At 39.6% G+C, this 72,089-nt stretch overlaps 1 long non-coding RNA gene and 1 pseudogene across 1 annotated transcript, besides 4 other annotated features; one reads left to right on the top strand and one right to left on the bottom strand.

Annotated features, from left to right (window-relative positions):
- On the bottom strand, positions 5,878 to 6,197 carry RN7SKP43 (RN7SK pseudogene 43; annotated as a pseudogene).
- Positions 33,191 to 34,390: an enhancer, noted in NCBI's record as "P300/CBP strongly-dependent group 1 enhancer chr2:218088086-218089285 (GRCh37/hg19 assembly coordinates)". NCBI's record gives its function as "activates an origin of replication core promoter dependent on BRD2, BRD4, P300/CBP, MED14 and CDK7 cofactors, with strong dependence on P300/CBP, by STARR-seq in HCT116 cells {active_cell/tissue: HCT116}" and the evidence as "EXISTENCE:reporter gene assay evidence [ECO:0000049][PMID:35650434]".
- On the top strand, positions 36,896 to 49,981 carry LOC105373872 (uncharacterized). Its single transcript, XR_923875.3, has 3 exons — positions 36,896 to 36,966; positions 37,427 to 37,528; positions 49,914 to 49,981. It is a non-coding gene; the product is annotated as an uncharacterized LOC105373872 (long non-coding RNA).
- Positions 38,381 to 38,620: an enhancer, noted in NCBI's record as "active region_17104". NCBI's record gives its function as "activates an Ori minimal core promoter by ATAC-STARR-seq in GM12878 lymphoblastoid cells {active_cell/tissue: GM12878}" and the evidence as "EXISTENCE:reporter gene assay evidence [ECO:0000049][PMID:35858748]".
- Positions 39,360 to 39,528: a silencer, noted in NCBI's record as "fragment chr2:218082948-218083116 (GRCh37/hg19 assembly coordinates)". NCBI's record gives its function as "represses an EF-1alpha promoter that drives an FKBP-Casp9 reporter gene in an ReSE screen in HepG2 liver carcinoma cells {active_cell/tissue: HepG2}" and the evidence as "EXISTENCE:reporter gene assay evidence [ECO:0000049][PMID:32094911]".
- Positions 48,062 to 48,901: an enhancer, noted in NCBI's record as "NANOG-H3K27ac hESC enhancer chr2:218073575-218074414 (GRCh37/hg19 assembly coordinates)". NCBI's record gives its function as "activates a minimal SCP1, AML or CMV promoter by ChIP-STARR-seq in naive H9 embryonic stem cells {active_cell/tissue: H9 hESC(naive)}" and the evidence as "EXISTENCE:reporter gene assay evidence [ECO:0000049][PMID:30033119]".
- Positions 49,982 to 72,089: the final 22,108 nt, after the last annotated feature.

Below are 72,089 nucleotides of genomic sequence, written 5' to 3'. Positions count from 1 at the left end.
GTTTTTATTGTCTGTTGCTTAGCTTTTTACTTGGAATATAACCACACTCCTTATACTGCCCTCCTCCAAATAAATAGCACCTCATCCTCCTCTGGGTCTGACATGGTTTGGATTTGTGTCCCCACCCAAATCGTATGTTGAATAATCCCCAGTGTTAGAGGAGGGACATGGTGGGAGGTGATTGGATCATGGGGGCGAATTTCTCCCTTGCTGTTCTTGTGTAGTGAGTTCATTCTCCCAAGATCTGGTTGTTTAAAAGTGTGTAGCACCTCCTTCTTCTCTCTGTCCTGCTCTGACCATGTGAAGATGTCCCAGCTTATTCTTTGCCTTCTGCCATGATTGTAAGTTTCCTGAGGCCTCCCTAGTTACGCTTCCTGTATAGCCTATGGAATTGTGAACCAATAAAATCTTTTTTTAAAATAAATTATCCAGTCTTAGATAGTTGTTTATAGCAATATGAGAATGGACTAACACAGCATCTCACAGTATTTTGCTACATATCATTTCTATTTGTAGCTCTCTTATGATAGTAATAGCTAAAAGCAATACTAGGTGCCAGGCATTGTCATACACGCTTTACATATATTATCTCTTTTAATCTTCACAGAAACCTTTTGGGATAATACAATTGTGAGCCACATTTTACACATGAGAAAACTGAGGCACAGAAAGGTTAAGTGGACTTTCCCAGGGCAGGAGCGGAATTTGAATCCAGGCCTCTGCATCTCCTAATAACAAAGTGCCACATTGAACCTCTTGTCTTCTTTTCCAGACTGTAAACTCCTTAAGATGAGGATTTCTCTTTATAACCAAGTGACTCTTGCACAGTGCCTTACTAATTGTAGCGTGAATGAATGACAGTTTTGCTTGATGGTAGAATTCAGGGAAACATCAAGCTGGAAGTCATTTGATCCTGCTATTCCTGTAGAAGTGAGACTGTAGCTAATTCATTCTGGATGATAAACTTTAACCAGATCAGATCATTCAAGTAGGCCCAGCTAGAGTAGAAATGACCCAAGAGAAATCAGGCTGCAACCTGCATGAAATCAGACATTGGGCTCAAATGCGTGTGTTAAGCTCTGCCTCTCCCTTAAGTTCTATTATTTATGGACTCTTTTTCTTTTGCTGCATACCTGAAAACCCACACTCTTCTTAACTAACAAAAGAAGAATCTGAATTACAGACTTAGAAACACAGAGTATGTAGTAAAAGAGTATTTGCAAATGTGGGTGGAGCAGAGGCTCTCTGGGAGGCTCAATATAATTACTTTTTGGCTGAATGAGCTTGCAAACCTCTTCTAGAGGCTGAGCAGTGCTATTTCGTGCCGCTACCACAGGCATTTTCTCTCTGAAAAATCAACGACCCAAGAAAGCAGTTGGTGGTGGGAGGAGGGAGAGTCCCTGAGCTAATCCTTGAGGTTGAGGCAGAAACACAGCTGTTTTGGATTCAGCCTGGGGAGATCAAGGGGAGACAGGACTGCTGTATTTGGAGAGGCTTGTCTTCAGTTGGCATCATTCTGAGCACTCAAGTTCTCTGTCAATAAGCACTTTATGGGAGAGATAAATGGATTTGGAGCTGAGGATAGGGGAGGGTGTCTGGGAAATAATAAACATATTATCTGAGACCTTCCATCAAGCCCCTTCACTGAAGTGCTCAAGGACTCAGACATTGAGTTTAGCAGAGGCAGAGTGGGAAGGAGGGAGACTCTGCAGCCCTTTGGGTGAAGCCGGCTGCAGAAGTCTGGTCTAACAATAATAGACAGCATTAGAGGATCCGGCCTCTGTAGCTTGCTTCACCCACAGTGGTACCAGGTTCCGTGCTGAGGGATTATCAAATGACAGTTTGGTCACCATCTTGACAATGAGACTAGAAACAATTGGCCTCCTATGAAGAGAAAACATGAACATTCATTCTAAAGGGGTATTGGTGAAAACGTAAATTAGTACAACCATTATGGAAAATAGTATGAAGGTTTCTCAAAAACTTAAAATAGAACTGCTATAAGATCCAGCAATCCTGGGTACATATCCAAAGGAAATGAGGTCTGTATGTTGAAGAAATACCTGCACTCCCATGTTCATTGCAGCACTGTTCATAATAGCCAAGATACAGAATCAACCAAAGTGTTTACCAACAGATGGACGAATAGATAAAGAAAATGTGGTTATATAAACAATGGAATACTATTCAGCCTTAACAAAGAAGGAAATCCTGTCATTTGCAACAACACAGATAAACCTGAAGGACATTATGCTAAGAGAAATAAACCAAGCACAGAAAGACAAACACTGCATGATCTCATTTATATGTGGAATCTAAAAAGGACAAACTGGCCAGGTATGGTGGCTCACATCTATAATTCCAGCACTTTGGGAGGCCAAGCTGAGAGAATTCCTTGAGGCCAGGAATTAGAGACCAGCCTGAGCAACATAGCAAGACTCTGTCTCTACAAAAAAATTTAAAAATTAGCTGGATGTGGTGGTGCATACCTGTAGTCCCAGCTACTTGGGAGGCTGAGGCAGGGAGATCACTGGAGCCTAGGAATCTGAGGCTGCAGTGAGCTATGATTGTGCTGCTGCACTCCAGCCTGATCAACACAGTGAGATCCCTTTTCTTAAAAAAAATAAAATAAATAAATAAATAAAAATTAAATAAATAAAAAAGACAAACACACAGAAGCAGAGAGTAGAATGGTGGTTACCAGAGGCTTGGGCAGGGGTGGGGTAAGGTGGTGGGATCAAGGAGATGTTAGCCAAAGGATAAAAAATTTCAGTTAGGAGAAATAAGTTCAAGAGGTTTACTATACAACATGATGACTATAGTTAATAACAATGTTTTATATTCTTGAAAATTACTAAGAGAATAGGTTTTAAGTGTTCTCATAACAAAAAAGTATAACTATATGAGGTAATGCATATATTGATTAGCTTGATTTAGCCATTGCACAATGTATACATATATCAACATATATTGTACACCATGAACACATACAGTTATTGTTATTTAAAAATAAAAATTTACAAAAATTGAACAATAAATTTAAAAACAAAGAGCGGGTGGCAATATTCTGCAAACATGGGAGGTGAAAGTAAATACCTGAGTGAAAGAAAATGCTGCTATCTATTTTGCATAATTACATCCCTTCCCTACATATTTTTAGATCCAAAAAGAACCCTTCCCAAGAAAGTATAGGCTTTGGGAAAGGTAGATGCAGGCACACTCTGGTCTTGAGGTACCAAAGCATTTGTTAATGACTTTATGTTATTAAACATGGCCTTCCCATAGACAGCAGGCCAAGGAATCGGGCATTAGTGTTGAGTTTTGAAGATCATGATTCTGGAAAAATGACATCCTTAGCTCAATTCCCCTTTAGTGCAGCTCAGGTGTTCCTAAATCCTCTAGAAGAGTCTTGTGCTGTTAGTAACTGGCTGATTACACAATCTTCAAACAAGTAAATGCATAGCTCCTATTCTTATTTTACCAGATAGATGCCATGTCCTAATCCTAGTACATTCCCTCTCCCAACGCATTTGCTGATACAGTGAATGCATGCTCCATTTTGTTGCTCCCATTATACCCTTCTTTTATACACTTTCTGATCTGGCAGCTACCCAAAGCTCTACTCTTAACATCTGTTACATTCTTTGCCACACAACCCTCCTCTAGCACCTCAGGATAAAGAAGTTTTTCCCATCTCATGACATAGAGTTCTTTTGCTCTAGAATCAGTTAACTGTTCTCATTGCATTTTCATCGAAGATGTGGATGTCCTCTGTCACACCTCTTTTCCTTTCTTATATTTTCTACGTTTTCATATTTCTATATTTTGGAGTATGCAGCTCTTTCTGCCTAGACTTTATCTCATGCAGCTCCACTGTAATATGCCCCAAACTGAACTCTCTTCTCTTCATTCCCTTGCCTCTTCCTCCACTCTGCCCCTAACACTCCTAGCCTCAGATTTCTCATCTGAGTGATTAACACCATCATGAAATCTCTTCCTGAAATAAAAGTTTAAATATCTTAGATATACCTATTTTTCTTACCCTCCTGTATTTCTCTATCATTTTCACTTTCAAATCTACTTCCTAACTTTCTTTCCTCTCCTTCTTAGCCTTGTTCCCATCATGTCTCAGTGGACTATGGTTATAGCCTCCTAACAGGGTTCCATCAATTTTCTACACTGCCTCTAAAGTGGCTATTCTGAGACAGGATGCTCAGTGGAACTTTTACTGTGGTCTCACAACTAGCGTTCTCACCATCAATACTCTAGGAGGGGTCCATCTCTCCTGCCTGAGCCCAGTTCTATAAAACAGAAGATAAAGGAAGAGTGGTGGGGACAATCATCAGACTAATGACTTGCAGGTCAAGTGGGGAATGAAGTATATTTCTCTTGCCTACATCAAGAAAGGGTCAACCAAGATAATCTCTTTTAGAGACTGCAGATGCTCCAAGAAGTGAACGCTGGAATCCCGTTCCCTTATATAGAGGTTTGCTTGAGTTGCACACTTGATGAACCTGATGAGCTTTCCTGCATGCATTTTCCCCTCAACAGCCTCCACCCCTTCTCACTTCCAGCAGGAAAAAAGACAACTTGATAGAAAAGGGTAACATTCCCTCCTTTTATCTTTGCATGGAGACATGGGATTTCTTTGGGTCAAATGGACACTACAGAATGAAGCTGAGTTTATGCTGTTTTGGAAGATTTTGTCTTCCCTGCTCTCCACCCAAGAGATATGGCCAATGTATCCTAGCACCCAGTAACAATAGGTTGTGACACCATGAAGCAAGGAAAACTCTGTTGGAAAAAAATAAGCTGGGACTTGGTCTCTCCAAATCCGGCAACTGATATGAATCCCTTCTCCCCAAGGGGTCAAGAGGTAGCATTTGTAGAAGGCACTCACCACCAGCCACATTGGTAAGAAAGGCAGAAACAACCACCGGAAAGAAGACTAGGAAGGAAGCTGCTGGAGTGAGATACACGCATCCCTTCTGTCTTGGTGAAGAATTCCCAATGACTCCTTATTCCCTACACTGTAGCATAAAAATATATACTCTTTGCATAACTGATAAGGCATTTGTAATCAAGCACCTTTTCCCCTCATGCTGCTTTTTACTTCTTATTTTCATTTTCGACACTTGCAATTGTCCCAACGTATCAGACACCCCCACCGCTCTGTCTTCGCAAACAGTTTCTTCTACCAGGACAGCACTTCCCTACCTAATCTACAAAAAATTCCTTCAAGTCTTTGTTTAGGCAAGATATCTCTGTAAAGCCTTTCCTAATGTGTGCAGGCAGAATGACTTATTTCTTCTACCATATTCCTCTGGTACATACAATTCAATTATCTTACTGAGTCACTTCTCAAGACACTAGTGCGTCTGTCTTCACTCTAAGCCGTAAGTTCTTTGAAGCCATCTATGGTGCTTTCCTTTGTAATCCCACACTCGGAGGTGGAGGGAAAGGGCTGTTGAAGTACAAATCTAGAGCCTGGACCAATAACATAACCAGATACCATGTGAAACTTTGTTTTCAAGAGATGCCTTAAGTCTGTGTTGTAGTAGACTTTGGGCTGAAGAGACAAAATCCGATTTTATCCACCAAGGTTCTCTCTATTTGAAATATCTTCTTCTCAACATCTGATACTGACTCCTCAATTTCAGCCAGTTCTAAAAGGCCTGTACCTACCCTGATTCAATGTACACCCTCCCTATTCTACCACAGTGGACTCTCAGTTATCTACAGGAAGCCACTTTCTCCACATCTCTGACCAGGGCTGGTATGTGGTATTAGGACACAATGTAAAAAATGCATTTATTATATGCTATTTTAGTTGCTTCTCTCTTAGTATAAATCCAATCTTATTTAGGTTACAAGATTCTAGAAGGCAGGCCTTATATGCTCTGTATTCCACGTAGTGGAAATACTTCTAATTCTGTAAATGATTTCTTAAAAGTCATACTGAGCCAAACACTGTGGAAAGTGGTAGATATTATGGCCTCTGCGCTAAAGGACTTTACAGAGACTGGCCCTTCTCCGTCTTGGAAGATTGTCCTTTTTGACCTTGAGGGAAGCTCCAGAGACGGCCTATGGCATGGTGAGGACAAAGAGGGCAGTCATAGCAGCTGGCCAGGCCATCAGGGAATCCACCTTGCAATCAACAAGGTGACACAAGTCCCATTCAAATTATCCTCACAACCTTTTAGTTTTCTAGCCCTGGAGCTCTCTTCATCTGTCATACTTGGTTTTGACTACATAGTAACTGCCACAAGAATGGGAAATAGTAAAAAGAGATGGACCTCAGAATCAAAAGTGATTGAATTCAAATTTAATTCGGCCTAAATATAGCTAATGAAATGTAGTCACTAATTTTGCAAGGTTGACCAGTCTCATATAGTCCTAATATAAATACAGGAGAGTTGTTTGGATCAGGGGATTGTGTTGCCCTGATCATTTCCTTGGCTTTCTCCCTTCCCTCACTGGCTGCTTCCTCACTGCAGATTTGCCCAACATACATGCATAGACACCACACAGAGGATACCCTTTCTTTCTCCCACTTGTCAGCTAAACCTTCTCCCTTTCCCTGAAGTGATTCTCTACCATCACCATCTCTCAAAAATCATGCTAAGTTGCAACAATTGTTTTTATTTTGTTCCCATAAATGAGATATTAACAGTTCAGGTCTCTAAGGTCTTTCATTTCAATCAATAATACATATTCCTGAAATTCTAAATATAAGTGGCCTCTGACTTTACATTTCTCAAGTCTTAGACAAGTATGCATGCAGTCTATAAACAGACTATGTGTGTGTATGTGTCAGAGAGACTACACGTGTGTATGCATATTATATACATGTATGTATTGAGAGACAATGACACATATGATCAGTCAAGAGTAGAAATATATTTTCTTCTACTCCTTCACTCTCCCACCACTTTTGTCTCTGGGACAAAAGCTTTGCCTCCATCCCCGCTTGCTCACATCCACCCCTCCCTTCTTTCACTCTGACTTCTAACCGTTTTTCTCCCCATTAACGCCCCCCACCTTCATTTTAAACCCAGTTTTATCTGGATCCTCTCAAGGAATTGCACTGTGATAGTCAGTGCAGAGACCCAGCCTCCAGGCTAAACTCTGGTGTGTCATTTAGTTACTAAGGACATTAATCTTCCTCCTTAGTTCTCTCTTAAGGATTATTTAAATTGGGCAGATTGAGAATCCATCTATTTCTTTAAAGTCCAGTCCATGAATAGCTGTTAACACAATGCTAGAGTTTAAGGCATTAAGCATGTACCTGCAAGTACTTTGCAGTTCTTCATTTCCTTCCCTCTGGGAGTGCTTTCCAGTAGACAGGGGGAGGGGAGGGAGCAGAGCCTAAGTAAGCTGATTTATCTGGAAAAGCACTCCTCTCCATCTTTGCCATTTTAATAAAGCTTAGCTTGGGGAAAGATTTGGAGGCCTTCAGGAGCAGGTCCGTTAAAACAATTGAGGAGTGTGTGAAACACAGCTCAGGCTCTGCATCCCAGTCTTCAAACTGACGTCACCTCATAAATCCACAGGCACAGCCTGGACCCATCAGCGAGCTGCTTTTTCAGGAGATTAATTATTTGTTCAGACAGGGGTCAGGTGGAGGGTCTTTGAAAGATTCCTTCAGTGTTTTGCCCCACCCCCCTCTCATGGGGGTGAAAAATGGAACTCTCTGTACAGCCAAGATGTAGAAAGAACACTGCGTGCAGAATCAGAAGGGACGTGTGCAGCGTTTGACCCACACTGCCCAATTAAGACAAGAGGGGACTGAGGGGCCAGAGAAGTGAAGGGGCTGTGCATTGGCTCTCCTTACCTTGCTGTCCTAAGGTTATAGGTTTCCAATTTGTCCCCAGGGCAGACTTCAGTAAGGCTGAAAATGCAATAAATTGAGAAAGGCATGGCGTTAGGGGAAGCCATCTGACAGAAGGACATTTGGACAGTGTCTGCAATCCAAGGGGGTCATGGAGGCTCTGGGAGGCCTCACTGTCAGCCCTGGAGCAGAGGTTTCTTTCCAGGAAGTGCCGGGCTTTGCACATCAACCACCTGGATATGTCTCTGGGGAATCACTTAGACACACTCAAGAACAGCAATCACTTAACAAAAAGCAGAAGAGAGGGAAAAAGGCTGAGGTGCAGCAGTTGTCAAATGCATGAGAGTTTCCAGAAGGAAGATTGCAAAGGCTCTGTACTCTCAGGGCAAGATAATGGGAAGGGAGATTTTCTGAGAAAGGGGGTAGGGATTGATTAAACTGGAGTTAGTCAGAAAGGTACTCAAATTTTGTTCACCCATTTTAGGAAAGTTTTAAACAGTGGTTTGTTAGTAAATGGTTAAAAACTGTTCGTGGCGGAGGTGGGAGGTCGGTGGGGTGGCTGTTCTACTTATCATCTGCTGATTTCTGTGGTGTAAATACTCCCTTTGACCCTGATTTCAAGCACCAATGTGAGGTCACTGAATGTGGAGTTGGGAAGAGATGGGAAAAATAGGCTCTTCTGAGCTGGTGCAAGCTGGCTCCAGCTCACCCCTGGTTGTAATAAATATGCTAACAGGGTTCCTAAAGAATGTTCTCAATTCTCGTGCCCTAAGAGGCTACATGGTCCAGCTAAAGGTGCTGGAAGCCAGTCCTAGTGTCAATTTCTTCCTGCCATCCAATCCCAGCTATCAGTTGACAATTTGTGCACTTTTCTCTATTTCCATAAAAAGTTGAAATATTAAACAGTGCAAAATAAAGAAGTCTTGTTATCCCCTGCAATTACAAATGTATAAAATTTGACATCCTCAATTCTCATCATCATTTCTCTAATAGTTCTTGTCTTTGATAAGGCACAGGATTGGGTTGTGTTGTCAGTGAGCAAAAAGAGGAACTGCAGACTGCAACTGTTGGAACTGCAACTAGTGTGCGGTCCCCTATTTGAAGACATGGAAAGAGAAAGCCTAGCTCTTCTTTCAGCTACAGGGCCTGATCTGCGCAGCCTGATGGGAATCAGAGAGTTCTGGAACGCAGCTCCTTTCATAGCCCTTGGCTCCTCTGCACGCCCCAAATAAACACAGATTGTCAGTAGTGGTTTCAGATGAATACCCCTGCAAATGCTGGCATAGCAGGCTGGGGCAGCCACGGGTCTTACCCTCCAGGGAGGGAGCCCGGAGCAGGACTGCCACGCAGAGATGCAGTTGAAGAGGGGAAGGGGAGGGGGTCTATGAAAGCCAATGGCAGAGCCCTGTGGTTTGGCAGTTGGCCTGGGAGCCCTGGAGCCTTCTGGGAAAAAGCCAGGAGGGGAGGACAGAGTGAGGGAGAAGGGGTGGGGGAACTGCTTCTCAGGGTTGGGCTGGCTGCTGCGCCTGTCAGGGCCAGAATTGTCGGCTCTCTTCTGGAGTGACTTACTACATACAGAGAGGAGGAAAATGAACTAAGGTGCACTGGGCAAGTCACAGCCAGGATTTCCCTCCAATCTCACAATAGGGCTATGAGGCAGATTTTCATCACCATTTCTCAAATGGGGAAACTGAGGCCCCACAGGTAAGAGGATTGGCCTGTGCCACACTAATATTAATGGCTAAAGGTGAGATTTGATTTCACCCTTTCTGCACCCAAGGCCCTGATCTCCCCTTGGTTTTATGCTCCTTTTTGGCACCTCTACATCAAACCCTTTGGCTCCACCAGCCAATCTAGTGTGACACTTATTTGTCTGATTTTAGTTTGTTTCACCGTTTTGTAAACAGGTCCCTTGGTTGTTGAAGGGGCTGTCCAGGCTGACTGTGGTGGCCCCCTGTGAGGACAAGGGAAGGGACTCTTGGCCTCCAGCTTGTCTGTGTGGCCAGGATCGATGTGCTCCTGGAATCCACACCAGAGAATCTTAGCTGTGTCGGCACAGCCAGGACGTAAGTGCCATCCTCCTGCCAGAAGATTGTTAATAACACCAACAATTTCTTCGACTTCTGGCTGTGGATACCAGCAGCCTGTGTTAAGTCAACTGTGTGTCCTCACTAGCATGTTGGCGCGGGTCAGCTGCTCAGTCATAAATCCAGACATGTCTATCTATCTGTCCATCAGTCCTTGTGGCCACACTGCCCTTCAGATCTTTCCTGCACAAACATGAAACTTAACACGAACTCCTCACAAGGGCACTCAGCCCTTGGCTTTCACTTGGAATAAACAGGCAGGTCTCTAGATGCAAACACCCTGCCCAAAGTGAAACGCAGCCAGCACGGCCACCTGCTCCCTCCCCTCTTGCACTCCTCACACTTTCTGGGTCCCTCCCCACTGCCATTTTGTTATTCTCTATTCAAATGTCAAACACTAAAGTTCCTAGTTGTTTTAATAACTTCTGCTGAATTTCTACAGTTTTAATAAAGTATTCTGTTTCCATTATTGATAAGATGATGGCTTTCCTGGCTGGGAGAGTCAGTAAGAGATTTTTCTCTCACTTGAGCAGGTCTATTTTATCATCTTGCAAATAGGAATACTGTACATGGACTTCCATAGATGACAGTGATGCTACCACCCACTAATAATGATAATAAATGTTAGCTGCTACTGCAGCCACTGCTACAGCAGCCACTGCTACAGCTAACGTTTATTGAGCACTTACTATGTGCTGGGCAGTATGTATTAAATGCTTTATAAAGATTAAGTATTTGATCCTCACAATAACCCCATGAAGTAGAGCCCGTTATTTTCTCCATTTTCGTAAGAAGAAAATGAGATTCAGATGAGTTAAGTTGCAACTTACTTAAGTTTCCAAAACTAATAAATAATAAATCTGGTGCCAGAATTTGTTTTTGACCACTTTTCTATAGTGATATGAACCCCAAATATGCATGTGTATGCATGTACAAAATTAAGCTTCACTATATAAAGTGGTCATTTCAAAGGTCAGAAACTGTTCAATATCAGCAATTTCATGATTCAACCTAAAACACTTCGGCCAGAATTTTCTGAATGTGGCCACCAGACTTGATTATCCTTAGACTTTGGTGCCTTTCCTAGAACAGGCCCTCAGTCAGTAAATGTTTTCTGAGCATAAGAGTGAGGAATTGAGTGGGTGCAGGAATGACAGAGAGGGGTGTGAATGATCACAAGCAAAGGCAAGTTTCAGTTGCAGGGGGAATGAGTTTCAGGGGGCACAGCAAAGGGTGTGGGCATGTGCGTGTGTACATGTGTGTCCAAGGACCTGTGCCAGTGGTGGGTGGGTGCAAGCCCCTTTAAAAGCTACACTCTGTTATTATCTTCCCTGTGGAGTGATGTGACTACTCACGTTTCCATCCATCCTATATTTCTCATGGCTGCCACAACATAGTACCTTCAAAAGAAATAATCGAATAGACATTCTTTTGAAGAAAGTGTTATAGGCTTAGCCAACTCCCATAACTCCTTTCTAATACCAGTAACCTAGGTTGAGAGGGTGTTGGTTTCAATTCAATGGGAATTGATTTGAGAGCGAATCATCCCGTGGTCAGAGCCCCCGGAATCAATCTGTCCTCTCATCTCACTTTTGCTTTCTCTTTCTTCTCATTATCTGTTAGGATGAAAGTAGTGTAAACCTGATTCTCCTTTGTAATCTCCACAGCTCAGGGGACCTGGTAGGGAGGGGAGGCCGGAGGTGCTGGAGAAGAGTGTGAGGGAGAACGAGGAGCCTTGGGGTGGGCACCAGGCTCTCTGGGAGGAAGGCGCATCGGGAAGGCAGGTGCAGCCCAACCTTGCCAGATGGGATGTTCAAGGCACCCAAGGAGCAAGGACACCAAACCCTAAGATCCAGAAAGCAGGAAGGCAAAGCTTAGAGCTTCATTTATCTTCCCTGGGACGCCTTTGGACATGATTCAGGAAAGAGAAGGAATAAAGTCAGCACAAAGGTGTGAAAGGTGGGTCAGATACCAAGGGGGAGCAATATGTAACAGAGGACGGAAAACATACCCTCTGCTCACCCCTGCAAAGCAAGGTCACCATATGCTTTAATTTTGTGTCGCACACTTCTGTCTATAAAAATGTTTTTAATACATCTGCAAATAAATGGATGTTAATATTTGAATAATATACACATTTAGTACCATGACGATATACTATGTACATTATGAAACAGACGCAAAAATATAAATTAAAAATTGATAAGATAAAAATAAGTAAGAAAAGAAGTTATATTTTCTTTCCACACTCCCAAGGAATCATCTCATGTACCTCTGAGGTGAACTCACATCGTTCTGCAGGCCTTTGGGTTAGAACAGTGCTGCCAATAGAAATATAATGCAAATTGCATATGTAATTTACATTTTTCTAGTAGTCTCATTTTAAAATGTAAGAAGAAATAAATGAAATTCATTCTAATAATACATTTTAATCTAACCCAATATATCCCAAGTACCATTATCTCAATGGGTAATCAATATAAAATTATTAACGAGAGATTTAAAGTTCTTTATTTTGCAGCAAAGGCCTCTAAATTTGGTGTGTATTGTAAACTTATGTCACATCTTCATTTGGATAGCCCACATTTCAAGGGTTTGTCAACTACATGTGGCTAGTGTCTACTATATTAGATGGTATGGGGTTGAAGGACTATGATACCAGGAGGAATGGGAATCCTAGGGGACACTGAATTTCTGTTTGCGGTCAAGGCTGAGAACGTTAGAATAAGGATGCCTAATGCACCATTGCCAGCACTGGAACTGTAATCTTCCAGTTCCTTTAACCAGATGGCCTTAAAATAAGCACATTACTCAGGTTGCAGAGTAACATGATTCCATGAAAAAGGAACTATACATAAGTACATAAACGTATGAGCATAGCAAAAATATGCATGAACATACATTAACAATGAATACTGATCACCTTGAGGATATGGAATAGGAGGACAGTGAGCAGCAGAGTATTAAAATTGTCTACGTATGTATCTATATAGTTTGAGTTGTCAAAATCTGTATTTATTTTTAAAATATTCTAAAGGACAATAATTTTCAAGCGCGTGTATTTTTTTTTCAGAAAGTATGCAGGCTGAATCCTTATTGATAAAATAATATTTCCTTCAGCTATGGAAACCTAAACCTACTGTAGAGTCAACGTTTTTCTCTTATTGAATGAAAGAGTCTTCTGTCTTTTTTATTCTTTCTTTTTTACATGGAGGAAGAGTTGGGAAAGGGATTTTGGGCTTAGGGTTGCCAGATAAAATACAGGACGCACAGTTAAATTTGAATTTTATAGAAGCAATTATTAATTTCTTCACATAAGCATGCCCCATGCCATATTTCCTTTGAATGATCCAGGGATAACCTAAATATTTGCTCAGAACATACATATTTATTTATTTTATTTATTTTTTATCCTTGCTAGCAGGATGTCAAAGTGCATACATATTTATGCTAAAAAATTATTCACTGTGTATCTGAAATCCAAATTTTACTGGACACTTTTTTTTTTAAATCAAACCCTGCAAGCCTGTTTGGGCTGTCATTATTACAAGTGAACTGCTGTGGTCTTGCATGACTGCTTTTCTCTGCACCTCAGGAAAGTGCTACCTCCAACGGAATTATTCCCATCAGTGGTTCCCAACTGGGATGTGGTAGAGAGGGGCTTCTAATTCCTCCTGCCAGTACAGTAATTATGAAAGTAGATCCACCTTCCTGTCTCTCATCTTCTCAACCTAGTTCCCTTCCAAATAAGTTCTTAGTTTCTTGAATCTGAATTCCTTCTCTAAGGTGTTTTCAAAAACCTGACTGGAGAAAAGACAACATTCTTAAATGTCCCAAATAAGCACATTACTAACTATGGCAGGCAAAGCTACCTATTTTAGTCTCAGCTCTGAAAGAATTTATGCTATTTAACAAGGAATATGCTCCACTGTTTTTTTATATACCTATATGCACCACAGTGCTGGAATCATGGCAAGTGGTATAGCTGTGTGTTGTGTGTGTGTGTGTGTGTGTGTGTGTGTGTGTGTGCGCGTTGTGTGTGTGTTGTGTGGGTGCGTGTTGTGTTGTGTGTGTGTATATGTGTTGTATGTGTGTTCACCCTGTTATTATCTTCAACACACAGTGGTATAGCTGTGTGTTGTGTGTGTGTGTTGTGTGTGCGTGTTGTATGTTATGTGTGTGGTGTGTGTTGTGTGGTGTGTGTGAGTTTTGTGTGTTGTGTGTTTTTTGTGTGTTGTGTGTGTGTTTGTGTGTTGTGTGTATTTTTTTGTGTTTGTTGTGTGTGTTTTTTTGTGTGTGGTGTGGTGTGTGGTGTGTGTGTGTGTTGGGGAAAGGGGGTTAGGAATACCTTACACCCAGGGCATTTCCACTGCCCGTCACTGGTTGCTGGTGATCAGATGGACATTGACTTACATCGGGTTTTCAGAATCCCAAAGAGCATAACATCTCATGCATCTCTATTCACCAAATTCAAGTTTTCAGGTTTATCAGACAAGGTCTTGTTCTTTTCTTTTAATGGTTCAGGGATAACCTTAACCTCAAATAGCTAACTTGTCAATCCACCCCAAAATGCAAATCCTTAAGAAGTTAGCCTGGGCGCTTGTCTCAAGAAACCACAGTACTTTTTCCCCGGCATTTTAATGATACAAGAATTCTTTGATCTGGAGCTTTCTAATGTCTAATCCATTAGCAGAATTGCTTTTTCCATCACAGCCCTCTTTACCAGATTCAATTAGCACTGTCTACAGAGTCATGCGAGAGATTGAAAGACAGATGCTTACTCCAGTCTCCAAAGATCTCTATGTGTATCTTGAGTGCTGTCACTCAAAAAATAAGACATGAATATATAATTTAGAGAAAAAGAAATAAAAAGTATAAATATATAAAAAATCCCAAAGTTATCAGTACTCAAAGAAACTAGTGAAGTTGAAATAATACATTTTAAAGATGCAAAATGTTGGCTCTAGCCTTGGTGTTCTCAACCTAATCAGCTATTCAGTTTCAGCTTTTTTCTTCTTCAACATCAGTCCAGTAATTCCCAAACTTTGGTATATTTAAAATCATGTGATCTCACAGGTTCTTATCATATGAAGTCAGCACAACAATATTAGTAATATGAACAATGCATATTCACATGCAAAATTGGGTAAGAACTCTAAGTATAACCTTTAATGATCTTCTTGTGTGCTTTGTATGTTGAAATTCTACTGTGTTTGAAACAGATATATATGTGACTGATTGAAAGAGTAAAATGTTTTAATAATTGTAATGATTATGAAAGCTATTAATTTCATGAACACACACAATTGCTAAGAATTTCCAATTAGCTAAATAAATAAGAAAATATATTTCCAGTTTTTAATACTAATATTAAAATAATATATTAGTTAGATAAACTTAGAGCATAATATGCTGTTGTTTTTATTTTTTTTTTCAAGATAGAGTTTTGCTCTGTCGCCCAGGCTGGAGTGCAGTGGCAGGATCTTGGCTCACTGCAACCTCCACCTCCTGGGTTTAAGCAATTCTCCAGCCTCAGCCTCCTGAGTAGCTGGGATTATAGGTGTCTGCCACCATGCCCGGCTAATTTTTTTTATTTTAGTAGAGATGGGGTCTCACCATGATGGCCAGTCTGGTCTCAAACTCCTGACCTCAAGCAATCCACCTACCTTGGCCTCCCAAAGTGCTGTGATTACTGGTGGGAGCCACTGTGCCGAGCCCATTATATGCTTTTTAAGGAAACACAATTTATAAAAGTTTCAATGATAAGTTAGCATAATATACATCTTCCTAGATAAGCATATAATAGATCAAAATTTTAATCTTTTGAGAATTTTTTAGGTATAAGCATTTATAAAATAAAATTAACATGAAGCAAAATAACCTTTAAACACTATATTTAATATTTAGTTATTTAATCCCATGTAGATCATGGTTCACTAAAGAAAAATGTACACTTTATTAATTTTCTCTATGTTACGAGAGCAGATTAAAAGCACAATGTTAACTTTGTCATCTCAAGCTGTATTATGGAGAAAAGAACAACATCCTTTATACATTCTATATTGACAAAATAAAGAATATCAAATGCAAATAAAGGAAGAATGTTGGAAAAAAATTAAGTACTTCAAAAATATCTTATTTCCCCACTGATCACAAATGAAAAGTTCTACTTAATATCACAAATGCTCAGATAATGACTGCAAGAGCAATAAAATAGCACACTATTCTGAGAAAATGCTGTTCTTGCACTGTAACTCAAACTTTAAACATTTAACTTAGATATTTTAACAGCAACATTCATAATTCAGCTTTTTTTTTTTTTTTTGAGACGGAGTCTCACTCTGTCACCCAGGCTGGAGTGCAGTGGCGCGATCTGGGCTCACTGCAAGCTCTGCCTCCCGGGTTCACGCCATTCTCCTGCTTCAGCCTCCCGAGTAGCTGGGACTACAGGCGCCCGCCACCACGCCCGGCTAATTGTTTGTATTTTTAGTAGAGACGGGGTTTCACCATGTTAACCAGGATGGTCTCAATCTCCTGACCTCATGATCCGCCCGCCTCGGCCTCCCAAAGTGCTGGGATTATATAATTAAACTTTTAAACAAAATTTCAGGATAGTTTTTGTATGTCCTAATTTTATTTTATGATGATGATATTTGGCTTCATATTTTATTTTAGACAAATAAAATTTTGAGAAAATATTATTTTCCCATTTGTTATCTGGCCAAATGTTCATTCAGTGCATGTCTCATTTACTATTTTGGAAGACTGAATGAGATAAGAGAGCTAGTATCCAGACTAAAATTGACACCCAAAACCACTATCAGAAAGAAAAATGTCTTCTCTAAATGTAGTTGTCCGTTTCTTGTTTTCTAGCGCTGGTGAATAAAGCAAACAAAACAAAACAAAACAAAAAACCCAAAAAACAAAATACCTGTCAAGTATCAAAGCTATAGAAAAAACAGTTTTAAACATGGAGGAGCTCAGAAAATTTTGTACCCATGAGCCCCTTTAGAGAAACCTGCTTGAAGATAAAATTCATCCAACAAGAAATTAATGAGGAAACTTTATCAGTGGTGAATTTTAAATCTATTTTAATTATAGATATAAGACAAAAGAGGAAACAAGAGTGAAAGAATAAGATATTATATAATATATTCAATATATCATGTGTTGTAAGTTTTGACAATGTAAAAATAATGCAAAGTTTACACCAAACATATTAGTCTTATTAAAAATGTGAATAGACTTAATTCACCTATTAAAAAATACTTCCATCATGGCTGAAAATATGAGGCTCAACTGTAAACTGATTATTTTTTAAAAACCTAAAACAAAATAATTTGAAAACAAAATAATTTGGAAAAAAAATGCGGAGAGGGCTGGGTGCGGTGGCTCATGCCTGTAATCCCAGCACTCTGGGAGGCCAAGGCTGGCGGATCATGAGGTCAGGAGATCAAGACTATCCTGGCTAACACGGTGAAACCCCATCTCTACTAAAAATACAAAAATTAGCCGGGCGTAGTGGTGCATGCCTGTAATCCCAGCTACTCTGGAGGCTGAGGCAGGAGAATCGCTTGAGGTTGCAGTGAGCCGAGATTGCACTGCCATTGCACTCTAGCCTGGGCGACAGAGCGAGACTCCGTTTCAAAAACAAAAAAAAAAAGCAGCAAATGGAAACAATTAGAAAGCAGGTATAGTGATATTGATGTCAAACAAAGTAGGCAAATTAAATGAGGCAAATAAGGTGACTTTTTACGGGTTTTGTTTATAGATCTGTATTTTGCAATCAACAAGAGAAAGTTTTAGAGAATAAAATATTTGGTTACAGTTCTACATATCTATAGTAAATACAAAGCCACATGATATTAAATCTGGCTGTAAGTAAGGTAAAGCTGAAAAATTCAACCCATATAAAATTACTTTTTGGAGAGTAAGTATGCTAATGAGTAATTATTTCAATGACCTTTCTTTTTATTACTGTTTGCAAACTGATCCCTTTTCTCTAGTCATTGTGACTCACCAATGTTTCCAACTGCACTCTTTACTTCAGTGTTACCACCCAGGGATTTCTGAGGCAGCATAAGATTGGATTCATAAAAACAGTAGATACTTTAACTTTTCAGTGACTATTTTTAAATCTGTAAACTCAATAATCATATTAGTTAGCCCAGTAACTATAAAAGCATTGAGATTTCAGCATTGCAAGTCATGATCTCTTTGTGCTTTTTAAATTAAGCTGCTTTGGAATCTTTTTGGCATTTATCAGCCATTTGTATTTCCTTTATGCAAATAAAAGAATATATTTAAAATAATTTTTAAGGTTAAATGTCATGGAGGGCTTATCAGTACTTTTTATTTTTAAGACAGCATAAATCAGTTATTATTTTTTCATTCAGTATTTGGAATAGTTCAAATTATTTCTGTTCCCTCCTTACATCAACCAACACCACTTTTTTTCAGGACACTAAAAGTTACAGGCATCCCTGCAAAGTTTTTAAGTATATGAGAGAATCACAGTGGAGTCTCAATCAGTTAACAATGTAGATCCATTAAAAAAAAAAAAAAACCAAAACAAAAACGGAATATTAAAGGAAAATCTTCAAGCTAAAAAAAAAAAAAAAAAAAAAAAAAAGCAAAAACAAAATCCTCCTAAGAACTAAAACTGAGTATGTGTTGTCATTGATTCTATACTTGTATCCCCTGTCCGATTAGACTCCTCTTTCTCATGTTGTAAGATACGTTTGCTGAAATCTTCATGCCAGGTTTTCAGGACATTTAACATGAAAAAGCTATGCTACTACCACATCTAAGGGAATATAAGGGTACTGATTCTTCACTAATAGACTTCATATGCAAAGATGAGCACTGAGTCTCACTCCTCTGCATTCACCTACATCTTCTCAGGAGATAATACTTGCTGTGCAAATAAATGAAAGATCACATTTTAATGATAAGTGCCACAATTCACAATAAAGGTATAATAGTCACAGTTATCTATGCACCAAATAACACAGCAACATATTTTGAAGCAAAAATTGCAGAAATGTAAGGACACATAAATGGAAACACATAAATAATAATAAAGAACATTCAGTGAGTTGCTCTCAGTATAAGATAAATGGAGACCAGGCATGGAGACTCACATCTGTAATCCCAGCACTTTGAAAGGCAGAGGCAGGGGGGATCACAAGAGGTTAGGAGTTCAAGACCAGCCTGGCCAACATGGCAAAACCCCATCTCTACTAAAAATACAAAAATCAGCTGGGGGTGGTTGTGCATGCCTGTAATCCCAACAAAATGGCTCAGAGGTTGCAGTGAGCCAAGATTGAGCCATTGCACTCCAGCCTGGGCAACAGAGTGAGAATCTGCTAAAAACATAAAAATTAAAATTAAAAAAAGATAAATTAAACAGGCAAGATAAGTTAGGATACAAGACAACTTAAATAACATAATTACTAACATAGATCTCATGGATATACATCAAACCTGATACTAGAGAACATATATTCTCAAGTGTGCATGGGGGATTTAGAAAATTAATCATAATTTAGGATATGTTAAGTAACAAAGAAAATATCAATGTTATAGAAATATTATAAAGAACACTCTCTGATTACAGTGTAAAAACACTAGAAATATTAATAAAGTAAGAAAAAGATTATTTCATCTAGAATTTAAAAATATTAAACAACTCTTCAATAAAAGGGATATACAAACAAAATTATAGAATTTTTAAAAGAATGATGATAAGTTATGTAGATACCCTGCACTGATGCAACAAAAGAATAACGCAGAATTTTGAGGATGCATTTAAGCATTGGTCAGAAAAAATTCTTAGCCTAAAAATAAGTGAATTAAATTTCAGCTAAGGATAAAAAAGTTAGACCCAATTGTGTACTGTCTTCAAGAGACCCATCTCACATGTAATGACACCCATAGACTCAAAATAAAGAAATGGAGGAAAATTTACCAAGCAAATGCAAAACAGAAATAAGTAAGAATTGTAATCTTAATTTCAGACAAAACAGGCTTTAAGCCAACAAAGATCAAAAAAGACAAAGAAGGGCCGGGCGCGGTGGCTCACGCCTGTAATCCCAGCACTTTGGGAGGCCGAGGCGGGTGGATCATGAGGTCAGGAGATCGAGACCATCCTGGCTAACAAGGTGAAACCCCGTCTCTACTAAAAATACAAAAAATTAGCCGGGCACGGTGGCGGGCGCCTGTAGTCCCAGCTGCTCGGGAGGCTGAGGCAGGAGAATGGCGTGAACCCGGGAAGCGGAGCTTGCAGTGAGCCGAGATTGCGCCACTGCAGTCCGCAGTCCGGCCTGGGCGACAGAGCAAGACTCCGTCTCAAAAAAAAAAAAAAAAAAAAAAAAGACAAAGAAGGGCATTACCTAATGATAAAGGGTTCAATTCAACAAGAAGACTTAACTATCCTAAATACATATGCACCTAACACAGGAGCACCCAGATTCATAAAGCAAATTCTCAGAGACCTGCAAAGAGACATCGGCTCCTACACAATAATAGTAGGATACCTCAACACTCCACTAACAGTATTAGACAGATCATTGAGGCAGAAAATTAACAAATACATTCAGGATCTGAACTCAACATTGGACCAAATTGTTCTGATAGATCTCTACAGAACTCTCTACCCCAAAACAACAAAATATACATTCTTCTTTTCACAACATGGCACATACTCTAAAATCGACTATGTAATTGGACATAAAACAATCCTCAGAAAATTAAAAAGAATCAAAATCCCAACACACTCTTGGACCTTGGTGCAATATAAATAGAAGTCAAAACTAAGAAAATTGCTCAAAACCATCCAATTACATGGAAATTAAACAACATGCTCCTGAATGACTTTTGGGTAAATAATGAAAGTAAGGCAGAAATCAAGAGGTTCTTTGAAAATAATGAGAACAAAGACACAACATACCAGAATCTCTGGGACACAGCTAAAGCAGTGTTAAAAGGGAAATTCATAGCACTAAATGCCCACATCAAAAAGCTAGAAAGATCTCAAATTAGCAATCTAACATCATGCCTGAGAGAATGAGAGAAGCAAGAACAAATTAACCCCAAAGGTAGCAGAAGACAAGAAATAACCAAAATCAGAGCTGAACCCAAAGAAATTGAGACATGAGAAGCCATTCAAAAGATTAATAAATCCAGGAGTCAGTTATTTGAAAAACTTAATAAGATAGGCCACCAGCTAGATTAATAAGAAAAGAGAGAAGATCCAAATAAACACAGAAATAACAAGGAGGATGTTACCACTGACCCCACAGAAAGAAAAGTAACCATCAAAAACTACTACAAACACCTCTATACACACAAACTAGAAAACCTGGAAGAGATAAATAAGTTCCTGGACACATATACCCTCCTAAGACTGAACCAGGAAGAAACTGATTCCCTCAACAGACCAATAATGAGCTCTGAAATAGAATCGGTAATAAATAGCCTACCAACCAAAAAAAGCCCAGGATCTGAGAGACTCATAGCCAAAATTCTACCAGTTTACAGAGAAGAGCTGGTGGAATTTCTACTCAAACTATTTCAAAAACTGAGGAGGAGAGACTCCTCCCCCAACTCATTCTGTGAGGCCAGCATCATCCTGATACCAAAACCTGACAGAGACACTTACACCTGGCAGAGTAAACATCAGGCCAGTATCCTTAATGAACATCAGTGCAAAAATCCTCAGCAAAATACTTGCATTGAATCCAGCAGCACATCAAAAAATTAATCCACCATGATCAAGTAGGCTTCATCCCCAGGATGCAAGGTTGGTTCAACATATGCAAATCAATAAATGTCGTTCATTAAATAAACATAACTAAAGACAAAAACCACATAATTATTTCAATAGATGCAGAAAAGGTTTTTGATAAAATTCAACACCTCTTCATGTTAAAAACTCTCAATAAAATAGGCATTGAAGGAACATACCTCAAAATAATTGAGACATCTATGACAAGCCCATAGCCAACATCATACTAAATGGGCAAAAGCTGGAAGCATTCTTCTTAAAAACCGGCACAAGACAAGGATGCCCCTCTCACCACTCCCATTCAACACAGTATTGGAAGTCCTAGCCAGAGCAATCAGGCAAGAGAAAGAAATAAATAGGATCCAAACAGGAAAAGGGAAAACCAAACTAATCCTGTTTGCAGAAAACATGATCCATAGTCTTGGCCCAAAAACTTCTTAAGCTGTTAAACAACTTCAACAAAGTTTCAGGATACAAAATCAATTTTCAAAAACCACTAGTACTCCTATACACCAACAGCAGCTAAGCTGAGAGCCAAAGCAGGAAGGTAATCTTATTCACAATTGCCACAAAAAGAATAAAATACAGAGGAATACAGCTAACCAGGGAGGCAAAATATTTCTACAATGCAAAGTATGAAACACTGCTCAAAGAAATCAGAGAAGTCACAAACAAACGGAAAATCATCTCATGCTCATGGATAGGAAGAATCAATACCATTAAAATGGCCATACAGCCCAAAGCAATTTACAAATTCAGTGCTATTCCTATTAAGCTACCAATGACATTCTTCACAGAACTAGAAAACAATATTTTAAAATTCATATGAACAAAAAAGAGCTCAGATAGCCAAGGCAATCCTAAACAAAAAGAACAAAACTGGAAGCATCATGCTACCCAACTTCAAACAATACTACAATGCTACAGTAACCAAAACCACATGGTACTGGTACAAAAACAAGCACATAGACCAAAGGCACAAAATAGAGAGCCAGGAATTAAGGCTACACACCTACAACCACACCAGTGAGAATCTCACACCAGTAAGAATGGCAGATGACAGAGGCTGGTGAGGCGGTGGAGTAAAGGGAACACTTACACAGCGTTGGTGGGAGTATAAATTAGTTCAATCATTGTGGAAAGCAGCACGGTGATCCCTCAAAGAACTAAAAGAAGAACTTCCATTTGATGCAGCAACCCAATTACTGAGTATATGCCCAGAGGAATGTAAGTCATTCTATCATAAAGACATATGCACGTGTATGTTTACTGCGGCACTATTCATAATAGTGAAGACATGGAATCAACCTAAATGCCCATCAGTGACAGATTGGATAAAGAAAATGTGGTATATATGCACCATGCAATGCTATGAAACCATAAAAAAGAATGAGATCATGTCTTTTGCAGGAACATGGATGGAGTTGGTGGCTATTATCCTTAGCAAACTAACACAGGAACAGAAAAGCAAATACAGCATCTTCTCACTTATAAGTGGGAGTTGATGATGAGAACTCATGAACACAAAGAAGGGCAGACAATGGGGTCTATTTGAGTGTGGAGGGTGGAAAGAGGGAGAGGGACAGAAAAAATAACTATTGGGTACTAGTCTTAATACCTAAGTAATGAAATAATCTGTATAACAAACCCCCAAGACATGAGGTAACCTATATAACAAACCTTCACAGGTACCGCCAAACCTAAAATAAAAGTTAAAAATTAATTAAGTAAGTAAATTTTACCTAAAAGATTAGAAAGAACAACAAAGTAAAGCAAAAGAAAGCAGAAGGAAAGAAATAGTAAAACAGTTGTAAAAGAGGCACAGAATAGAAAAACCACAAATCTAATGAAATCCAAAATTCTTTTCTGTTTTTTTGGAGAAATTAATAGCATAGACAAACCACTAGTCAACTAATTCAAGAAAAATGGAGAAAGCAGAAATCAATAAAATAAGAAGTGGGGGAAAAACTACTACTGAAATGAAAGAAATTTTTAAAAATTAAGGGATGACTTTGTAGATCTTTATGAAAATAAATTTGAAAATCTAGATAAAATATGTAATTTTGTAGGCCTACACAATTACACAGTTTACAACAACAACTGAGCCTGTTGGAGATAGAAGGCTTAAACACACTAATTTTTACCGATAAAATGGAATAAATCATACAATAGAGCACCAGGCTCAGATAGTTGATTGGGGAATGGTAGCGGAGGAGGGTGGATTTTACCATGCCTTCAAAGACCAGATACTTAAAATGCTCCATAAATTGTTCCAGAGTTTTCAAAATACAGGAAAACATCTTAATTATTTTTATAAATCAAATATAACATTTACAACTAAACCTGATGAATATGGTACAAATAAAGAAATTTACAGGTCAGTATCACTTAAAACTATCAATATAAAAGTTTGAAATAAAATTTTCACTAACAGAATCTAATACCACATAAGGAAACGTATACTTTAATCAAGTGTATGTTTCAAACATAAAAGAAATTAGGGAATTAGAAGTTAGAAAACCCAAAAATATGTATATTAAAACTTTTAAGAAAAACAATCATATTATAATCTCTATGGGTAGTGAAAAAGCCTTCAATAAAATTTATTACCCTTGCCTAATTTAAAAAAAATCCAAGAAAACAAGAATTGATAGATAGTTTCTTAATGTATTAAAGGTAGATGTAACTTGGTCCTAAAGTCAGCATCTTAATGAAGAAACATTAGAGGTATCTCCATTTATGTCCAGAATAAGGCAAGAATGTACACTGTCTCTACTACTGTTCATCATTGTACTGGATGTATTAGCTAGGGCAATTACACAAGATAAATAAATTTGAGTCCCTTCCCTCCAAAAAAATTGAATAGAAGAAGTAAACCTATCTCTGCTTGCATATTATATAATTATGTACCTGTAAAACCCAAGAGAATCAACAACAAAACTAAACTATAAAAGTATTCATTATATGGATTTGCATATAAAAATCAATAACCTTTATATACACAGAAGAATCAGCCAGAAGTTGATAATGGTAGAAATAATTTATTTACAGTAGCAACAAAGAAAATTAATTTAACAAGAAATATGTAACAATGCAAAATCTTTATGAGAAAAACCTTTAGACATGTTTTAAAGGCACAAAAGTGGACTTGAACAAATTGAAAGACATACCATGCCCTTGGATAAGATGACACCACGTCAGGAATAAAGATCAGTTCTTTCAAAGTTACTTTATACATTTAATGCAATCCCAATTATAACACCATAAAAATTTTTTTATGAAGCTCATCTTCATTTGAAAATGTAAGCACACCAGAATACATGAAAAACCTTGAAAAAGAAAGCAATGGGGAGATACTAATTTTCCTAGATATTAAAACATACAATAAAGCCTCAATAATTAATAATTAATAAAGTCTCCATAAACAGCACTGGCTCATTAGAGAGGATGTCACTTGATACGCCCTCATGAGAGGAATTTGGTAAGATCAAATAAAACTATGTTTATGTTTACCTTTTCGCCTGGCAATATCACTTCTAGAAGTTTCCTTGAGAATTCAAAAGGTTATACCTAGTAGCATTATTTATCATTGCAAACTATTGGAAATAACCTATATGCCCATACATGGAAGAGATGTTGAATAAAATATGTTATGTTATAAACATAATGGAGTCTGTGTAGCTGATAAAGAAGAATGGAGAAAGAAGTCTATCAACGGGTGTTGAAGGATTTCCAGGATATATTGTTAAGTGAAAGAAGAGCAAAATATAAGAGTACAAATAGTTTGTTACCTTTTGTTTAAGAAAGAAAAGTAAAAAACAAAATAAACCGGCATCTGCTCATTTCTGCAAAATTAGTGCAAAAATAAATGCAGTGAGAATTAACCAGAGACTAATAAGATTGGTTACCATTTTAGTCTTCCATGACCACAATTTAGTGGCTTAAAATAAAGCCCATCTATTAGCTAATGATTTTATAGGTCAGAGTCCAGGTAGGCTCAACTGGGTTCTCTGCCAAGAGTCTCATAAGGTCGAAATGAAGGAGTCAGCTGGCCTGGGTTCCTCTCTGTAGGACTCTGGGGGAAGAATTCACTTCCAAGCTTATTGGATTTTTGGCAGAATTCAGACTCTTTCAGTGGTAGGACTAAGGTTCCTGTTTCCTCGCTGGCTGTCAGCTAGGACTGTTCTCAGCTTCTCAGGTCTGCGTTCCTTGCCACATGACCTTCTCCATCTCCAAGCCAGCAGTGGTGCATTCAAGCTCTCTGATTTCCCCTTCTGCTATCAGCCAGAGAAAACTCTCTGCTTTTAAAAACTAATCTCCCTTTTGTCATATAAGGGATATGTAATATATAATATCTCATCATATTCACAGCTTCTACTCACCCTTGAAGGGGAGGGTCAAGGTCACTGGGGACCATTCTTAGAATTCTGACCACCACCATTACCAATAAAGTGTGAGTGAGAGGAAGTGTGAAGAATAGATGGAACAGGGAGAATGACACTTTTTGCATATGTCTATTGTACTGTTGTGACTTTTGGAATTTTTTGTAACATTTCACCAATTAAAAAAAAAAAAACTCAAGAACGAGGAAGAAATTCCAAAAATGTAAATCAAACAAAAGCAAATGAGCTAAGTGAAATACCAAATGAATGATATAACTATACTAAATTGGGAAAGAAACCTAACCTGAATAATTTCTGAGCATAGTATTTAAACTATATGTCCTTAGGCTAAAGGGAAAAACACAACCTCTAAAACATATTGACCTCTAGAGTTAGTAGGCTTCTTTTATTCAAAGAGGCATGGGTTAGAAATTTTGAAAATACTTTTTGTGTGTTGAGTAAATAAGTAAATGTACTGTAGAAAATGGCTGTTGTGTTTCTTTCTGTTGGATAAGGGAGCTCCAACTATGGAAAAGGGGAAGGGTAGCATGAATCCCATGCCACTGAATTAGAACTGAAGGTATCAGTGGAAGTAAGTAGTTTTTACTATACCTGGGTGGTAATGAAATAATATATAGAAATCTATATAATATAATGAAATAATACATAGAAATCTATATCTATAGATTTAGAAATATAGAAATCTGTATCTATATAAATATAGATTATGTACAGGCACATCTCATTTTATTGCCTTTTGCTTTATTGTACTTCACAGACACTGTGTGTTTTATAAATTTGGGGTTTGTGGCAACCCTGCATCCAGCAAGTCTATTGGCCCCATTTTTTCAATACTCTGAACTCACTTCATGTCTCTGTGTCACACTTTGGTAATTCTCACAGTATTTCGAACTCACTTCATGTCTCTGTGTCACACTTTGGTAATTCTCACAGTATTTCAAACTTTATTGTCATTATATCTGTTACGGTGATCTGCGATCAGTGATCTTTGATGTTACTATTGTAATTGTTTTGAGCCACCACTAATTGTGCCCATTTAAGAAGGTGAACTTAATCAATAAACGTTGCATATGTTCTGTTAATAATCAATAAACTTAATCAATAAATATTTGCATATGCAATAAGCATTTGCATATGCAAATGTTGCATATTGCTCCACTGACTGGCCGATCCCCCACCTCTCTCCCTCTCCCAGGGCCTCCTGTTTCTTGAGACACCATGATATTGAAATCAGGACAGTCAATAACCCAACAATGGCCTCTAAGTGTTCAAATGCAAGGAATAGTCAAGGTCTCTCACTTTAAATCAAAAGCTACAAGTGATAACGTTTAGTGAGGAAGGCAATGTCCAAAGCCCAGATAGGCTAAAAGCTAGGCTTCTTATGCCAAACAGTTAAGATACACATGCAAAAGAAAAGTTCTTGAAGGAAATTAAAAGTGCTACTTCACTGAGCACACGAATAATAACAAAGTGAAACAACCTATTGCTGATATGGAGAAAGTTTTAGTGTTCTGGATAGAAGATAGAACCAGCCACAGCACTTCATTAAGTCAAAGCCTAATGCAGAGCAAGGCCCTAACTCTCTTCTATTCTATGAGGGCTGAGAGAAGTGAAGAAGCTACAAAAGAAGCTAGCAGAGGTTGGTTCCTGAAGTTTAAGAAAGAACGTCTCCATAACATAAAAGTACAAGGTGAAGCAGCAAGTGCCGACAGAGAAGCTACACCCAGTTATCTGGAAGATCTTCATTCCTGTCTTATTTTAAGAAGATCTAGCTAAGATCACTGATAAAGGTGGCTACGCTAAACAACAGATTATCAGTGTAGACAAAACAACCTTATATTAGAAGATGCCATCCATCTAAGGCTTTTATAGCCAGAGAGAAGTAAATGCTTCAAAGCTTCAAAAGTTAGTCGGGCATGGTAGCTCATGCCTGTAATCCCAGCACTTTGGTGGGTGGATCACGAGGTCAGGAGTTCAAGACCAGCCTGGCCAAGATGGTGAAACCCCATCTCTACTAAAAATATAAAAATTAGCCGGGTGTGAGTGGCGGGTGCCCGTAATCCCAGCTACTCGGGAGGCTGAGGCAGAGAATTGCTTGAACCCAGGAGGCGGAGGTTGCAGTGAGCTGAGATTGCGCCACTGCATTCCAGCCTGGGCAACAGAGTGAGACTCCATCTCAAAAAAAAAAAAAAAAAAAAAAAAAAGAGAAAAAGAAAAAGACAGGCTGACTCTCTTGTTAGGGGCTAATGCAGCTGGTGACTTAAAGTTGAAGCCAATGCTCATTGACCATTCTGAAAATTCCAGGTCCCTTAAAAGTTATGTTAATCTGCTCTGCCTGTGCTCTATAAATGTAACAACACCACCTGGATGACAACGAGTCTGTTTACAGCATGGTTTACTGTACATTTTAAGCCCACTGTTGAGACTTCCTGCTCAGAAAAAAAAGATTCCTTTCTAAATATTAATGCACACTGAAAATGTACCTGGTCACACAAGAGCTCTGATGGAGATGTAAGAAAAGATTAATGCTGTTTTCATGCCTGCCTACACAACATGCATTCTGCAGCCCATGGCTTAAGGAGTCATTTTAAATTTAAAGATTATTTAAGAAATAATTTTGTAAGGAGATAGCTGAGTCATAGATAGTGATTCCTGTGATGAATCTGGGCAAAGTAAATCAAAAACCTTCTGGCAAAAAGTCGCCATTCTAGATGCCATTAACAACATTTGTGGTTCATGGGAAAAGGTCAAAATAGCAACCTTAACAGGAGTTTGGAAGAACTGATTCCAAACCCTCATGGATGACTTTGAGGAGGAGTTTAAGACTTAGGTGGAGGAAGTAATTGAAGATTTGGTGGAAACAGCAAGAGAACTAGAGTTAGATGTAGAACCTGAAGATTTGAATTGCTGCAATCTCAAACTTGAATGGATCAAGCTTGAATGGATGAGGAGTTGCTTCTTATGGATAAACAAATAAAGTGGTTTATTGATATGACATTTACTCCTGATGAGATGCTGTGAACATTGTTGAAATCAAACAAAGAATTTAGAATATTACATAATCTTAGTTGATAAAGCAGTGTCAGGGTTTGAGAGGCGTGACTCCAATTTTGAAAGAAGTTCTTTTGTGGGTAAAATGCTATCAAACAGTATTGTGTGCTACAGAGAAATCTTTTGTGAAAGGAAGAGTCAGTCAATGTGGCAAACTCCATTGTTACCTTATTTGAAGAAATTGCCACAGCCACCCTATTCTTGCAACAAATCACCCTTACCAGTAAACGGCCATCAACAATGAGGCAAGAATCCCCATTAGCAAAAAGATTGCAACTCACTGAAGACTCAGATGATTGTCAGGATTTTTTAGCAATAAAGTATGGTTTAATTAAGGTATATACTTTTTTTAGACATAATGCTATCACACACTCAAGAGACTATAGTATAGTGTAAAAAATTTTTATATGCATTAGAAAACCAAAAAATTTACGTGACTTGCTTCATAGTAATATTCGCTTTATTGTACAATATCTTTGAGGTATATCTGCAGATATAGACATGGATATTACATACGTATACACATAAATTTGCATATATGAGTGTATGTGTGTATATACATCTACTGTCTATCTCTGCTGACAGGCCCTAGAAACAATGGCACCCTGTAGCAATCAATCAAAATGCCATTTGCCACTAAAAGGAATCAAGCCCTTTTGAGAAATGGCTGATTCTGGAAAAATGCAAGATGAATTGAGAATACGGTGTTGTGCCAGAAAAGTGAGAACGTGTTAAAAGAATGATGTAGATATGTCAAACAGACACAGGAACCAGCTTGAAAGGGCTTAGACTGAACAAACCTGGACAATTTGCAAATCAAAATAAATAAGCATAGTAAAGAAATACAATTCACAGAAAAAGAAATACAATTCACAGAAAAAAATAAAATTCATGACATAAATGGATAAATGAATGAATAAATAAGAAAACAGGTGATAAGGAAATGTTCTTTCTTACAGTAGAAAGCCAACCAATAATCATAGAAATAATTCCAGGGGTCAATTAAAATGTCACTCTTTGGTAACCATTATAATAACAATTGATTTAGGCAAAAATCTTCAACAGATGCTAAAACTAGCAGCTGGAAGTTTAAGGAGTAACAAGATACTTACGTAATCTTAAGGTACCCTTCCACAAGATTCTCATTAATTATTAGCTAACTAACTAGTAATTTTATTATTGAAGAAACTGGGTAGACACCACCTTAATCAAGTGATCAAAATTCCCATCACCAGAAATGAGACAAATAAGATACCATATGTCCCCTGATATCATGCACTGAGAAGAACATATCATGTCTGTGATATTCTTGCCAAAATCTCAGAACCTAAATCTAATCAAGAGGAAACATCAAACAAACCCAACTTGGGTGACCATCTATCAAATAACCAGGGCATGCATTCTTCACAGTTGTCAATGTCATGATAGACAAAAAAGACTGAGGGACTGTACTAAATTAAAGCAGCCTAAACAGGGACAGCAACTGAAAGCAAAGCAGAATTTTCTGTTGCCATTAAATTATTATTAATACATGTGGAAAAAATACAAATAAGCCCTGAGGATTTGAATATAGCTATAATGCATCAATATTACTTTCCTGATTTTGATAATTATCTTGTGGTTATGAAAAAGAATGTGCTTCTTTTTAATAAATATGTATGTAGCATTATAGTGTTTAGGAATAAAGTAGCATCCTGTCAGCAACTTTCAAATTGATCAGAAAAAATTATATATGTATATGAATATACATGCAGTATGTTACATATGTTTGTATTTATATAATAGCCTCAAATTTCACTTCTCAGCATCCATTTCTAGAAATGGTTAGACTGGAGAACCAAGGCCCATATCCAAAGTAGGGGCTTCCTACTCCTTTCTTGCTAAATGTAGCTAATCTGCACAGAAGGGTCAGCTAGAGGCAAAGACATGGGAAATGTCAAGTTCCCCCCCTTAGTGACCTGAGAGATACTACATGAAGCTCAAGCACATCACCCCTGTACCTGATCACAGGGTGGGGTGGGGCTAGGGAGCAAAAGAGACAAGAGGTTGTGCCATGGCTGAGCAGTCAGTGATCTCCAGTGCCTTAGTACTAAGCAACCAGGAAATACAGTCGTCTGAGTTGCAGGCTCCCACACATACCAAAAAAGATGGAGGGTAAGAATTTCCCTTTTAAATGTGTTGGGAGAAAGTTCTACCTCTCTGGACTTACATGGGCACGACATGAAAGGTTCCTCCCTACACCCTAAAAAACCTGACAGTTCTTCACCCCTGCTTCAGGGCAGGATGGAGGAGAAAACTCGGGCCAGTGCCTCACCATCAAAAATGTCACGCTATAGAGACCTGAAGGAGCTTCAAGCCTCAAGGCCTATAGCCATACTTGAGAAACAGCCTGTCTGGGGATGAGCCTTTGCTGGCTCAGTTAACAGTGACACCCTCTCTGCACACAACCAGAAGACTCCGGAGAAGGGAAGCTTCCTCAGTACTCTCAGGTAGACAAAAAACACCCCTTTGACCTCCATCCTCATCAATATCAGATACCTGCTTTCTCAAGTGCCTCTTCCCTAGATGACTCCATTCTTGATAAACCCAATGGTCACTGTCAATACTGCTAAAATCAACAGATAAAATAGCTACTTCAAAATTGCTGGGCCCCAAAGCTGCTAAAGCCAGCCCCAATAACCTGCCCTGTCAATTCCAGCTGTTTCCGAAATAAATCTCCTTTACTTATAATCCAATTTCATCCTTAACCACAATACCATTTGCCTCTTGCCTAGGGGCACAAACTATCCCTGAACAGCCAAACTAGCAGCCCAGACCACCTGCTAAGGACAATGGGGCCAGTCTTTCATGTGGGGCTGTACTTTTTAATGCCAGCCTTTGTGTAGTTACAGTTCACCCCAGCCCCATTTGAGGCACCTCTATGTTGCTAGTTCCTTCATATGCCTCTGCTTCTCTTCCTTCTAATTAACTTCCAAACTCAGGGTGGAGACTTAGCATTGGTACTGTAAGAAAAAGCCAGCCTAAAGCATTCTCCTAAGTGACAAGAAAAAAATAATGTCATGGACAACAAGAAAAAAACACATTTTTGCCTTAGGGCCTGAACTAGTCTAGGCCATTTAGCCTGCCTGATAGGTCAGACTGCCAAATAAGAGAAGCAAGAGTTGGGAGAGATATCTCTGCTTCCTCCCTTTTTAGGGGATGGTAATCTCACCAACTTGTAAAGCATGCCCTACCCCAAAACACCAGACCGAACAACTGTCTTGGTTTGGTCCAGTGCTCTCACCAAGGTCCTCAAGAGGTGATCACAGGAAGTTAGTGGGAAAAGAAAGGGGAGTGAAGTAGAGATGGGGGAAAGCATGCGCAAGGCTGTCTAATTGAGCTGATTTTCACTGCGCATAGCAGCGGGTTACTACTGCTGGGGGCCTGCAAGGAACAGTGGAGAATGTGATTCAAAATTGCTCCTCCAAATGACAAGTGAGGTCTGAGTCTGGCAGAATTGTGGCACAGGGACCTATTTCATTTGCTATGACTCCCACCAATCAGGTGAGCAATTCTTCTCCCTTTGGTGAGCATATGGGGGTGAGAGTGGCATCCAATGTCATTCACCATTTATCAAGGCAAGGAAAGAAGCCCTGGTTTTACTGTACAGTGCCTAAAAAATAAAGCATCTAGAAAAGCTAAATATTATATCGGCCTAATGTGCACTCTATGAGTAGAGGCTTGTCTGCTTTTCATTTTGAGGTCTTCTGAGACTTCCTAACATGGCCAAGAAAACTCTTGGATATACTTTGGTGTTTGGGTTGTACCAAGCTTATAGTCCCGCTTGAAAATAATGGTATATTAGTTATCTATTGCTGCATAACCAATTACCCCTAAGGTTGGAGGCCTAATACAACAAAGATTCATGATCTCAAAGTTTCTGAGTCAGGAATTCAAGAGCAGCTTAGCTGGTGGCTATGGCCTAGGGTCTCTCATGAGGTTGCAGTTAAGACTTGACAACGTTGCAGTTTGCCTGAAGGGCTTAACTGGGGTTAGGGGATCTGTTTGCAAGATGGCTCACTCACATGGCCATTGGCAAGAAGCCTCGGTTCCTCACTGACAACTAGCAGGAGGCCTCAGCTGCTCTGCATGTAGCACCCTCCATGGGATGGTTTTGCGTCCTCATGATACAGCAGATGTCCTCCCTCAGAGCAAGTGATCTAGGAGAGACAGCAAGATGGAAGATGCAGTATCTTCCAGGATCAATTGTTGTAAATCATACTTCATCACTTTTGCCATATAATATTTTTTAGAGGTAAGTCACTAAAAATAGTCCACACTTGAAAGGAATTAAGCTCCATTTTTTAAAGGAAAGTATATTAAATAATTTGTGAGCATATTTTATTTAAAGCTACTCACCACAAGTGGGATGGCCACTGGAGTCTGGAGAGTTTCAAACTGTAACTCCTTGAATTCAGCTGGAGTCAGTATAGCATAGCAGAGCAGGGTGAGATTCAGGTTCCAATGGACTCAAGGGTGCGACCTGGCCAAGACGAGCTCCTGGGAGTGCCACCTGTGCCATCTCGCAAACCCCACACTCAGAACGACTTCATCTTTGGTTTAATACTCTGTTGCCATCTTGAAATTAAAATTCTTGGTAATTCTTAGTAATTTTGTCTTTGTATCTGTGTTTTGTAAGTGAAGTCCAACGATACCATGGAGCATGTGCAGGAGCAGAGGAGATAGCAACAATAAAAGCGTTTACTGCCATTTCTTGCTGTCCTATTTGCATATAGTGTTCATAAAATCCCATGAGCACGGGATTCCGATGAGTCTACATTGCATGGGAGCTCAGAAGGGACTCAAAGCAAGCACACGGTAAGCATGTTATGTGTACAACTAAGGATGTGGGGACCACACCACTGACAGTCCCAGGAGGCCACATTTTCCATTCAAGCCAGAAAGAGGGCAAGGACATTCTAAGAAACAAGAATTAGCAAGGGACTCTGTCATATCCTTTATTACTCATGTTACTTCCTCTATTAGTCAACCACTTGCACTGAAAATGATACCATAGAAGGAAAGAGAAAGATAGGGCAAACCATAGTGCCTTTTCTTTTCAGTCCTCTTACTCATCAGTAAGTCAAAGGTAGAGAGTGTTGATAGAATGTGCATATTATTAAGAAGAAAAGTACAAATACTTGAACTGGTTTCGTGCAGTGTTTACAGTGTTCTGATAAGAGCAAAATATATATGCGTGTACAAGCTATGAAGTATAAATTGTGTGATTTCGGTAATCTCATAGGAATGAAATACTCTTAGTTTGCATTTAAAAGTGTCATTGCACAATATCAAGATGAATGGTAAATCTATGCTAGTAATTTATCATTTCAATTTTTCTTTATTTAGAACATGAAATAGCAAATTGAAAAACAACACGACCATGACAAGTCAAGGGAGACTGTGAAAGAAATAAAAAAGCTTTATATTTTACTACCTCTAATGACAGTTTTCCCCTGCCTTTTATTTCAAAAACACATTCAGTCTGTAGCATAGAATGAGGTTATGTAACCTTGAACAGTAATAGAAATGATCAAAATACAAAGGCATGGTAATTTATAGGGAGCTGAGTGTAAAACATAAAAAACAGCATTCTCAAGTCGTTTTTTCAGAAGTCCATAGGTGTTGCTTATAAAATAGAGACTACAAAGCCTTGAAGAAAACAGGTTCACAGGAGCAAGATATGGTTCAAGCTGAGAGTCCTCTGCCAAATCAGGGGGGTTGGTAAAATCTAGGGAGAGAACGATTCTAATTTCAAGAAGAAAAGCACTAGACAGAAAAAAGGAACTGAGAAACTGAGAAGCAGAAGTATTACGTTGATGCAAAAGTAACTGCGGTTTTTGCGGTTACTTTTAGTGACAAAAATCGCAATTACTTTTGCACCAACCTAATACATATAGTAGGCCCAAGGCAGTGGATCTGGTGTACAGATATTAGAGATGGATTGAAGGGAGAAAGGGGCAGAAAAAGAGACAACCAAATAGCTTAGACACATACTCCTAAGGCCAGAGCCTGGGCACCAGTAGCAGGGCTGAGTGATGTGGCCATGATCTTCAACTCAAAGAATGTTCAAAGTAGGAGGGACCCCAGAACTCATCTAATTCAAACCACTTATTATCAGTGGGATAAAATGAGGCACAAAAAGGGACATGACTTATCCAAAACTATGGAATTTGTAACAGAAGATAATATTTTAATTTATGCCTTTTCTGCTGTATCACAAAGTCAATTTATAGGTCAGATGGGAATACCTAGGATCTATACTAGAATATGTCTTTCTCCCCTAGAAAGAGAAAGTAGAAAGACGATCAGCTCCACTTGGAAATAGCAATTATGGTAAAAGAACTAGCTCAAAATCCCACACCCAAATTAACATCTGGTTCTCCAGCACTCACGAAGTTTAAGGCATGTGCTGGGTACAAGGAAAAAGCTCTAGGCTCCAAGATTGTTTTCCTGCTAGACTGGCCCCTAAGGGTCAGGGACCAAATCTGATTTACCTTTCCATCTCTAACACCTGGATAATAGTCGTCTTTGACTATTTATTTTCAATAAGTAATTATTTTATTCCTAGGGTCCCTTGCATTTCTATTCTCCTAATATTACATATAAATTCGCTGAGATAAGAGAAGTAAAGAGAGAAGTCAGTGATCACAGAGTGAATGAATTAAGAGCAGAATTCAAGTCTACCTTTCTTGGGCTCTTTCTCCTCACCATTGCTGTTGCTATTCCCTCCAAAGGATTAGGACAAAGGAAAGAGATGAAGCAAAAATGGATACAAAATTGAGTAATAATACAACAATTAAATAATCCGAAAATCAAAGTCTAGGAGAAAGATCTATGAACTGGAATATGAATATGTAGTAAGAGCTTCTTTAGAGTCTAAGGCTGGACTGTTCATAGGCACATTGGCATTTGCAGCATCTAAAACAAGGCTTGGCATATACCTCCCATTGCTACTAAAATAATAGATAGTATATCCTGTAGTTAGACTGTTCAGCAGCATATATCAAGTGCCAGCTTAGTGCTTCAAACTTGAGTTACATTGACAGAAGCCTTCAAAACAATATTGTGTGAGATAAACACAATGGTTGCAGTCTATGGTCTGAAATTCTTTTACTGTGGGAAGGCCAGTTTTAAAGATGATTTGAAGGTCAAATGAGGTCACCTTTAACATAATGTAGCATTTACTGGACTGCAGTGGTCAAGGGAAAACAAAGAGGTTTTTGGAGAACTTAGACATTGGAGAATAGTCATGCTCTTGGATGGCATTATCCAAAGACGGTGGCAGTTGAGTGGAATCCAATAACCACGCTACGAAAGAACATAATCTGAGCTATGGGTGAAGTAGGGGAGTGAGGGCCACAGACCAGAGGCCTTTCGGAGTTTCTCAAATCTTTAAATATCTTTCAAGAAGGGGGACCCTATAGCTCTTTCAGTACCATCATATCAGCTTATTTATGATACCAGAACTATAACTGTATTCTAAGTCACCAGAATTGACAGCAATTTATATGGGTTTGATTTTTTTTTAGTGACTAGAGAAAAAAATAAGTATCAGTTACTTTCTTGACCTACCAGGCCAGCCTTTGCAGAAAGAGGGATAAAGCATCCTTGATGAGGAACAAATAAAATTATACTGTGAAGAAATTTCCAACTGGTCAGATCAGGATGTAATTCTCTTGTTTGTGTTTTTCTTAGAAAGCATTTCCATTTTGCCTGGCTCTGGGAACAAAGCCAATGTCTGCTTTAGAGGAACAGAGATTTCCAGTAAGTTGGGCTGGCAATAGTGGCTGGGTGGGTGGGATCACAGGGAGGGTTTATGGGGGGACAGTTCCGAAACCCATGTACAAGCCTAGAAAGGGCGAGATGGTTGGTTTGCCTCATATTCTCAGATCAACAAGGCCTCTGAGACATTTTTATGGGCCAGGGAGGGATGAGACTGAGTCAGAAGACAGAGCCTAGACACCTCCAATACCCTTGCCTCAAATAATTAACAAATCACAAAAGCAGGGTGGGAAAGGAGGGAGGAAAGGAAGCAGAAGTGAAGAGAGACACTGTTCTCCCACTCTCTGCTGGTTAGACCTAACAAGGTTATGCTTCATGCTGGGTTTCACAATAGCATCAACCTCAGCCTCAGAAGCATGTCTTAGAACCAGTCCCCGGAGATCAAGAACCACGTTCTTCTCTTCCTTCTCTCCAAATCACTTCCTTTTATCTATTTTTCCAGCACAGCGAATGAGAAAAAGGACACAGACCCAGGATTCAGAAAGGAAATGAGGACAGAGACTAACACTGTCTAAATACATAAAGGCAGAAGACATTTTCTCAGGTGAGTTATATACCTGCCTTATTCATATGATCTTCACAAGTCAGTCAGAAAACTTCGGTTTCAGTCCTGGTTTTACACTAAAGGGTTGAACGACTGTGAACAAGTCCCATAAGTTCTGCTCTCCTCACTGAGGAGTGCAGAGTGTGTATAAAATGGGAACAATGCTATTTTCCCAGCTACCCTAGAACATTGTTTCAAGAATCAAATGGGATAATACTCAAAGAAGTATTTGGTGAGCTGTGAAATGCTGAACATATGCAAGGAATTATTATTTAGCCAATAAACATCTCTCCAAGACACCAGTCTCTGAGATTGCCCCACTTGAGAGATAGCTCTCTTCTCTATTTACCTCAAACACGTATTCTGACTCCAATCCAAAGTCACTTGGAAATTGGCCTCAAAGATCTAACCATAGCCTTGGCACCAGACAGAAAATCAGATCTCACTTCCTGCCCCTGCTTTTATTTGCAATGTAGCTTCCAAAGCAAGAAACAAAATCTCAAGCTCCATTAATAATGAAACAAGGAGGCTCAAAAGCCTCACATCCTAACATTGGGCTCAATGAAGAAGGAGGAAGCATCAGTGATGATGAGGAAAGGTACAAGTGCAGGGTGAAGGTGGGAGTTGGCCTTAAGAGAGAGCTTATTGTCCTGATTGCGACAGGAAGGTCTTAAAGAATGGTGTCTTCTGGGAGGCATCATTTTCCACAGATGGTCAGGAATGCCAAATCAGTCCTAGACAAAATTAGAGCCTCTAGAGAAGGAAATTAGGAGAGACTGTGGGAAACTGGCATGAAGAAATTTTAAAAGGAGGGGAGAACACCGAATCATCTGATGACCTGCCATGTGCCAGAGGCTGTCTTATGCACGTTTCATACATCTGTGATCTCATGTTCTCCAGCCTGCATCTTGCCTCCTTTGCTGCTGATGTGCTAAGCCATTGGAGAGCAGACAGCTCTGGGTGGTCATGTTCTAGTAGCAGAAACCCTTCAGGAATTCAGACAGTACCCACCCATTGACTATTGGAAGAAAAAAAAATCTGGGTCAAGATGAGAACTGACAGAGAAAAAGGAGGAAAGAAGACAAATGGAGCTCAGGGCAGTGGTGATGGTGGAAGTGCATCTATTAGGACAATTACCCAAGCAGCAACTCTGGATTCCTCCACTTGCTTACACGGTGTCTCCTTCCTTTCCTTCCCTCCCCAGCCCTTGTCTCTACTGAACATCTGTCAACACTGGCCTCAACCACTAGATTCTATCATTGTGGTTAAAAGCTGAGATAAGCTTGGACTCAAGTCCTACTCCCTCCTCTTGCTTGCTAGCTGTGTGGCCCTGCTGTGTCAGTTAACACTAAGTCTCAGTTCCTCTTCTATTAAACAGCGTTAATAATGCTTATTGTTTCCAAAAAATTGAAATACATTTTGTACATAAAGTGTTGAACCCAATGCCTAGTTTAATAATTGGAGTCTTTATAATTACTTTATGATTAATCATCCAGGTGTCATCTCGTAGCTCTCACCACTTTCTCTAGGACATTTATTAAGCGCTTACTACTCACTATTGGATTAGGCACTGAGACTGTGAAGACAAAACAGACACAACTCCTGACCTCAAGGAGCAAATAATCGAATGCAAACAATGGGGTGTGGAGACCACAAGGAGACATACTGGCTGTGGTCCTATATTTGAAGGCTGTCACATGGACAGAGGGGTAAGTTTGTTTCACAGGCTCTGGAGGTGAAGAGCCACTCTGGTGGTGAAAGTCAGGGCAGTTTCAGCTGCTGGCAAGCTGCTGTGAATTCCCATGAGTGGGGCTGAGTCAGGGATCCTGCAGAGGTGACTCCTGTCTTGGGACATGCTGTGTTCTCAGTGGTTTTCAGGCTCTGCTCCATGCTGATTAGACAGGGGCTTTGAGGAGGCATCTCAGAGGCTGTTTGGTGAGGGAAGGAGGGCAGAGGTGACATAGGCCCTCAGCCTCCTTTTTGGGGTATTATCTAGGGCAGCGTTGATTGTATCTGTTTTATAAACTGGAAATCTGAGTTAGACTCAAAGAAAAGATCAAGTTGCTAAAAACGTTCTGAAACTGCCAGGTTAAATTATTTCTAAGATCCTTTCCAAAGATGAGATGTTAGCATTCTCTAGCCTTTCTCAGTGCAGAGGTGTCTGAAACTGACACATTGCAGCATCATATTTGTCCATATTCAGAACCTGAAGCCTCCGTGAACATCTGTGGCTCTTCATCCATAGTTCTTTAATTCCGCCGGGTTTTTTTGCAGTATATTTCCTAATTTCTCTTTATCATCTCAATCCTTCCCTACTTTTTCCATTAACATAGCTCATTCTCACCAATTCAGAAATCAGAGAAGAAGCAGATCCAAAGAGAGGTTTAACCTGCTGAGAATTACTAGAGAAGCAAGTTTTCTGCTTGCAGAAGGACCAAAGGCGAACATAACAATAGGTCAGGCAACTGTTGACTTTATTTAACTTGAACCCTATTACATCAGGCTATAGGTCAGAGGCCAGGCTGCCAGAAATATGCAAAAAATAACCCCTCCGGAGAAATGAGAGGCTGATTGTGCCACTAAGGGGGCCTCTCTCCACTGTGATGTTCCCAAGGGGCCGGAAGGGGACTCTCAGGCTGAAAATAGGGCCTGGTATGAATTTTCTCATTACCGGAGAACTACTCCAAGATGGAATTGAGTTCTACATCCCAATACAATTTGGACGTGAACAGGAATTCAAGGTCATTGTTGCCTTCTTTATCACCTTCTGACAAAGAGCAAAGTTCCTTGTTTAAAAAAGAAAAGAGAAAATGAAAGAGAGGGAAGGAGGGAGACAACAGAAGAAAGAAGAGAAGAGGAATCTTTAGAAAATAAAAATCACACACAGTAAACGAGTTCCAATGTGCTGCCTCAGATGAAGAGCCTGTGACACAATCATGGCCCTAGAGTTTTAAAACTCTAAATATTTTCAGTGGGTTATAAATCTGAAACAGAACATGAAGTTGTCAAGACCTATTTGCACCCCTGCTGGTAGAAACAGCTGACCAGGCACTTTAGTCACTGTATACAAAGGATATACCTCTTCATGTTTCCGTGTTTCTATCCAAAATACACCCATTTTGTCCTATGTCATGGCCACATATTAAGGGAAACACCCATCTCTCTGTGAAAGCAGTCTGAACTAGCAATGTGAAATAATTACTCTGCAAACTCTTCTAATTGCAGTGATCTGTTTCTTGTCAAGAAAATGTCAAAACCTAATTTAATTCATCAACTCACCCATCTCCTTGAGTAAAAATGGGTTGAAGTTATTCTTTTATGATGCTTCCTGTGTTTATAAGAAAGGATCCTAAGACAAATTTTGTCTTATTCCCCTGCTAGGGAATTTGTCTCATATGCGACCTGGATATTTTGCCCATAATTCCAGGATGTCTGCCTGGCTGGAGAGATGTTTGGAGCTCATCTGCCCCAAAGGGAGGGAAGAGTTATGTGGCACTGCACTAACGAGCTGACATGGAACCTTATGTACACAGGAATAACTTAAGGAAAGCATTTCCCCTTTACTTGAGAGTTATCCTCTGCGCGATCCTACAAAAATCTTCAGAGAGGAAGTCTCTGGAATGTAGCTGTCCTGTGCATTGATAGAGCATTGCTTTATTTAGTGGGTTCTCCGACATTTATCTAGGCATGTGTTCACAGCACTTTAAAGTGTCATGTAACAGGCTCAAGATTTAGTTTCTTAGAGCCAGAAGCATGGGCAGAAGCCCACTGTGGGGTGTGAATGGATGAGTTTCAGGCTGATAATACTCACATCCCTGCTCGTCAAAGCTCTGAACTAATTGATACCTAGACCCAGGAATTCACTAGAGATCATCAGCTTAATTGCTTGGGAAACTGAACTGGAGAGCACATTAAAATCTGAAGCCAAAGTAGGTGGCAACCTTATATTTCCTCTTAAGTTGAAACGTTGGGACCCAAGGCTGAATTGCATTTGCAGAGCTGATGCTTACTCAGACACGAGGAAAACTGTGCCTTCTCCTTGTCCAGGGACGGAGAGGCTCTTGGGGCTGGGGGCAGGGTGGAGAGTGAGGCCCCATGTATTCTGACTTTTAACTTCGCTCACTGCAGTCAAGCAGGAACATGGATGAGTGGATGATGATTCTTCTATGTCTCATCAATCAAATAAATCTCCCCCTCCCGTGTGGAGATGTCAACTGGGGTGGAAGGAAGGTCAGAGTTCTCAAGAATGATCCTGTCAGGGTAGAAGTTGCTTTCTTTGGAAACATGATACAGACCAGGGGTAAGAGAGAGCACGGATGCTGAATGCTGGACACTAGCTGCCTGGGTTTCAATTCTCCTTGGGTCATTGACTGGATCACTTTAGAAAGGTTCTTATAACCTCTCTAAGCCTCAGTTTCTTCAAAGTAGAAAAGGGCCAGGTGCAGAGGCTCACACCTATAATCCCAGCACTTTGGGAGGCTTAGGCGGGAGGATGGCTTGAGTGCAGGAGTTTGAGACCAGCCTGGGCAACAAAATGAGACCTCGTCTCTAAAAAAAAAAAAAAAAAAAAAAAAAAAAAAAAAAAAAAAAAATTTTAAGTCAGCTGGGCATAGTGGCACATGCCTGTAGTCTCAGCAACTCACGAGGCTGAAATGGGAGGATGGCCTGAGCCCAGAAGCTCAGGCTGCAGTGAGCTATGATTGCACCACTGCACTCCAGCATGGGCAATAGAGGAAGACTCTGGCTCAAAAAGTAAAAATTTAAAAAAGTAAGTAATTTAAAAAGGAATAATAATAGAGCTTTTAAAAAAAAGTGTGGTTTTTTTTCATACTATTGCTTAAAGAAACAATGAGTTGAAGTCTTCAGCACAATGCATGAGCAGCAGAGAGGGCTAACTATATATTCACTATTCTGAGTTATTTGATTACTTGGGACAGAAGGGATGGTCTTTTTTTAATTTTTTAATTTTTTATTTTTATTTATTTATTTTTTACTTTTTTAATTATTATGTTTTTTTAATAGACCAATCATTATGTTTAATCAGCTTTCATTTCTGAAATATCCTGGTATTTTGGATATACTCCATAGTCTTTTTTTTTTTTTTTTCTTCTAAACAGCTTTATTAAGGTAGGGTTGGTAAACAAAAAAACTGCACCTACTACTGTACAATTTGATGAATTTGGACATATTCAAAGGGTTGGGGTTTGTGAGGAGCCTTCTTTCTTCTTCCTTCTTTCTGCTTTCTGATTTCTGCTTTTGTCTTTAAGTTTCCTGCTTCACACCCATGCTTCTGTGCTTCGGTGATGACACAAGGATAGAAAACTCAAATCTGTTGAGACGGTGTGGTGTAGGCAAGAATAAGCAACTTTCTGCCAAGACTCAATCTTTCAAAAATTGAGCACCCATTTTGTGTAGGGCAAATCAGGACGGTAACATACAGAGTATACTCTTCTGTACCAAGGGAAAGTCCCCTCCCCTGTAATTGGGCTGCATTCACCCAGACGTTGGTCCTGGGGAAAGACCTGATGGTGCATATCTCTTGTCTGAGACCAGCCCTACCATGAAGATGGAGCTCATTGTAAAAGCCTTCCGGTAAAAGCTTTTACTGAAGCTAATCTCCTCGGCAGCCTATTTCCCTTGGAGGCCCTCTGGTAGTCAAACCATGGGGCCAACTTGAAATGCTCTGGTGAATTGGATCAAAGTGGGAAGACCAGAGTTCCTTGAATTATACTGAAGTAGAGACACTGAGAACTTACATGAGTTGAGAGTATGAGAATAATAATTAGGATAGTTGGGAACCAACATTTTAAAAGATTTTTTCAAATTGTATGTGTTAGATTTGTTTTAATCAAAAGATTAAATCTTGGGTTTAATCATTGACTTTATTGGACTTATATTTTGGTTTCCTTGTTCTTGGATTTCTATATTTCCCATTATATATTTCCTCCTGTTTTTTTTCTGTTTCTTTTTCCAAATAATTAAGGTGAATGCTTGGTTCCGTTATTTTTATTCTTTTTTATCAATAAGGAAAACATTTAAGATTATGAATTTGCTTCTAGGTAAGGCTTGGCTACATTGCATAGATTTAGTAATTTCATGTTTTGTAGTAGTGTAGGAATGCAATATTTTCTAACAAATGTTCATTGCAATTTTGATTTCCTCTTACATCCAAGCTTCGCATGACTTTTTTAAATTGCTAGTTGTTGTTTTATACATTTTTAATTTTGATGTCATTTTTAATTGATAGGTCACCGATATGTTAGTGCAAAAATGTTGCCTAAATATTAGCTTTTATAAATTAAGATTTTCTTTCTAATGCAGTATATTAATAGTATTTTCAGAGCATTCTGTGGGCAAGTGGAAAGAAGCTATGGAGTCTGTTTTTCAGATCCCCCCAATCTCCTTCCCCCAAGGAGGGGGAATTATATTAGATACGTAAATATATGTGCATATACACATTATATACTTATGCATACATGTTAATATAACTAATATTGTTGTTTACAGTTTCACTGACTTTATTTTTGATCTATGTTATCTTTTTTTCTTTTACATTTTATTTTAACTTTTAGGTTCGGGGCACATAAACAAGTTTGTTATATAGGTAAACTCGTGTCATGGGGGCTTGTTGTACAGATTATTTTGTCACCCAGGTACTACACCTGGTACCCATTATTTTTTCTGCTCCTTTCCCTCCTTCCACCCTCCGTCCTCAAGGACAAGTCTTTTGTGGGAACATGGATGAAGCTGGAGGCCATTATCCTTAGCAAACTAACACAGGAACGGAAAACCAAATACTGCATATTCTCACTTATAAATGGTATATATATACCATAATCAATATAAATGATCTATATTATCTATCAAAAACTGATATTTGTGTTAGAGTGTCTCACAATACCTTTGTGTTCACTTTTTCTTACATTTTTTTCTTATATTGTATTTCTAATCATTTTAGCGATTTTGATTTTTTTTTTTTTTTTTTTTTTTTTTGAGACAAGGGTTTCACTGTTGTTGCCTAGGCTGGAGCGCAATGGCACGATCTTGGCTCACTGCAACCTCCGCCTCCCAGGTTCAAGCAATTCTCCTGCCTCAGCCTCCTGAGTAGTGGATTACAGGCATGCGCCACCAAGCCTGGCTAATTTTGTATTTTTAGTAGAGACAGGGTTTCTCCATGTTGGTCAGACTGGTCTCAAACTCCCGATTTTGATTTTTATAGTTTGTCATGAAATTTTCAGTCTGTAAAGGTAATTTCCTCATGGATGATATCATTGATCAATATGAAATTTTTCCAATCATGTTAATGTCTTTTAATCCTACATCTTGTTTGAAATTTATATTGACACTGTTGCTTCTGTTCTTTTATATTTACCCAATACACACACACACACATACACACACATACACAGTCACATACACACACACACAGATGGTGTGTATGTATTTTTTATGCCATCTTTAAGGCATTTATTTTATAAGCAACATGTTATATTTTGTACTATGATACAATTTAGGTCTTTGACTTTAAATTGGGGAGTACACAATGGATAGATTTGGTATCTTGCCTCTCACTGTGTTGTGTGCAGGTGGGACAGTGCAGTAACCAAGAATAAGTTTGTGAGGCAGAGAGGTCAGGGTTTAGATCTTGAATCTTCCTTTTACATCTATGTGACGTCAGGAAAGTGCTTTGTTCACTGTTGATTCATTTGTATAATTGAAACAATAATATAGTATTACTATGGTTGCCATAAAGAGTCAGTAAAAAAAGTAATGGGCACAAAGCATCTAACATTAGCTTGACCCATAGTAGCTATGCAATTAAGGTTGGCCAGAATTTTATATATAACAATTAGTATAAATGTATAATTCTATACATATATCCCAGTTTTTAGGCTTTCTGTTTGTCATTTCTTATACTGCATTTTTAATTTCTCTTTTGATATATGGATTAGGTTGTGTTTGATTTTCTGTGCACTAATGATTTGAAAGGCAAAACATTTGTTTTTGGTTTGTTGGTGGTAAACTTTATGTTTTCCAAAGATGTTACTTTAATTATTTTTCTGTGATTATCAAAGTCAAAAACCACTTTTCCGATGCAATATATAATTTAGAATATCTTACTTGCTACCCTCTTTTTCTCTTTCAATTTTGATTCATATAATCTGGGATTTTCAGTGACAATTCCTTTATAATAAATTAGTATTTGTATAAAGTTTATTTTCTACATAAAAGGTAACATTTGCTTGTTTTGTAACCATATTTGTTACCTGGAGATAATTCTGTGTTTAACAGACTTCATACCAACCACCAGTACTAATATACCATTTTTTCCTAAGTTTTAAGTTTTCCTTTTCCATTCATTTCTCAGTTTTCTAGAGTGTGCCATGAAGAAAATTTCTCAAGATGAAAATGTAAATGATGTGTATTTTTAAATCCCTGATGTATCTGAAAAAAACAACAGATTGTGTATGACATCCTCACACTTCAACCGTTTTGTCCAAACTGTGGACTTAGCCCTAGTGTGATCTAGCTTTATAGCATTAAAGATAATTTTGCTGTGGACATCAATAAAGCCTTATGTTTTGTTTTGTGCATTAATAGGGATCAGATGCCTCCCCTGCCTCCCCCACCCTATCACACCAACACAGGAGTGAGGGATAAGAACCCACAAGAGGGACTAAAGTTGAGTTTTTCCTTCTATCATTTCAGCAGAAAGGGGCCTTGCTATAGAAATTCAGCTAAACCTTTACTTTTTATACCAGTTGTATTTCACCTGAGTGGAATGTATGTAATGATATACACAGTTTCTACTGTAAACCAAAAAGTATCTGAGACAGGTCTCAATCAATTTAGAGGTTTATTTTGCCAAGATTAAGGAGCATGGCCCATGACACAGTCTCAGGAGGTCCTGAGAACACGTGCCCAAGGTGGTTGGGTTACAGCTTGGTTTTAATCATTTTAGGGAGACAGAAGTTACAGGTAAAAACAGAAATCAATACATGGAAACTATACCTTTGTTTGGCTCAGAAAGGTGAGATATCTCAAAGATGGGCTGTGGGGAGGCCTCCCAGGTCACAGGGAGATTCAAAGATTTCCTAATTGGCAATTGGTTGAAAGAGTTAAGCTTTGCCTGAAGAGTTTGAAGTTAGAATAAAGAAATGAGATATCATCTCATGCCAGTCAGAATGGTGATTATTAAAATGGCAAGAAACTACAGGTGCTGGCAAGGTTCCAGAGAAATAAAAACGCTTTTACACTGTTGGTGGGAATGCAAATTAGTTCAACAATTGTGGAAGACAATGTGGCAATTCCTTAAAGATCTAGAACCAGAAATACCATCTGACCCAGCAATCCCATTATTAGGTATATATCCAAAGGAATATAAATGATTCTACTATAAAGATACATGCACATGTATGTTCACTGCAGCACTATTCACAATAACAAAGACATGGAATCAATCCAAATGCCCATCAATGATAGACTGGATAAAGAAAATGTGGTATTTATACACCATGGAAAACTATGCAGCCATAAAAAGGAACGAAGCCATTATCCTTGACAAACTAATGCAGGAAAAGAAAACCAAACACTGAATGTTCTCACTTATAAGTGGAAGCTGAACAATGAGAACACATGAACACAGGGAGGGGAACAACACACACTGGGGCCTGTCGGGGGGTGGGGTTGGGAGAGGGAGAGCATCAGGAAAAATAGCTAATGCATGCTGGGCTTAACACCTAGGTGACGGGTTGATAGGTGCAGCAAACTACCTTGGTACATGTTTACCTATATGACAAACCTGCACATCCTGCACATGTATCCCAGAACTTAAAATGAAAATGAAAATTTAAAAAAAAGAAATGCATTAGTTAAGATAAAGATTGTGCAAGCCAAGTTTCTTTTTTTTCTTTTCTTTTTTTTTTTTTTTTTTTTTTTAGACAGAGTCTCGCTCTGTTGCTCAGTCTGGAGTGCAGTGGCGTGATCTCGGCTCGCTGCAACCTCCGCCTCTTGGGTTCAAGCAATTCTCTGCCTCAGCCTCCTGAATAGCTGGGATTGCAGGCGCCCGCCACGACACCCAGCTAATTTTTTTGTATTTTTAGTAGAGACGGGGTTTCACCATCTTGTCCAGGTTGATATTGAAGTCCTGATCTCGTGATCCACCCACCTCAGCCTCCCAAAGTGCTGGGATTACAGGCTTGAGCAACCCCGCCTGGCCCACCAAGGTTCTTATTATACACATGAAGCCTCCAGGTAGCAGGCTTCAGAGAGAATAGATGGTAAATGTCTCTTATCAGTACTTAAAAGTTGTCAGACTCTCCAGAAACGACCTAGTGAAGGAAGGGGATTCTCTACAGAATGCAAATTTCCTCCACAAAAGATAGCTTTGCAGGGCCTCTTCCAAATATGCCAAATAAATATATTTTGGGGTAATACAAATACTTCATGTCCTGCTATCTGTCATGTGATGCTATACCACAGTTAGGTTGGAATTTGTCATATTATTGTTACAAAGAGTCTGTTTTGTCAGTCTTATGAGCTCTATTTTAATGTTAATGCTGGTTAGTTGTGCCTGAGGGAGAAGAGTATAACTAGGCATGTCCAAGCCCCTCTTTCTATCATGGCCTGAACTAGTTTTTCAGGTTTGTTTGGTATCCCCTGAGCCAACAGAGGGTCCATTCAGTCAGTTGTGGCGCTTAGAATTTTATTTTTGGCTCACACTGCATAGACCCTTAGATATAACCAAAGGGGAGAATGGAGAATCTCTTCCTCAACTGGAAGGATCTCAGGAAAAATGTAGGAATCAGCACGTCCAGAGCAAATTGTGAAGTCCAGGAAGAAGTTCAGGTTTTAATCCTTTCCCATGGCTGACTCCATGTATTCAAATAAGAGGGCCTAGGATATGTTGGTTGTTCTTTTCTCGAATAATTAAGTAATTCATTCTGTCACTCAGTCAACAAAAATAAACAAAACACATCCCCTGCCCTCAGGTTGCTTAAACTATACAGAAGAGGAAGAGAACAAATGCATAAAAATTTTGTAACATATGAGCATAGAATATAAAGAGTATTAGAAAGAGGCTGGTGTGCCTGTTGATAGGGAGCAGGGAGAGTAGTGGCTGTTCATGAGCAAGTTCTGAGCAAAGTCTCTGGCCCTGGAGGCAACCACAGGGAGTCTGGAGAGCCATTAGGGTGAATGCGTCTCTAAAGGTCTGGACCACTGGCCTCTAAGGACCTTTCTGTTCTGAGCTTCTGTGAGAAAGAAGGCATTTAAATAACAGCATCTTGGTAACCTGACTTGCACCTCTTCTCAAAACTTGTATATCTTATTCAGTCTTTCTCAGTTCTCCCCAGATTTCCAGCTTTTTCACAGCCTCACTCCACAGAGGTCCTGCCATCTCAGTCACTTATAAAGCCCTTATAAGTATAAAACCTTTATGCTATAATTCTTTACATGCATGTTCTTGCCTCTAAGATGAGTCGGCTCCTAAAAAAATAGGGATAAGTCTTAACATTCTAGATAACAGAAAGATATTGAAGGGTGCCTGTCCTTCCATTAACTTCACTTTCCTCAGAAGGATAGAATGGTGGGGGTGGGGGTATCATTTTTTCTTTATATACCTGCATATAATCTGACTTGTTGTCTCAGGTATGTAATGTTCTACTTTTATTATTAGTAAAGTCAGTAAAGGGAAAGAAAGGACAAGAAAAATAAGGAGAAGAAAAAAATACAAAGGAAAAGAAACTTCTATGTATCTTGCCATAGTAACCTGCCCAGAGAGACACCATAACTATTTGTTAAAACAAATTGGTTCTCTAATCGGCCATCTTGGCTTCCACCCTCTGGGCTCACCTCTCTCGTCTCCTTTCTGGTCATTTTGCTCAAACAAAGTGGAACCATTAGCATCACTGCAACTTAATTTTATTCTGCTTACTCTGGCCCCACAAGACCATGTATACGTCCAAACCCACAGATTACTGGTAATTTTTTTTCCCCTCCACTTCCAGAGCGGGGAAGAACTAAAACCCACAGATAACAGGAAATGTTCCTTTCCGGCTGAGAATCCCCGAATACAAGGCATAGTAGGGCCTCAACCCCTTCACACCAGCTCCTGGACTGCTGCAGAACAGACTTCCCTGGTGGTTTGAGGCTGGGGGCTGAGCTTTTCCTTCAACATGGGATCTTGAAGAACTTCCCAGCTACCCAAAGCCGCAATTTCCTCCACCGCACACAGAAGCAGCTGAGTCAGTACTAGCCCAGGCACAATGATGAAGGGGTTGTTTGCCTTTGGTTCCAGGCCTGTCTCCCTCTCAAGCCCTGTGGCCCTTCCTGGACTATCCTGAGCACTTCATCTGCCTAAACCTGTTTCTTCTTTTCTGCCCAGCAACCCGGGGATAGATCCTTTTCCGTTCCACTGAAGCTTGCAGAGAAAAGCGGGCTGTGAGAAGCAAGGCCCCGGAGGGGAGGCAGACAGACCCTGAGCCGTGCAAATTTGTGCAAATGCCTGGATTTGCCCCGAAGGCAGAGAGGGTGGGGAGCTTCAGAGACCAACAGGGTAAGTTGCCAGAGCATGCTGGACACGCCATGGCCTCTTGCCCATCTGCAAAATGAGCACGAGGATGACGGCTCACAGGGAAGCGTGGAGAGCCGATGAACTGGCGCGTGGTGCACTGGCTGCCCCACATCAGCTCTTCACAGTATTTCATTTCCACCAGGCCTTGCTCCCTAATAATTCCTCCACCTCCCTTTGCTTATGCCTCAAGCTAAACCTGAGGTCTGGCTTAATAGGAGAGTCAGGTAACAGCTGTGCTTTCTTGCCATGATCCCCTTCTGCGACATGAGTCTTGCCTTTGTTATTATCTAACCTTTTAGAGGCTGCGATAGAGAGAGAAGCAAATACTTGTGGATTTGTGGAGACTGCCAGGCACAAGATACCTGATACACAGGAGTCTCCAGCTCTGCTTATAGAGGAATCTCTCATCACCTCCCCACAATCTGATCTTTGTCTCCTCTACGAAAAATGAATGATATCTTACCCAGTCTTTTCACCAAGTCCATTAACAGGCAGCTGCATCTTAAAATCTATCCCCCTGAGCATGGGCCTTCTCCAGTCACACGTCACTTAAGCCGTGTCTGGCAAGTTAGATTCTTCTTGTAAAGAAAGGAACTAAGATGAGAGAAAAATAAACGGAGAACAGAATGTCCCCTGGGAAACTCAAATCTAGCAAAATACAAGATAGGGAATATGTCAGGGTGCTCCCCAGGTGCTTACTAGACAAAGTGATTTGTTACTATTTCTGTCGGGTCTGAGGTTCCCAGGCTGAAAGCTCAAGTTCATTCTTCCTCCTTAGGGGAGTCTCTGCTGTCTCAGCCACCTATGAATGGGGCACGTGGGAGGATGAGAATAGAGGGGAAGAAGAGTACGGCAAGGTCAGCATCATGCTTTCCACGGCTTCCTTCTGAGTTGGGGCTTCCTTCAAGCTGAATCTATTGAGCATGTATTATTTGCCAGGTGCTCAGCTCTTTAAAAGTATTAACTCATCTAATCTTCATAGCAAGCTCATGAGAAAGGCACTGTGGCTATCTCCATTGTAGAGGTGAGGAATGTAGGGCTCGGCCAGGTTATGAGACTAACCCACAGTCACACAACCAGGCAGTGACAGGCTGGAACCTGGAGTCAGGCTCCCACTCTTACCACTCACCACAATGCCTCTTCTGCTGTCAGTCACTGTGTGACCCTGGAGGACTCACTTCCTGGCTCTGGGTCTCACTTTCCTTCTCCATAGCATGAAAGGGTGAATGAAATATTCTCTACATTTCCTTCTTCCTTCGCTTCTTTATAGTTCCTTCAGCTCTTTTCTTTTCCAATGCAAAGGGAGAAGATTAAATAAAGCCCTATTTTCAATTCCCAGGAGAGTTAGTGAAATTCCACTCTCAAAATTAAATACATAAACATTCATTGGCATTCTCAGACTACCACAAAATCAGAACTTTTCCTACAAGTTGTCAACCCACTCCACCCATCCATTTCCCCCTGCCCCTGGTGTTTGGTGTAGACCAAGGCTGTATAATGTTACAGACAGAAAAAGCCTCTTCCTTTCTTTTGTAACTCCCAGCAGGCTATAGACAAATCCGGGATCTCTGAAATACTTTCCCTGGACACTCCTTTTCCATATTTTTTTACCCCCAACATCCCACTTTCCTGATGGCCACAGGCAGACTTGGGCAGAACACCGAGTCATATTTATAAAAATAATATTCATTTCCCCTCTTACATCCCAAATGAAAGAGGAAGGAACTAACTTCATTTAAGCATGGAAAATAAAATTGAACATAACATACACTGGTTCCAAAGCCCCAAACCAGTACCTCACATTCTGCTGTGGTTGCATGGAATTGGAGGGAAAGGAGGGGGAATGCTATTTTAAGATTCTGTAAAGCATTGAAGAAAAGTGCAGAAATACATCCAGACCCTCAAGTTTGTATAAAAGACACCCAATTCCTTTATTCAGTGGAATAGTAGGTTAATATTAGAATCTCTGCCTTAATAAGCAGCTATTTTTTTAAAGCTACTTTATTATAGAGAGGGACTCTCATGTCATTGGTGGGTAACTCCCAGGAAGAATATGGGGAGGAATCTGCAGCCAATATACACAGCCTCAAATGTTACTTTAAATTCAATTTTAAAAGGGGGATTTAGCAGCCGTGATTAAAGTCTCTTGTCTCTGAATCTGCAAACACAAAAATATGCTGAAGAGAAATTTAGACATTTATTACAGGCCATAGATCTTTTAAAGAGGTACGTGTCTGGTTTTCCCCTCCCAAAATATATAGCACTGGATTTAACAAGCAGAGGATGAAGATATTCTGATAGCAGAAAGTTCCTCCTCTATTGGGAGGGTGGGGAATGAGTCAAAAAATAAAATTCTTAGGGCTTCTTGTTTTTTCTTTCTTTGACACAATTATAAGTATAACCCTAATTCTAAATTGCTTAAATAAGAAGAACAATTTATCAAGTTCCCTTCTTATTGAACAAGAAGCTCAAAGTTAACACGGTTTCAAAATTGGTTCCTTCAGTGACTCAGATATATCATCAAGGATCCAAGTTTTTTTTTCCCCTCTTTCTGCTTTACTATCCTCAATCTATCAACATTATCCTTAGGCTCATCCCTCTCATGGTCACAGGATGGCTGCTGAAGTTCCAGACATCACATACAGATGTCACAAGTTCCAGAAAAAGAAAAGGCTTTCTCTTTCTATGTATCTATTTTAAAAGCAAGAAAACTGGCTGGGTGTGGTGGCTCACGCCTGTAATCCTAGCACTTTGGGAGGCCAAGGTGGGCGGGTCACTTGAGGTCAGGAGTTCAAGACCAGCCTGGCCAACATGGCAAAACCCTGTCTCTACTAAAAATACAAAAATTAGCTGGACAAGGTGGTGGGCGCCTGTAATCCCAGCTACTCAGGAGGCTGAGGCAGGAGAATCACTTGAACCCAGGAGGCAGAGGTTGCAGTGAGCCGAGATCATGCCATTGCACTTTAGCCTGGGCTATAGAGTGAGACTTCATCTCAAAAATAAAAATAAAAAAAAGAAGAAGCAAGAAAACCTTGTTTTCCAGCAGTCTCTAACATACTTTCTTCCTGACTCATAGACCAGAGTTTGATCACATTTCTATTACATGAAACCATCATGACCAACTTAGACCAATTAAGAGCCTCCTCTTAAAGCACACGATCTTGCAGTGGGGCTGGATACCCAAAATCACTCATTTATCTAGGCATTTGGGGGTTAGAAAGGAAATAATGCATATTATCAAGATAAACAATAGAGTCTGCCACACTCCATAATGGAAGACTTTCCTCTACATTATTCCACACGTTCAGACAGCTCCAGGGGGAAAGTTTAATCTCTAGGTCCAATGTGTGTTCAAGAATATGTGCTGAACAAAAGAAGGAATCAAAAAATTACTTCTTTTCAATTTTTTCCTGCACTGTATTTTTTTTGGCCAAAGATACATTAAAATCTCTATACTGATTAGTTTTTTAAAGCCACAATTCAAAGAAAAATTAAGCAACGAGATGGACTCCACATTTGTACTAGAAGGAAGACTCCATGTAGGCAGGAGCCATATTCATCTCCTGCACTGATGTATCTTCAGCTACTAGGCACATATCTGGCACAGGCAAGTGCTCAATATATGTTTTGTTTTGTTTTTATAATGAATGAGTGAACATAAAAGCTCCTATTTCCCTCTTAAGACAACTGTAATAGGTATGAACCACAGCACAGGCCAAAGAGAAAATTAGGAAAGTGGAAACATTTTATTCTGGAGAATCTCAATTTTCTTTACTAAAAAGTGCTTTCATTAGTCCTAATGTTTCCAGCACCCCTCTCCATCCTCCATCTTTCCTCAATCCACCCAACTCCCCCACTGAACGTGATGAGCAGATTTACAGAAAAGTGACACTGACAAAAGAAACCTGAATGTCATCTGCTTCTAGCTATAATGGACTATATCCCACTAGAACTACCCTCTGTTATAAGTTGAATTGTGTCCCTTAAAAAGATGCTGAAGTCCTCACCCCCAGGACTTGTGACTGTGACCTTATTGGAAATGGAGTCTTTACAGATGGTCAAGTTAAGATAAGGTGATCAGGGCAGGTCCTAAACTAATACGGTTTTATTTTCTTACAAAAAGGGGAAATTTGTACATAGAGACATGCAGAGAGAGGAGCTGATGTGAAGGCATGGAGAGATTTTCATCTACAAGCCAAGGAATGCCTGAGCTACCAGAAGCCAAGAGAGAGGCAAGGAACAGAGTCTGCCTCACAGCCCTTAAAAGCAAACAACCCTGCTGACATCTTACGTTTGAACTTCCAGCTTCCAGAACTGTGAGACAATAAACTTCTGTTGTTTAAGCAACTCAGTTTGTGGTACCTTGTTATGGCAGGCCTAGCAAATTAATACACCTTCTTACTAAAAACAACCATAAAACTGCCAAAATATATGAGGAAACTGTCTTTAGGTATTTGGACAACATGCGGTACGGGGCTGTGATTCTTGAGAGGAAAGGAAATGTATGAGCTAAATGAAAGTTAAAAGAATCCATCTGTAATACAAGAAATATGAAAAGAGGTTCTGCTTGTGAAATATATGTCAAAGGTGGCAAAAATAGTAGGAAAAAAATACATGTAATTTTGCAATTGTAAGACTTAAATATTTTATGGGTGGTGGTACAATGTCAACTCTAGTCACTGTGATCAGTTAAAGTGTCATATTTTAATCTTTGTGGGAACCATTTAAAAAATACAAATAAGGATAGCTAAAAAGCCAACAGAGGACAGAAAAGGAATACTAAAAATATTTAATGAACTCAAAAGAAGGAATGAAAGGAAGAATGGAGGAACAACAAGATGTCAGGAGAAATAGTAAATAAATACCAGGATGGTAACATTAAATCCCAGTATATCAATAATTATATTAAATGTTAAATTAAATTTATAAGTATAAATAATTGAGTTATGTTTAATTAGATTATAATTTACTTCAATTAAAAGGAAAGATTGCCAGACTGGTTAGAAAAGCAAAAGATGCATTTTATTACTTTTTTAATTTTTAATTTTAAGTTTTAATTTTTGTGTGTACATAGTAGGCATATATATTTATGGGCTACATGAGATATTTTGGTACAGGCATGTAATGCGTAATAATCACAGTATGGAAAATTGGGTGTCCATCCTCTCAAGCATTTTTCCTTTCTGTTACAAAATCCAGTTATAGTCTTTTAGTTATTTTTAATTGTACAATTAAATTATTACTGACTATAGTCTACCTGTTGCGCTATCAAATACTAGGTCTTATTCATTCTTTCCAAGTATTTTTTCTTGTACCCTAACCATGCCTCTACTTTCCCCTCCCGGCTCACTACCCTTCCCAGCCTCTGGTAACCATCCCTCTATTCTCTAAAGAGATGCACTTTAAATATAAAGACAAAGATAGATTGAAAGTAAAATGATGGAGGAAATATTTATCATGCAAAGAATAAGCACATAGCAATAGTATGGCTATATTAATACGACAGAACATACACTTTAACATGGGAGAGTTGCCAAAGATAAAGAGGCAAGTTATCAATTTGAAAATGATAAAAGAGTCAGTTCTCCAGAAAGGTAAAACGATCCTAAATGTATGTGCACCCAATAATGGAGCTTTAAAATACAAGGACCAAAAGTGACAGAATTAAAGGGAGAAACAGAGAAATTCAAATTCAAGATTTTTAACAGTTCTCTGTCATTAATTGATTGATCAATGTATAAAATCAGCATGGATATAGGAGAAATAAACCGTACTATCAACCAACATGACCTTAATTGAAGCATATAAACATGCCACCAAAGAACAATAGAACACATTATTTTCTAGTGCAAATGAAACATTAACCAAGGTAGACCAAATACTGGACAGTAAGTATCAATTAATTTTAAAGGATTTAAATTTTATAGTATATATTCTCTGGGCACAGTACAATTAAATTAGAAATCATATTATATCTATAAATTCCCAAGTATCATGGAAATTAAGCAACATATTTCTGAATAATCCAGGAATAAAAGAGAAATAATAAGGATAATTAAAATATTTTGGGTGGATCAATATTAAAAATATAATATACAAAAATTTATTAAATGCTAAAGCAGTGCTTAGAAGAGAGGTTTAAAATCAATGATTTAACTTTTTATCTTTAAGAAGCTGGAAAAAGTCAACCTCAGTTAAATAGAGGAAATGAAATTTCTTTGAAAAGATCAATTAAACTGGTTTACCTTTAGCAAAACTGATCAAGAGAGAGAAATAACAAGTTACTAATATCAGGAATGCAAGAAAAGAGATCACTAAAAATCCTATAGACATTAAAAGGATAATAAGGGAATATTATGAAAAATATTAGGTCAATATATTCAAAAATCTAGACAAAAATGAATGAATTCATTGAAAAACACAACTTACCAAAACATAAAATGAATTAGAAAAATCCGAATGACCCTAGGTCTATACAAAAATTTAATTCATTGTCAAAATCCTTTCCAAAAAAGACAACTAAGAGCTGGATTATTGTGCTGGTGAATTCTATCAAATGTTCCACACAAAATTCTATCAGACACAACTGGAAAGAAGATATAGGAATAACTAAAAAGCCCTTGAAAAGATGGTTAACATAATTAGTCTTCAGGGAAGTGCAAATCAAAATCCCACAATGAGTACTACATCAAAAATATTTGCAAGGTTAAAATTCAAAAGACCCAGTGACAACACCAAATGCTGTAAAAACTGGAAAGTTCATATGTTGCTTGTGTCCTACCTTTTTGGAAAATGTTCTGGTGCTTTCTTATGAAGTTAAACATAAACTTACTCTATGACCCATCAATATCACTCTTAGGTATTTATCCAAGTGAAAAGAAAACATATGATCATGAAAATACTGGTACAAAATGGTACATAGGTACATAGAAGTTTTATAAAATATTAATACGCCCAAACTGGGGAAAAATACAAATGTCTTTTAGTAGGAAATTAGATAAAATATGGTACTGTATATTAATACAATGGAATACTACTCAGCAATAAAAAAGGAACAAACTACTGATAAATGAATTGATCTCACAGACATCATGTTGATGAAAAGCAAAATACAATATGCAATTCCATTTTCATGGAGTTCAAGGACAGGTAAAACTAAATCTATGATGACTTCCCTCTGTAGGGGGTGGGGGACTGGCTAAAAAGAGGTATGAGCAGGTGTGTGCTGGTCAGCTGGCTCGCTGAAAAAAAAAATGTCCCCGATTTGTTGTAGTGTTTGCTGATTTCCTAGCATGACAGTTTTTAAGCACCAATATGACATCAATGAATGCAAATTTGGGAAGAGATTAGCAGAATTGCCTTGGTAGAAATTGGTTCTAGCACATCATTGGCCCCAAGGGACTTTTCTGGGGTGATGGGAATATTCTGTACCTTGGCTGGGGTGGTAGTCTCATTGGTATACATATTTGTCAAAACTCATTGCACTGAATAATTATGGGTTGCGTATTTCACTGTATATAAATTTTGTCTCAGTAAGAAAGAAAAGACAAGGCACTATCTCCAGAATACAGGTATTTAAGAGAGTAAAATGTCCTCAAACCAAAGAAATAGCCCTCTCTGTAAAATGGCATGCGTAAGAGTGGTGATAGAGGGAGGTGATGAAATTAGAATGTATGAGTTGGGTTGGCATCAGAGGTGGCAGCTTCCACTTGGTGGCTATCCTGTTTATAACTCCCTGCTGCTCTCCCTACAGTTGGCCTGATTATGTACATAAAACAACCCATCCTAAAAATGAAGTCTGTCCCATCTTCCTGCTGGATAAAGAGTCTGAGTTGAAGCCTGAGCTTTTCCAGGCAGGCCCATAATTAGAGGCCATTATCCTGGGACCACTTCCTCCAATTCTTCCTTCTGGTATTATTACATCTTCTTTCTGTTCTCTGGGGTTTTTTAAATTACTTTTTCTATCTAGGTATTTTTGTCTTAGTCTCTGACTTTCAGGAGCATCAAGTTATGTTTAGCCAAATTAATTTACTAATTCTTAAAACTTTTGCTAAATGTCAGCTTTGTTTTTGAACTGCTGTATGAGGCCATGTGCAGTTAGTTAATGCAAACCCTTTGAAGATGGTGTTAGTGACTCCGAGAAACTAAGAGCTTACAGCAAACAATGAAATGCTCATCCTTCACCAGATTCAGGAACAGAACCTAAATCCTGCTTCCATATTGTGAGAGTCTGACTCCTCCCAAACAAATCTCCCCTGTAGACTTCACCAGCTGTGGGACAGAGATCAGCCTCCCCCTCCTTATTAACGGATTTGTTGCTGAGCATTATTTGGTATTTTATTTTATTTTGGGTCAGAGGCTTCAAAGCCTTGCCTCTTTTTTTTTCTTTTTTGGTCTGTAAAACCCCCATTATCTTTCCATATAGATCTGTCATTGATATGGGTCTATAAATACACACGGCTTTGTTTATACAGACATACAATATGTGCACCCGATTGCTATCTGTGTGTGTGAACATCAAGTTTATATTTACTACAGTACAGAGGCAGCTGGTGGTGGGGAGAAAGAGTAATGAGTTACCATTATACCAAAGCCTGGGTGAGCCATGGATACTTTGAATGGCAATTGCTCCCTCTGGACAAAAAGCTGAAGATGCAGGAAAGAAAAGGGGGAAGCGCGCGTGTGTGTGTGTGTGTGTGTGTGTGTGTGTGTGTGTGTTTGAGAGAGAGAGAGAGAGGGGAGAGAGAGAGACAAGTGGGGGCCTGGGGGTGGAGAGAGGGGCAGGGGGCACACATCCATTCAGTCCCTCTTTTGTTTAGCTTTTTCTACCAGTAGGGACATGTTCAAAATCAGAAGTCTCAGTGGAGGGACCTCACAGCATAGCTCTGCCAGACAGTTGTCTGCTGGTGCCTTCAAACTTAGCTGCCTGAGTGAGCCACATGCACCTAAATGAAGCCTGAGGACTAAGGGGGAAAAAAGAGAATAATTAAAATAAATTAGAAGGTGAATGTGGGGGGTGGGAGATCATGTCTGGTCCTGCTGCTCAGCCTGAGGCTCCGAGGCTTGAAAGGAAAGGGATAGGCAGAATTATTCCAAGCAGACTGCCTTCTCCAAACCATGTCCCCCACCAACAGCGACGCTGTCACATCCCCCCAGAGCCACACTAGTGCCCGTGTGGCCTGTGGCCCTTGAACCTGATAGCTTAGTGGGTTAATAGCAACAACTGCCAACCTGCACATATTTTAAACAATTCTACATATTTTTCTCAGTCTTTTCTATTTTCCAAGGGTTTCTATTTATTTTTTTAGGTATATATATGGTCCTCAACTGGGGGTAATTTTGCCTCCCAAGGAGCATTTGGCAAAGTCTGAAGACGTTTTGGTTTGTTGCAATCAGGGGTGAGGGTAGGTGTGTGCTACTGGCATATTGGCACCTGGTGTAAGACTGACACACAAAATACAGGACACTCAGTTTTATTTAAATTCAGGTAAACAAAGAATACTTTTTTTAGCATTAGAAGATCCCAAATATTATAGAGATCATACTTATACTAAAAAAGGATCCATTGTTTTACTGAAATTCAATTACAACTGGGTTTCCTATGTTTGTTTGTTTCTTTCCCTTTTTGAGACAGAGTCTCATTCTGTTGCCCAGGCTGGAGTGCAGTGGTGCAATCTTGGCTCACTGCAACCTCCACCTTCTGGGTTCAAGCGATTCTCCTGCCTCAGCCCTTTGAGTAGCTCAGACTACAGGCATGTGCCACCATACCCAGCTACATTTTGTATTTTTAGTAGAGGTGGGGTTTCACCATGTTGGCCAGGCTGGTCTTGAACTCCTGACCTCAAATGATTCACCCACCTTAGCCTCCCAAAGTGCTGAGATTACAGGTGTGGGCCATGCGCCTGGCCTGGGCTTCCTAGGTTTCTACTTGCTGGATGATGCTAAACATCCTACAATGCACAGAATAGCTCTCCACTCAACCCCAACAAAGAATTATTCAGCCAAAAATATCAAGAATACAGGGGCCGATGATCTACTTCAGTAGATGATAGTAATAGCATAGTTCAGATGCTAGAGAGTAGATGATTTTAAATTCTGAACACATATACTGAATATGACACATGCCAAATGAATATACATCTCTTATTAATACATAGAGTCATTAATATATATTTGTGTGTATAAATGTTTTCAACCCTAACTTGAGATCTTTCGGGAGGAGTGTAGTGAGCCTATTCTCACTCATCTCTCTACAGAATGAGCTGGGAGGCTGTTGTAGTAGGCTGAAAAATGGTTCTCAGAAATATAACATCCTTATTCCTGGAACCTGTAAATGTCATCTTATTTGGTGAAGAAGCTTTTGCCAAAGTGATTAAGGACCTTGAACTGGAGAGATTAGTTTGGATTATCTGGTGGGTCCTAAATGCTATCACTAGTGTCCTTATAAGATGGGGCACAGAGATTTGACACACACACAGGAGAAGAAGATGTAATGGTAGCAGAAAGAGACACAGGGATGCTGGCCTTAGTGTTGGAGTGATGCAGCCACAAGCCAAGGAATGCCAGCAGCCACCAAACACCACAATTGGCAAGGAATGGAGCCTCCCAGAGACCCTGGAGGGAGTGCCACCCTGATGACACCTTGATTTTAGCTCAGTGAAGCTGACTGTGGACTTCTGGCTTCCAGAATTGTGAGAGAATTAATTACTGTTGTTTTAAGCCACCAAGTTCACGGTAATTTATTACAGCACCCACAGGAAACCAATGCAGTGTTCTTCGGAGAAGCAAATTCAGGCAACAGACTTTGCAGAAGAGTGTGTACCAGGGATGGAACAAACGCAACCTCCTGAGGCTCCAAGAGTGGGAATCTCAGAAGCAGCATGGCTTTTGTTGGCAATTCACCTTCATGTCTTGATGCTGGATATTTCTAGTGATGGGTTTTGAGCTTGCTCATGGCCTGTAGTTGAAAAATAAGCAACCCCTTTGATCTATGATTTTAATAGGAAACACATGTGTGTTTCCAACACTGTGAAGCCCACGTCTAGAACTTTGGAAGAAAGTTGCCTAAATGGAGGGTTAGGTGTGCCCGCCTCTCAGTAGCTGAGAGTCAACTCAGCTGGAGCTGGTTCTTGGGGGACAGAAGAGTACCATGTGGTCCCATTAGGGCTTAGGCCACGGGATTGGGAAAAATGAATTTTGGGTTCAGAGTGGAAAATATCTTATTTCATGTGGTGTTTGTGTTTTCTGGAAGGCCAGTCATTTTGAGTCCTTTGAAAATATCTTGTGAAGATATTGAGTCCCAGGGGATTGTTGCAATTTCTTTGAAAGCCCCTGGACATTTGGCTGTGCTCTCAGGATGGGTGGCCAACAGCAGGAAAAGAACAAACTTCCAAATAAAAAAGAGGAAAGCATGTGAAAACGCCAAGAGTGATAAGGAGTTCTTATCTGTTGAGTAACTAGAAAACATCCCGTGATTATTACAGGGGAACAAACAAACAGAGACTTCATGATTTGTTCTAGGTCTGCACCTCTGGACGTCATCCCAACTCTTCTCTTGCCTGTCTCAGTCAAATCTGAGACTTGGATGTTTTTCAAAACAACCCATGGAAATGTGATTGATGGGCACTACCAACTTGGTACTGGGAGATCTGCAGTCATCTCTGTTACAGTAATTTCCAGAGAGAGATGCCAAGCTGCTCACTTTACTAGAATGCCATAGAGAGGACAGTAGTTGTGGTGCTGTGGGGTGGTAGTATGTGCAGATGTGAGGTGGCCAAGGCTCAGACAGCTGGACCCTGCTGGGCCGGAATATTCCTCGAACAACATGAGAACAGCCACAGTTCAGTGGGTGCTTAGCCTTACCTCCGAGGGGCAGGATGCTCAGAGACAAAGTGTGATCCAGGTGGCCTCTTGAAATTACTCATTGCTGTTGACCAGAAAAGGCACGCTCTTGGGGTCAAGTTCAAGAGTCTTGGGAGAGGCTTTCATTCCCAGGTTGAAATTTAGATTCTGCCTTCTACAAGCTTTGCAATGTTGGGACTCCCTCACTAACTTCCTAAATCTCAGTTTTCTTAAATGTAAAATTGGAAGAAAAATACTTTACAGCATTGTGAAGATTGTGTGAGAAAAACATATTTAGCGTGCTTAGCACAGGGCCTGGTGTATGGCGACTGCTCAAGAAATAGTAGCTATTGTTGGATGCTTCATTCAGGCCACTGGGAAGTGATCATGGAGGAGGTGGGTGGGGATCACCATGTTTTCCTGTGCACTAAAGTCTGATATAAAGAGACTTTCCATATATATAATACTATTCTTAATAATAGATACTACTAGTTTTTCCAAATTGGTCTGACAATATGGAACACATTATCATGCTAAGCAGCTGTCCCTTGCTTCATTTATAGGGCCCCACCTGTCACAAAGAATGCAAAACATGCTCCACAAATACATGGGATCATGTCCTGTGTGTGTGTGTAGGGGGTGGGGGGGTATGTGTTTAAAATATCCAGACCCTACCATCTTCTGCTAAAGTTAAGTAACACTTTAATCCTGAATCTTTTACTTAATATGCCTTCAGCTTGAGTGTAACAGAACAGTGAGCCAGACACAAGGTGCAGATGAAAACAGTGATTGTATTTCATTTTCTTTTCAGCTTTCCATCGCTCACTCTGGTGGTGGCCTTTTTATTCGGACTTCCTAAATCAGGATGTGTTTCTCTGGCAGGGCCACTGGCTGAGGAGGTTTTTGAGGTTTATATCCCATCCCTTACCTGTATGGCTGCAATCAATTATTTCACCTAGCTTGGGCTCCTTCTAATTCACTCGGCCCCACCTCTTTGTGTCCAGAGGGAGAGTTATAAATAAATCCGATCTTGCCACCTCTCCTCCTTTAGTGATTCCCACTGTGCTAGAGCAGGGTTTCTCGACCTCGGAATTATTTACATTATGGGCCAAAGGAGTCTGTGTTGTGGGGATGCTGTCTCGTGCATTGCAGGATGTTAAGGAGTGTCCTGGCCTCCACCCATTTGATGCCTGTAGCAACTCTAATTTATGACAACCAAAAATGTTTTTAGACACTGCTGAATGTCCCCTGGAGGGCAAAATCGCCCCTGGTTAAGCTTTCATCTTCTTAACTGGTTTATAGGGCTCCACCTGGTTCAATCCACACTCACAGATTTCTCTCTTAACACCATCCCTCTGCTCTGTGAGGCAGGCAAGTAAAAATTATTTCAGGTTGCTACACATGGCTCTTTTACTCTCTGTTCTATCTGGCTGGAGTATCATATCCCTTCTTCCAACACTGCTGTCCTCTTAGCCTCCTCCTCAATTCTGAGTTAGGGCCTCCATATGCTTCCTGCCGTAGCACACACTTACTTTACCATAATTACGTGTTTATTTTTGTGTCACATGCTCCCTTTTCAATGCACCCTCACCAGCCCATAAGCACTAGGAGGGCAGGGACCCGATCTCTCATGCTCATTTCTATATCCTAGTAGCTAGCATAATGCCTGACATAGCACAGATGGTCAATAAATATTTAATGTACTACATGAAAAATGACCCTCTAAAGGAAAGGCATTTTTCCTTTGGAGGCTTTTAATTTGTGGAGATCAGAAGTAGTCCTCACCAATCTGTTTTGTCCATACATTAGAGGGGCTTAATTATAGGATAGATAGACTGGATTTTGCGGTTTATTTCACCAATTCCCCTGACTCATACGAGTTGATGCTTGAGCATTCTGGGCGGACAATTGTCATTCGTTCTTAACACATGATCATCAAAATGTTTTTAAAGAGGGCCTGGAGCCAGCCAATCCCAGGTGTGGCCTCTAAGCTCCTAGAAGGAGCAAAACCACACTATGGAGTAGGTTGACAATGCACCTAAGTGCAAAAATAGTTAATAAAAGAGCCCAGAGTATGAAAAGCTGCTGACAAAAATCAGGACTATTTAGTCTGGAGGAGAAGATTGAGAAGCAATCTGATAGTGGCGTTTTAAACTACCTGTAGCCTGGGGCCTTGCAAACAATTCAAATGGATGGCCTATTTGAGGAGAGTGGACAGGTCCAAACTCGTGTCTACTGAGAGGAGATTGCTTGTTAAAGGAATTTAAGTAGGCACTTTCCAGGGTGAAATTTTGACTGAGCTTTAGGAACAAGTCTGAGAGTAAAAAGTAAAACAAACTTTGCTTAGGAACTATCCCTAAATTTTCTGACAATAGGCTATTTACCATGGATTTACGTTTAGGACTCAAATGAGACATTTCAGGCACTCTGGTTTCTCCTCTTGGACCCAGAGAAGACAGTATTCAAACTAATGCAGACGTTTACTGCTTTTTAAAACACACACACACACACACACACACACACACCCCTGCCTTTGCACACAGCTTTCCACACTACTTCATGCTATTCTCCAACATACACAACGCTAGATGCAACTTTTCTTTTTAGGTTCATTTCACAATTGGATATTTTACTGTTATTTGTATATCTGATTGCCTTTATCTTTGTTTAGATGAATTACAGAATGTTGGAAGAGAATTCAGAAATCCTAGCTAAATCTCATTCTTGTGTAGAAGATGAAGCTGAGGCACAGAGAGAATAAAGAACTTTTCCGATTCCCAGAGAGATTTAGAATACCTGGGTCCTAGAATCAGTTCTTCAGTCAACTTCCAACAACATTCCCTACATAAGTTTAACCAAGAGCCAGCATAGAGAATCAGAGGTTTCTAGAAACTTAGACAGAAAACAATTGGTGGAACATGTAGGATTTCTCAGGTACAAGCATTCTTTCTTAAGCAATGTTTCATGCAAAAATTTAATCCTACAGAAAATGATTTAATGATGCTCTCAATTCTCCCAAGGGTAGTATTTATCTAGTGCCATTCCAGATGCATAGAAGAGAAATTAATTGATTACTTACAATGAATGTCTTAGGGATTGAGGGTTCACTCTCTACTGCAGGGGTTGGGAAACTTTCTCTGTAAATCTTTTCAGCTTTGCAGACCATATGGTCTCTGTTGCAACTACTCAACTTTGTCTTTGTAGCATAAAAACAGCAGTAGACATTATGTAAATGAATAAGCATGGCTTTGCTTCAATAAAACTTTACATACTAAAATAGGCGGTGACTAAATTTGGACTGCAGGCAGTAGTCCTCTTCCAGTGGAACCCTGATTGAAGAGGGCTGGGTGCAAGCAACAGAAATATACTTACATTGACTGAAGAAGAGAAGTGATTCAAGGGCTCATAGAACGACTCAGAAAGGAAAGGCCCTTGGATCCACTTACAGTTTTCCCACAGTGCCCCAACTAGGAAAAATCAGTAAGTGTTATTAATAAGAGGGAGGCCCATTTGCCTAACTGGGCCACATGCCCACCCTTTGACAGACAGTCCCATCATGAGAACACAGCATATAGGAGAGGTGACACCCCACGTGAAAACTGAGGAACTCTGGCAAGAAGGGAAAATGGATGTGCAGTTACCAGAAAGCAATACATGCTCATTACAGAATTTTTCTGCACATAAAGAGATATGTTCTTTCTGAAGCCTGGCAACAGAGCATTGTAGAAAGTGTTGGAAAACAAACACAACTGTAATTTCAACTACCCTAAATCCTGAAATCTCCAGCACAAGATGAATGAAAGGGGGTCAGGGAAGAGTTGTGGAGAACCTGTCCAAATTGCAAATAGCCACACTGACTTTTCAATCTCCATGAACCAGCAGTAGAGTAGAAGCTCCACAAAAGTAGAAACTGGGTCCCCTTTGCTCACCCTTATAATGCCAGGACCCAGACTGTGTCAGACAGGTATCAGTCCATTAATTCAGTCATTGGTTCATGCATTCATTCACTTAACAAGTATGTGAGAGCCTTCTCTCTACCAGGCATTTTGCTGAACTCTGGGAAGTCCACTGGTGAGCAAAAACAGACAAAATCCTTGCCTTTGTATAACTTAATAAATGAGGGGGTAAGATGAACTTTAATTTAAGCAATTAAATTAATGTAAAATTATAATGTCATAAATGCTGTACAGTAGCAGGAGAGGGATTCATTACATGTGCAAGTAACAGGAGTTGTAGATCTGGTAAGAGAAGCTCAGGGAAGGATTTCCTAAGGAAATGATGCCTTTGCTGAGTCCAGAAGGAAGAGTAAGAGTTAAGGAGAAGAGGGAGGTGAATCATGGGAAAGCGCATCCTCAGCAGAGGGGGCAGCATGTGCAAAGGCTGTGTCTCAGGAGGGAATATAGAAGAAAGCGAAGATGACATGAAACCAAGGGCTAGGTGAGGCTGGGAAATGAGAATGGCCAAAATGTCTAAGACCACGTAGGGCTGGGTTAAAATTCTGCTTTTTATCTTAAGAGTCTTGGGAAGCAGAGTGGGGAGATGTAATTCAGATTTACAAGTCAAAGTTAGATCTACAATTATAAAGAAGACAATGGATTGGAGGGTTGCAGGCATGGATACTGCATGAAGAGAATGGTGAGCAAGCTATCACCAAAGTCTTGATGAGAAGAGGTGGTAATGGGACTGAAGAAAAGTAGATGAATTTGAAAGACATGCAAAGGGTAAAAGAGGTTTGATTGGCCGATGGATTGAATATAGAGAGCAAGAAAGAGAGAGGCATAAATAATAACCCATAGGATTATTGGTGCCCAAAACTGTGTGTTGAATCAATCAATGAATCTCTGCTCCTAAGTCTGAATACAAAAACATCTCTTAAAATGTCTCCCTTTTTTGAATATGAACCTAGTGCTCACTGATCATCTTACCAACTTCCTGTCAAGACTTTGCTTGAGTAACTTATCTTCTGAACAACTCTCATAATTTCACCCACTCCCTCCTCTGTATTCATGTAACCCTTTGTTCACAAAACCAAACCAGTATCTATAAAATGGGTGACTGGTTGTAGGAAGAGAGAGAGATTATGAGTACTTTGAGGGCTATGGCTCAGTCTTATTCCTCCATGTGTTGCTAGCACTGTAGTCGGCCTTCCGTACCTGTAGGTCATGCATCTGCAGATTCAAGCAACCACGGATCAAAAATATTTGGAAAAATAAAACAATAAAAAATAGCAACATAAATGTAAATTCAATACAAACTTTAAAATACAGTATAACAACTATTGACATAGTATTTACATTGTGTTAGGTATTATAAGTAATTGAGATGATTGAATGTATACAACAGGACGTATGTAAATGATATGCAAATACTACGTCATTTTATAAAAGGGATTTTAGCATCCATGGATTTCGGTATTCAATGGGGTCCTGGAACCAAAGCTCCACGGATACCAAGAAACAACTGTACTTGGTACATAAAAGGGGCCAGAAAAATTTGTTAAATTGTGTTGTTGGCCTATACCTTTCCTCTCAGAGCTTCCAGCTGGGTTAGGTAAATAAAAGGCACAAAAAAAGAATAAAAGGAAAAATTAAACTAAGAAAATGAGCCTGATCATGGACTGAGGGGTCTGGCAAAGGATGCATGTGAACCAGTTCTCCCTGGGGTTCAGAGTTAGCTGAGAATACTGTGTGAGCACCTGGTCGAGCGTCACTTGAATAGGACCACTTTGGAAGTGCCTTATAGAACATTTTGAATGGCTTTATACATACCTTGGATTTGTTCTGAAGATTTCTCAGGGTTTGTATTGTGGAGCAGAGCAGGGTAGCCTGAGGGACAGCTTCAGCAAAGGCAGAGAGCAATGAGTAAGCACATAGCAAGGTTGAGAACCTTGGCCTCCTGAGAGCTGGAAGGGGCTGTATGGTGTAGAGGGAAGAACATCAAGAGGCCTCTAGTGTCTTTAATCTTGACTTTGTCTCTCTTTTATCTGGGTGCCCTACAGCAAGTTGATAAACTTTCATCAGCCCCCCAGTTTTCTCATTTGTTAAATGGCAATAATAATGATAATATCTACATCTTGATAGTGTGTGTGTGACTGTGTATGTGAATCAAATGAGAAAATGCACTTGAAGTGTGTATTTTAGAAATGAAAGCAGTGGTGTATATTTCATTTTTCTGGGGCCCTTCCACAGACAATTACTGAATCAGTTTCTGGGAGTAGAGTCACGAAGCTACATTTTTTGAAAGTCCTGGGATTGTTCTGATATGCTGCCAGTTTTGAAAACTGTGCCTCCAAGTCTTTAGGAAAAAAAGAAAGGAATTTGTAACACTGTTGTCAAGAAGTTTAAAAAAAAAATGGTAGAAGTTCATTCCTAGAAGGTTTAGAGATGAAAGTGATGAGATGAAGATTCCCATTATCCCTTTCCTTTCCTTCTCTTTAGATACTCAGCAGAAGCTCCGGGGTAAAGCCCTCATCATTTCATGCTTATCGGTTGGAATCCTGGTTTACGGTCTCTCTCTGCCCACCCGTTTATCACTCTGTTGCAGATCTGGATTCCCAGGAACAGACGAAGGTAGTGAGGAAGGAGTTTATTGTGGAGCATGCTCAGGATCAACATGTGTGGGGAGTGAAGGATTCAGCATGGGACAGAGGAGGAATTTGAGCCATGGTGCAGTCGCAGCCTAGGACCCCACGTGGAGCTCTGACCTAGACGTGCCCCACATTGAGGCAAGGGTACCAGGCCCTGGGAAGGGGACCTGGCCTCAGACAATGAATTATCAGAGGTCAGCTGGTTGCTCTCAGGGACCAACAACTCCTTTTTGTCATTCAGAAACCTCTGTAGTTCCTCCATTATCCACCAAATATGTTGACATTCAACATTCAGGACTATGTCCATCTGGACTATTCTACTAGGCTGATTTTCCACTGCTTCCTTATATATTCCTTTCGTTCCAACCAAACTGAGCTGCTGCCCTTTTCCTATGACTGACCTACACTTTCCCCTGCAACTTAGATCAGTTAAGCCCTCGCTCTCTTTCTCATTAATTTCTCACCATCCTATAAGGTACACGCAGTGGGTAATTTAAACATTTTTGACTGTTTACATCTTGATCTTCTCTTCTGATCAAAAAAAATATATATGTGTATATTTATATACGTGTGTGTATACATATATGTGTATATATGTGTGTGCATATATATATATATATATATATGCTTAATTCTCAACTTCTCTCTCACACACACACACATTTTCCTCTATTTTGTGCATGAAGTATCTTGGCCAGAGGTGCTAGCATATGACAAAGCTCTAACAAATTGCTAAAACAGCAAAAGATGCATTTACTTAAAGGATAAACACTTCCAAATTACTTGCTAAGTCAAAATCCTGTGAAAACAATCAAAAGGTTGCAGATACAAAACTTTAGGTCTTTCAGCTTGATTTCCAGTAAGCTCACACCCCACCATTTTAAACAGATCTCTAGTCTAAGAATGCTAAGTCACACTTTTTATGGCTTCAACGATTCTTTTTTTTTTTTTAAAGGGAAAATTACAAATTACCAGATCATGAAAAGAAAATCAGACTTGGAGCAGGCAATTGAATCCATGTTTATGTAGCATCCCAATTTGAAAATGTACGACTTTGAACAAGTCAACTTCACCCTCTGGTCTTGGATTTCCCAATTTCTTTCTTTTTTCTTCTTCTTCTTTTTTTTTTAATTTGTGATGGAGTCTCACTCTGTTGCCCAGGCTGGAGTGAAATGGTGCAATCTCAGCTCACTGCAACCTTCACCTCTCGGGTTCAAGCAATTCTCATGCCTCAGCCTCCTGAATAGCCGGGACTACAGGCACGCACCACCATGCCAGACTAATTTTTGTATTTTTAGTAGAGACAGGGTTTCATTATGTTGGCCAGGCTGGTCTTGAACTCCTGACCTCAAGTGATCTTCCCACCTCAACTTCCCAAAGTGCTGGGATGGAAGACGTGAGCCACTGCGCCGGGCCTGATTTCCCAGTTTCTAAGAGGAGGGGTTAATGACCACAAATCCCTTTCAGTCCTAACAGTCTATGATTATAAGAAAACGAAAGAGGAAATAAAGCTTATCCATCCGTCCTTTCCTATTCTCCTGCCCTCTTGTCTTACAGTCTTACTGACCATCTTATAGTTCCTTGGATGAGCCATGTCCTCTTGCACCCAGACCTTGAGCACTTTTTCTAAGTTCATTTTCTCTCAGACTGACTGATTTCTATGAGATTCTATGGGTATCAGTTTGTGTGTCACTTTCTCTGAGAAACTTCTTCCCTTGACCCCTTGGCTTAGGTTGGAAGTCCACGTTAGGTACTCTCATACTATTTTGTACTCCTATCAAAGCCTATGGATCATTTTATGCATTTGTCCATTTAATTGTCTGCGTCTCCCACTCACCACCCCCCACCCCAGCACCAGGCTATAAACTTGGAAAAAGCAGGAACACATGACAGAGAATAAAAAATTGACACTTGAACTAATGAATTAGTGGATGAACAAATGTAATATAAACCAATGAAGAAACAGTAAATGACTGATGATCATTGCTTCTGGTCCTAATTTAATTCAGATATTTATTCATCTTTTTCCCACTGTGGGACAGATGTTCACATCTAACCCATGAATCGTCAGTGAAAAAGGTCATTAACTACACGAGGGAGAAAATGATGCTGACTACAGTTTTAACCTCCTTTGACTTTCCAAGAACTGCTTTTAGTACATTCTGTTTTCAAAGATCAGCCCCTCTGCTGCTTCCAAAAACCTGTCCCAATCTGTCCAGCTCATCCCTGGCCTTGATTGCAGGGGGGATATTGAGTCCTGCAGCTTCTGAGCCAGTTCTAGTGGAAAAGCAGAGACTGGGGAAGCTGGAGGAAGCAGGATTTGATATTCTTGGCCTCTGGATGCTCCCTGATTATTATTTTTTAATATCCTGAGAACAGATTAGGATGAAGCAGATTAGGGAAAAGTCATGAGACATAAGCCATAACTGAGCTTCTCTCTGCTGAAAGCATTCCCTGGGGAAAGGAAGCTGGCTGCATCCTTTAGTAAAACAGGGTAGGTCTTGGACCTGCTGAGTGTGGGAGGAACCCAACCAAATGCAGTCCACGAATCAAATTTTCCTGCTTCTCACTCTGTCGCCACTTACTAATAAAAACTGGGCCAAGTGACACATGTAAGAAAAACCCAAACTCAGATGGTAATGTGACCTTGCCATCTCCCCTTCCAACGCATACATTAGTTCTCTTTACATACGTACTTCATATTCTGTTCCAGAATCAGGAAGGAGTCTGCCTTTACCCCTAGTTGGTCTACTAATAACTGTTGAAATTTCAAAACCAAACTTTGAACTTTGGTAGTAGAGCTTGAAGTCCCAACTGTGTCAATTTCTTATATTGCAACATGAGGGATGTCCCTGTCTTGGACTCACATGTCTTGGGTGAGTGCCGAACATGAACACAGCCGGACACCGCCACTGACACAGAGTGGGTTCTCGGGTAAAGTTCATCCACTCGGTCACTGATATGGGTGAGCAGGCACAGTCTCAGTTTATGCCTATTGTCTAACATAACTACTAGTAGTGTCCACTTTCCTTTAAAAGTGTCCTATTTGGATGATCCATTTTATAGTCACCCTAGTTTCAGTAGAATGTAATTTGGAATTGTTCCTTGGAAGGTTCCTCTGAGGCAATGGCATCTATTGCAGACATACATCCCCAAGGGCATGCAGTTATCCCTCACGTTTCTGTCTTCCTTCTCTCCTCCTTTTCTTAAGCCCAGGGGGTCTTAAATTCCTTCTCTTCATTTGTACTGGGAGGAACACTTTTGAGATCAGAAAGAAGTGATAGAGAAACTGCCCTGCCCTGCCTCTATTAGTGGAGGCCGATTAACTTTTATTTTTCCCCACATTTCTTTCTAGAGGAGTCATTTAGATCCCTTAATTTAGAGCCCAGGACATTCCAGAGTGCTCTGGGATAACAAATGAATGCATGGCCCAAGAAGGAAAAGCATGACAAATGGCAGGTTCTTGGAGAATCCAACGTGGCATTTTACACATCATAATTCAGGCATGAATGGTTCATCAGAAACTGCTAAAGGGAGAAATCCCGAAGTTAGAGAAATCT

The sequence above is a fragment of the Homo sapiens genome, chromosome 2 (genome assembly GCF_000001405.40).
Source record: "Homo sapiens chromosome 2, GRCh38.p14 Primary Assembly".
NCBI lineage: Eukaryota > Metazoa > Chordata > Mammalia > Primates > Hominidae > Homo > Homo sapiens.
Note: the sequence above shows the minus strand (reverse complement) of the source record. Positions and strands in the feature narration are given on the sequence as shown.